The sequence below is a fragment of the Perognathus longimembris genome, chromosome 14 (assembly GCF_023159225.1).
Source record: "Perognathus longimembris pacificus isolate PPM17 chromosome 14, ASM2315922v1, whole genome shotgun sequence".
NCBI lineage: Eukaryota > Metazoa > Chordata > Mammalia > Rodentia > Heteromyidae > Perognathus > Perognathus longimembris.
In genome coordinates, this window is record NC_063174.1 from 17,465,254 (window position 1) to 17,526,722 (window position 61,469).

General features: G+C 39.1%; 1 protein-coding gene and 1 pseudogene across 1 annotated transcript; one reads left to right on the forward strand and one right to left on the reverse strand.

Moving 5' to 3' along the window:
- The first annotated feature begins 1,143 nt into the window (after positions 1 to 1,143).
- On the forward strand, positions 1,144 to 60,129 carry LOC125362879 (Fanconi anemia group M protein-like). Its single transcript, XM_048361792.1, has 25 exons — positions 1,144 to 1,660; positions 2,607 to 2,779; positions 5,611 to 5,688; positions 9,106 to 9,264; positions 12,550 to 12,681; positions 14,577 to 14,709; positions 15,405 to 15,530; positions 16,886 to 16,972; positions 20,080 to 20,264; positions 23,315 to 23,521; positions 28,475 to 28,676; positions 33,985 to 34,142; positions 36,207 to 36,362; positions 37,313 to 39,173; positions 39,694 to 39,702; positions 41,715 to 41,724; positions 42,169 to 42,241; positions 42,346 to 42,408; positions 45,874 to 45,993; positions 46,448 to 46,601; positions 48,947 to 49,053; positions 50,314 to 50,853; positions 55,717 to 56,092; positions 58,051 to 58,339; positions 59,836 to 60,129. Exons 1-25 carry the CDS (start codon positions 1,144 to 1,146, stop codon positions 59,972 to 59,974), a joined length of 6,054 nt encoding a protein of 2,017 aa, XP_048217749.1. The 3' UTR covers positions 59,975 to 60,129.
- LOC125363569 lies at positions 25,181 to 25,929 on the reverse strand (annotated as a pseudogene).
- Positions 60,130 to 61,469: the final 1,340 nt, after the last annotated feature.

Below are 61,469 nucleotides of genomic sequence, written 5' to 3' on the forward strand. Positions count from 1 at the left end.
ATAAATTTTCTCTCCTGCCTGAGTACCAGGTGGCATGCTCCTTACTGGCTACCTACTTTAAAAACCTAACACTTATGTGTAGTTTTCCAGAGGAACCTCCAGACTTCTGTTGAGAGTTTACATTCTTATCAACAGTGCAATTGGGTTTCCCACGCTCCCCCCTCACAGTCCTGCCAATATTTGTTGTTCAAATTCACAGTGTTCACCAATCTAACTATGGTGAGATGGAATTTCAGAGTTATTTGGATTTGCATTCCTTTTGGATTAAACAACTTAAAAAACCATTAAAAGCTGAGCATAGTGGCTCATGCCTGTCATCCTATCTACTCACAAGGCTGGGATCTGCGGATCATGATGCCATGACAGCCTGGGTAGGAAAGTCCCCAACTAACCAGCAAAAAAGCCGGAAGTGGAGGTGAGGCTCAAGCGGTACAGTGCTCTCCTTGAGCAAAAAAGCCCAGCGACAGCACCCAGGCCCAGAGTTCAAGCCCCCATAAGGGCATACACAGAGACGCAGACACAGACACAGACACAGACACACACACACACACACACACAGATCTTATAGGTTACCACTCCTAACAGCAAAAAAGACGTGGTATGTTTTTCCCTTGAGAGAGAAAAATGTAGGAATTTACAAATATTCACACGTATTTGTTTCTCACTTCATCTTCAGGTTTAAATGCTCAGTAACCACGACTTCCTCCACAAATATCGTCCCCCGGGTCTCACGGCTTTTTACCTAGTTATTTATTCAATCATTGTAAGTGATTAACACCGTAGCAGTGTCGTCGAGGCTCTCAAGGCTTGCAAGCGGAACTCAGATCTAGATTGGGACTTTTTTTAGGCCTAAAGGAACAGCGAATGGGGACAGGACTGGGTTTAGAGTAACGCGGGACTCACACTCTCACAGCGCGCATGCGCCTGCGGGAGCTCCCGCAAAGACTTCCGGGAAACGACCCGATCCCCAATCGCAGCCCGAGGCTGGCTGGAGGCAATTTCGGATGGGAGCCGAGCCCGCCCCGCCCTCGCCTTCTGCTTGCACACTTTGGTGCGAATGAAGCCTACCGGGGCCGCAGCTGTGGCGGTTCCGCTGCCCTGGCTGCGGGAGGCTGAGCGGAGTTTCTGGTCGTCCTCTGCGCGATGAGCGGACGGCAGCGAACGCTTTTCCAGACGTGGGGCTCCAGCCTTTCCCGATCCTCCGGGGCCCCGGGTTGCAGCCTCCCGAGGGAGCGGCCTCGGGACCCCGGCGTCCGCAGCTCCCAGGCGCCGTTGTCCGCCGCGGTCGAGGAGGCCCAGCCCGAGTCCGATGACGAGGTGTTGCTGGTGGCGGCGTTCGAGGCCGAGCAGCGGCTGAGGGGAGAGAATGGCGGCTTCTGCACCTCCTCGGGCGCCCTGTGGATTTATCCTACCAATTGTCCGGTCCGAGACTACCAGCTGCGCATCTCCCAGACCGCCCTGTTCTGTAACACGCTCGTCTGCCTGCCTACCGGGCTGGGGAAGACCTTCATTGCCGCAGTGGTCATGTACAATTTCTACCGCTGGTTCCCTTCTGGCAAGGTGGTTTTCATGGCGCCCACCAAGCCTTTGGTGACACAACAGATCGAGGCTTGCTACCAGGTGATGGGTATTCCGCAACCCCACATGGCCGAACTGACAGGTATGTTAGTAGGAATGAAGAGCCGGGTTCCCAAGGGGATGTGGACATATTCTGGTGGAAATAGAACTACTGGAACTCCTGCACCAAGTACAGTAGTTCGCATGCAAACATACACATATCCCATTCTCTCCCATGGCAGGTTTTGTAGCAAGTCTAGTACTGATTACTTTATTTAGCTTTCAGAGATTACCTTTGTATAGCTTGTCAATATTTGGAAGCAATGAAGAGTGTATAATCTCTAGATAATTGTGGTATTCATCTCAAGAAAAACTTCTCTGTTGTATATTTTTGCTTCTCTTCAATTCGTGTGCACTTCTGCAGGAATTATGTAAATATAACCTACTTGTGGCCTTTGGTTAGAGGCAGCTTTGACATTTGGGCAACATCAGCGCTTTAATGTGTGGCCTAATAGGCCTGGCATGAGTAGCCCCTGCCTGTACTCCCAGCTACCTCGAGGCTGCAATGGGGAGGATGAAGGTTCCAGGCCATCCCAGGCCAAAAAACAAACAAACAAAAAAGTTGATAAGTCTCTAACTAGAAGAGGCTGGGCCTGAGGTTATCCAACTGGCATCCGAACTTAATGGGAACATCAATAGGAAGATAGTTATCCAGGCTTTCCCTGAGCAAAGTGAGTACCATGTCTTCAGAATCAGGAGTGCCTCTGCCTTAGCAAGTGCATAAAGCCTTCAGTTCCAACATCAAGTCCACTAATCATTCAGTAACAAAAAATAATGAAAATATCATTCCAGTGCATTGTGAAAATTGTTCTTCACTTAACCAATGTACCAAACCATTCATAAAGTTGTCCAGATTGTATGACTTTGTAGATAAACAATATGAAGTTTATTTATTGGCTGAATTGCAGATTCATATTCATTCTACCACTTGAGCCACATCTCCAGCTTCAGTGTGAAGTTTAGAGGTAGACTGTCACTTTAATTTGCAGGTTCTACTCAAGCTGTCACCAGGAAGGAAATATGGTCCAGCAAGAGAGTTCTGTTTCTTACACCTCAGGTCATGGTAAATGACCTTACTAGAGGAGCTTGTCCTGCTGCTGATGTCAAGTGTGTAGTTGTTGACGAAGCTCATAAGGCTCTTGGAAACTATGCTTATTGCCAGGTAAGAATTTTGTGTGGTGTATTCTGTAGTCTATATTGTTAAGATGTATTTTGCAGAGGATCATTATTAGTGATGGAAGTTTTTGATGGTTGTTTATTATCCCATAATAGGTGGTCATAGGAAATACTTAGTCTTGCTCAGTTTTTAAAAAATTTTGTTTTGTTTTGCCAGTCCTGGGCCTTGAACTCAGGGCCTGAACATCATCCCTGGCTTCTTTTTGCTCAAGGCTTGCGCTCTGCCACTTGAACCACAGTGCTACTTCTGGCTTTTTCTATATATGTGCTGCTGAGGAATTAAACCCAGGGCTTCATGCATACAAGGCAAGCACTCTACCACTAGGCCATATTCCCAGCCCCTGTCTTGGTTATGTTAATCAGTGTCTCTGCTCTCCCTCCCTCTCCCTATCCCTTCCTCCCTATTTTCTTTCCTTTTCCTTTTTTAAAAAAACTTAACAGATGTCAGGTGCGCATCATGGATGGCACAGTGATGTAAAGTAGGATATTGGTAAAGTTTGGAAGCTAAGATAATAATTCAAGGACTGTAAGTAGACATATAGGACTATTCCATGGCAGCCAGGTCAGGTAATTTTAAATGTCAATATCATAAGGACGAAATATGTACCTGCCTGATACTGCCTTTCCTTTCTATGTAGATACCAAGTACAGGTGTGGGAGCAATGGGTTGTACTTATAGAGGTCATTTACTTCTTGCCACTAAATAGAAATGGTTTCTATTTATTTGTTATGATAAGGACACTGGCCCTATCTGTCCTACTTAAGGAACAGAACATGAAGCATGCATTTTATTCTTAGTAGTTTGAATGGATGGTGTAGGCTATAGGGAATATGACCTGCAAAGACTCATTAGAAATATTTAGCTGGAGCCAGCACCAGTGACTAACACCTGTAATCCTAGCTATTCAGGGGTCTGAGATCTCAGGATCACGGTTTGAAGGCAGGCCAGGCAGGAAGGTCCTTGAGGCTCTTATCTCCAGTTAACCACCAGAAAACTGGAAGTGGTACTGTGGCTCAAAGTGGTAGAATGCCAGCCTTAAGTGGAAAAAGCTCTGGCACAGCCCCCAGGCCCTGAGGTCCAGCCCCACAACCAACAACAAAAAAGAAGTATTTAGCTGGAGGCTGGGGTTGTGGCTCAAGAAGTAAGCCTTGCAAATGCAAGGCCTGGAAACAGGCCTTGAGTTGAATGTCCAGTACTGCTAGGAGAGGAAGGGAAGGAAGTAAAAGAAACAATGTGATTAGGATGATACTTAAGGCTTAAGAGATTAGAGTGGAAAAGGGAGCGTGATAGCGAATGCGAGATTGGAAGAGTAGCATGACTCCCAGTTTTCTGTTTTGGAACACTCACTTGTGAAAATGTGTGAGTTCTGGAGGCACAGTAGGTTTTGGGAAGAATGGAAAGGATTTGCCTTTGGTTTTAAATGAATTTCACTACCGGTTTATGGATGCATAATTTGGCTTCCTTGGAGACTTAAGTATGATTGACTTGTGTCTTTGTGTTAGGGAAAATTGGCATCTTTCTTATAGTTGATCTTTTTAACTATATCCTTGTAATGGACCTATTTTTCTATTTGTTCATGGTTCTAAATTGAACACATGTATGTTCAGATTTCCCTGTGAGAATGCTACTTTAAACTTTTTATTCTATTTGGAATCCATTTTGTAGATTTATCTTCTGTTTAATTCATAGTCACATTCAATGACCTTTATTAAACTGCAAGTCTTCTGCACTCTACCACTTGATCCACAGCACCACTTTCATCTTCTTCTGAGTAGTTTATTGGGGATAGGAGCCTCATGGGGACTTTGCTTGGGGTGGCTATGAACCACGATCCTCAGATCTCAGCCTCCTGAGTAGCTAGGCTTACAGGTGTGATCCACTGGCACCCGGCGTGGCTTCCTGTTTATGAGAAACAGTCTTGGTAGGTATAATGATACGTCCACATGAAATAATCTTATTATTATAAACACTGCTATATCATTTAGAGGAGTCAGAACTGCCTTATAATCTGAAACAACACTGAATTCCGTCTACCATAAGAATATGATTTATGGCTGGGAATGTGGCTTAGTGGTAGAGTGCTTGCCTGGCATGCATGAAGCCCTGGGTTAGATCCCTCAGTACCACATAAATGGAAAAAGCTGGAAGTAGCACTGTGCCTCAAGTGACAGAGTGCAAGCCTTGAGGAAAAGAAGCTCAGAGACAGTGCTCAGGCCTTGAGTTTAAGTCCTAGGACTGGCATAAAAAAAGAACAAAATGATTTATGAAAGCACCAATCCAATAAATGGTCACATTCAGTTCCTTTGGTTGCATCTCTGACCCTTATTTAAAGTCCTTTTTTCATGTCCATGGCCATCAGTTGTAGCACTAAGATCAAGTAGAAATGGCAATGAGAAATAAATTTGTCTTGTTTTTAGGTTTTGTTTTTGTGGTCCTGGAGATTACACCTCAGGGTCTTGGCCATGCCCAGCAAGCACTCAATGAGTGAGATTCATCCCTCAGACTTCTGTTAGTTCTCAACTGAAATAATTCTGCTTCAGTCTCTGTTGTGTATAATGTTATGTCTTCATGCACAATCTGTATCATGTTAAAAATATGATAAACAGTATTTTTTGAATGTTAAGATTCAGTATGAGTCTCAGGGAGCCCAGATCATTTCTCTACATAAATTATGCTCTGTGGTAGTTTTGCTTACTAGATCACCAATGTACCAGTTAAGAAATATTAACAGACTAGATAGAGCAGCTTGTTTAATCAAGCCACTGCTATGTTTGCATTGGACAGGTGAAATCAATATTGTTTTCTTTTTCTTTAAGGTGGTAAGAGAACTGCTTAAATATACGCATCACTTTAGAATTTTGGCACTTAGTGCCACACCAGGTAGTGATGTAAAGGTAAGCAAAATGTCTTTCCATTTATTAACATTTCAGGGCTTGGAATGTGGCGTAGTGGTAGAATGCTTGCCTAGCATGCACAAAGCCCTGGCTTTGATTCCTCAGTACATATCAGTAGAAAAAGATGAAGTGGTGCTGTGTTCAAGTGGAAGAGTGCTACTAGCCTTGAGCAAAGAAAACTCAGGGACAGTGTCCAGTCCCTGAGTTCAAGCCCTAGGACTGGAAAAAACAAAAATAAAACACACTTCAGAAAATAAGAATTTTTTATGGGCCAGGTTGATTTTCCATTCTATTATTTACCTAGTTTGACTTTAGGACTACAGCCTTTCCACAACGTGCCTTAACTTTTCTTTTGTGGGTGAAGCAGGTTTTTTTTTTTTTTTGTCAGTTGTGGGGCTTGACCTCTGGATCTGGGTGCTGTCCCTGAACTCTTGCTCTCAAGGTTTGTCCTCTCCGACTTGAGCCACAGCACCACTTCTGGCCATTTTCTATAGATGTGGTGCTGAGGAATCGAACCCAAGGCTTCATGTATACGAGGCAAGCACTCTTGCCACTAGGTCATATTCCCAGTCCCCACTAATGGTTTTCTAGTGGTTAACTGGAGGTAAGAGTCTCATGGGCAAGTTCATGGGCTGGCTTTGAAGTTCACATCCTCAGATCTTAGCCTCCTGAGTAGCTAGGATTACAGGTGTGAGCCACTTGTGTCTGCCTTTTTTTTTTTTTAAACAGTATTGTTTTTCTTCTTTTCTTTTTTGGTACTGGGGATGGAATCCAGGATGTTGGTTGCACTTGCTAAGCAAGCGCTTTGCCACTGAGCTACATCCCAGTCCTGCAGGAGGCTTTTTTTTTTTTTCCTGTTTTTATTTGATTTGCTATTTGTTTGTTGATGTGGGGCTTGGCCATGTTGCCCAGTCTGGTCTTACACTTCTTGAACTTCTGTGCTATTACAGATCTCCCAAACTCAACATCCCACTTACCCGCTGAACTTAAGCTACTCTTTGGATCAGTAGTTTTATGGCTTCAGTGTTATTTTTGTTGCTGCTGTTGCTGTTTTTCCTGATTTTTTAATTGTTAATATAATGGTGATGTATAAAGGGGTTACAGTTCCATAAATCAGGTAAAGAGTAAATTTCTTTTTGGACAAAGTTACTCTTTTCCTTGCTCTCTCCCCTAAAGCTATTTATTAAAAAATACCAATTAATGTTTTGGCTAATTTTTATTTTATTTTATTTTTTGCCAGTATGAGGGCTTGAACTCAGGGCCTGAGCACTGCCCCTGGTTTCTTTTTGCTCAAGGCTAGTGGCACTCTACCTCTGGAGCCACAGCACCACTCCTGGCTTTTTCTCTTTATATGGTGCTGAGGAATCGAACCCAGGGCTTCATGCATGCTAGGCAAGGAAGCACTCTACCACTAATCCACATTCGCAGCCCCTGCTTTTTATTTTTATTATTTTATGTTTTGCTGGTCCTGGGAGTTGAGCTCTGGGCCTGGGTTCTGTCCCTGAGCTTCTTTTTCTCAAGACTAGTGTTCAACCAGTTGAGCCGTCACACCACTTCTGGCTTTTTCTGAGTAGTTTATTGGAGATAAAGGTCTCACGATCTTTCCTGCCAATGCTGGCTTCAATCTATGATCCTCAGATCTCATCTTCCTGAGTAGCTAGGATTACAGGTCTGAGCCAGCAGGGCCGGGCTATGACTACTGTTTAGTAATTGCTATGTATAGTTCTTTTTAGTTTAACTTGGAAATAATTTTAGACTTATGGAAAAATTTGTAAAAATTTAAATCTTTTGTCTTTCACTTCTGCTAATTCTGACATTAAGATAACCGTAGTAAGAATGCTAGTAGCTAATATACACAACTATTATTTGAATTCTGCTTGCCCATCAATGCCTCTTTTTCCCCATTGCGCAATCTAAAATCTTGAACTTAACTTACTGGTCTTATCTCCTTATTCCTTCCAATCTGTGACAATTCCTTAGTCTTGTCTCTCATGAGCTGCATGTTTTGGAACAGCATTTTGTAGAATGTCACTCAGTTTGGTTTGTCTGGTATTTTGCAGACCAGAAGGGACGCTGTACATAGCTATGCTCAGCACATCCTGTCAGGGCTACACGTTGACTTACTTCTGGTGCTCCTAATCTAAGATGATGTCTTTTGGGTTTCTCCCTCTGTAATGAATAAGTACCTAGTGGGGGAGATAGTTTTCACTATATTCGTGCTCTATTTTACAATCTAATTGTGATCTAGCTGCCAACGATTACTTCTGTCTTTTCTTTAAAATCACTATTACTACCCCTCCTCCATCCCTTTTCTCTTACTCACCCTTCCTCTTACCCTCCTTCTTTCCTTTCCTTCCTTTCAACAAATTGCTCAGTGAGTTCTAGACTAGCCTGGAACTCAAGGTCTCCAGTCTCTGCCTTTCAAGAACTGTACTAGGTTTACAGATTATTGGAGTATCCCATGAGTTCAGCTATGCTTAACTGAAATTCTTTTGTAACAAAGAGCTGTTATTTGTGAATTCACTTCTTTATATCTTTATGAACTAGTATATATTGATTGTTTTCTATGGGCTGCAGACCATATTCAGTTTTGTTGCTCAGACTGGTATAGCGTTGGCCATTTCAGAGTTTCTTCAACACAATTTCTATGTCCTTTAGATTCATATTCTTCTCCATTTCCCTTTGAAACATTTCAAATTTTTCTGACATCACAGGATAATTTATGCTTATTTATTATTTCCCTTGTCCTAGATATAGAATCAACCGTTTTTTTAATGAGCTCTCGTTCCCTGTATTGGAGAATATTCAAAATGCAGATATTTTATTTCTTGGTGCTGGAACCATGGTTTTCAGAATGCCAAGTGTGTAGTCAACTACTTGGGAAAAATCCCAGTGGAGTCCCTTCTCCCCCCACCACATAACGGTTTTCAGCTCTACTGTACAATAAGTTTGTCTGTCTCTGTAAGATTACATTTGAAAAGTGCCAGAAATACGTTCAAGAAACTTGTTAGAAATGCTCTAATGTTCTTATTAGAGAAATGTTATGGGTAGAAAAAAATGTTTCAACATGATTTTTCTCCTGTTCTTATAGGGTATGTGGAGTGTGTGTGTAATTTTTTTAATTAAAAATTTTTACATTAAAAATGATGTATGGCAGGGTTACAGTTACATAAGTAAGGTAATCAGTACATTTCTTGTGGAACATTTTTATCCTCTCCGTCATTTTTCTTCCAATTTTCTTCCCCCTGTGATTTTCTTTTTGGCGGGGGGAAGGAGGGTTATTTTGGTTTGTTTTTGAGACAGACTCTTGCTATCTGGCCTATATTGGCCTGAGACTCTTACTATTTTATTTCTGTATGTAGTTAAAAAATCAACATGTTAAATAATTCATTCTCATATTTTATGGATTTTGTGTAGGCTGTGCAGCAGGTTATTACTAACCTACTAATTGGGCAGATAGAACTTCGTTCTGAAGATTCTCCAGATATTTTGCCATATTCTCATGAAAGACGAGTTGAGAAGCTTGTTGTTCCCCTTGGGGATGAACTGGCAGCCATCCAGAAGACATATATCCAGGTAAGCCATTTTTCTCCTAGTTCTAGGTTTGCATAAATTCACTGGCAGAATCTAGAAAAGAGAACATACAGTACTTTATAGAATCCATATATTGAAGAGTTCTTTGAAATTAAGAATTTGGGGATGGATTAAAGATGATGAGAGATTTCTTTGCCACTTCTTCTATTGAGACATGAATATGTTCTTTCTTTTCAAAAGTGGGCTGGCTCTGTGAACGACCTACAGAATTTGATGATTCCCATGTTAGCTAAATGGTTAAGAAAGCTAACCTTGTAGAAGAAAAATGAGTAATGAGTAATTAGATAAATTGAAAGGGACAAATATATATATGAGCCCAGGTAACCTTTTACAAAGCTGCCAGCAATCTAATTCTCTAGACATTAAGGAGGACAGACTAGTTTTCCTACAGTACTTCCATAGATTTTTTTTTTCTTTTTCCTTCTTTTTTTATTGTTCTGTTTTTTTTTTGCCAATTGTGGGCCTTGAACTCAGGCCCTGAGCACTGTCCCTGGCTTCTTTTTGCTCAAGGCTAGCACTCTACCACTTGAGCCACAGTACTACTTCCAGCTTTTTCTATATATGTGGTGCTGAGGACTCGAACCCAGGGCTTCATGTATACGAGGCGAGCAATTTACCACTAGGCCATATTCCAGCTGCATTATTCTACCTACCGTTTGAGCCATACTTTTAATGTAACTTTTTATTTTTGATATTTCATTATCATTTCAGCCTTTCAAGAAGTTTATAAATCTAAGGTGCTGGCTCTCACCTGAAATCCTAGTTACTCAGGAGACTGATATCTGATGATTGTGGTTTAAACTTAAGTGGTAGAGCACCAACTTGAGGGAAAGAGGGAGAACTTGAGGCCTTTATTTCAGGTGCCAGTAACTACAAGGAAGGGAGGAAGGAAAGAAGGAGAGGGGAGGGACCTTTGTAAAACTAGTGTAGATTTCTTTCCAGTGTGCAGCTACTTTGAAACTTTGTGGGGACACTGTTTCTTTTTTTTTTTCTTCTTTTATTAATTTAACATGATTGTCATTTTCCTCAACTGCCTGACTTTCTGGTATCACAAGATACTTTGTTTATCTAATACTTCTCTGTGCCTGCTAAGAGATTTATCATTTTCCCAAGGAGTCTTTGTTTCTTATGGAAGAGTGATGTTTAAAATCCAATATCTGAACTGGATTCCAGTGACTTATGCGATAGTCCTAGCTACTCAAGAGGTTGAGTAGTTGGAAGTTGGTGGTTCAAAGCCAGTGAGACCCCATCTTCAATGAACCAGCAAAAAGCTGGACTAGAGGTGTAGCTCCATAGTAGACCACTCACCATGAACAAGAAAGCCTAAGGAGAACATAGGACTCTTGATTTGAAGCCCCAGCATTGGCCTAAGAAACCAAAAACAAATAACAATAACAAAGTATGACTGGATATTATGGCATCCACTTGGAATTCCAGCAGGAGAATGACAGATTTGAAGCCAGAAGAGTAGATAGCATGAGTTTAGGACTAGCATGCTCTACATAGTCTCAAAACACTAACCAATGCCTGTGTTCAGTGTTACTGTGGTATGATTGCTTCTAGGCTCCTCAGTGATCAGCTTGAATTTTATCTCCAGATTCAGAATTATGAGTAAACAAGGTGGCAGTTGTTTTAATCTCCTATTTAAAAAGAAACTGTAATATAACAATAGATGAAACATCATCTTAGCCATTACTCTTTCTAAGTGTTTGTTAAAGATCTAGTTCACAGAAATGTGGCTTATTTTTGTTTGTTTTTGTTGTCAATTCTGGGGCTTGAACTCAGGGCCTAAGCCCTGTCCTGGGAAAATGTGATATATATACATATGTGTGTGTGTTTGTGTGTGTGTGTGTGTGTGTGTGTGTGTATACATATATATACACAAACATACATCCATACATACAATGGAGTTCCAGATTCTTTTTTCTATATATGTGGTGCTGAGGAATCGAGCCCAGGGCTTCATGTATATGAGGCGAGCACTTTACTACTAGGCCATATTCCTAGACAGAGTTCTAGATTCTTAATTGTATTAATCAATATTGTATTTATCAAAATTATCTGTTTTCAACTGGATATGTGGCTATGCCTGTAATCTTAGAACTCAGGAGGGTGAGGCAGGAGGATTACAAGTTTGAGGCTCATTTGGGTACATTTAAAAAAAAGAACAGTTTCAACAACAAAACCAAGGAAATAAAAATTATCTATTACCTTCTTTTAGTCTTTTTTTCTTGCTTAGAATCAGGGATCAGACATAAGACACTGTACTTGCTTGGAGGTACAATCTCCATCTTTATCCATTTCTTGATCCTTTGGTTTCCTTCCTTAGATTGTAAACTATGAGAGCAGCCAGCGTCATTTGTCTTAGTCATAAGATTCCCAGTATTTAAGAGCTACATTTGATATATGATAGATGTTTAATACTGGTTGGAAGAATTAGTGAATGAAATTAAATATGCTCAAGACATTTCAGTTCATCTGCAAACATTTACTTGAGACCTATGTGCTATTATTTGTTCTAGAGATGGAAGATGCAGCAATGAAAAATACCAGTGCACTCCTTTCATGTTCCTATATTATACTGTTTTAGGTTGAGGGGTGATGAAATGAAATAAATCAACATTTGAAAATAATAATAATAATAATAATAATAATTTTCTTCTTTTTTTTTTCTTGCCAGTCCATGGGCTTGAACTTTGGTCCTGGGCATGGTCCCTAAGCTTCTTTTGATAAAGGCTAGCACTCTAACACTTGAGCCTTAGGCCCACTTCTGGTTTCTTCTGTTCATATAGTGCTGAGGAATGAAACTCAGAGCTAGATGCATGCTAGGCAAGCACTCTACTACTAAGTTACATTCCTAGCGCTTCTTCTTTTTCTTTGTGCCGATCCTGGGGCTTGAACTTAGGGCCTGGCACTGTCTATAAGCTTTTACTTTTTGAGTCACAGCAAGACTTCTGGCTTTTTCTGACTAGTTCATTGGAAATAAGAGTTTAATCTTTGCTGTCCAGGCTGGTTTTCAACTATGATGCTCAGATCCTGAGTTGCTTGGATTACAGGTGTGAGCCCTAGTTTGTGAGGCCTATATGTGGATACTATCTGGGTTTAGATGTCAACTATGCTTGAATTTTATTGTCTATGCTGTGTTAGCCCTAAAATTCATTTCAAAACAAACTTTATTAATTATATTAATTACTTTAACATGTGGCAAAAATTAATATGATTGAAAAAAGGTCTTTAAGCTTAAAATAATTTTTTTTACATTTGCAGATTTTGGAGACATTTGCAAGTTCTTTGATTCAAAGGAATGTTTTGATGAGAAGAGATATCCCCAATCTAACCAAGTACCAGATAATTCTGGCAAGAGATCAATTTAGGAAAAACCCATCTCCGAATATTGTGGTAAGTATAAACGTTTATGCTAGGAAGGTTAAAATATAAAATGAGTTATTTAAGTGTATCATTGACCCATGAAAGAGCAAATTGTAGCTAAACTTGAATCCCAGAATATTTAGGCTTACTTGCAATACCAGAAAGGAAGAAGCATCACAAAAAACTTGTAATACTTAATGTTCATTGGGGAGAAGTAGGTGTATGAAAATATCTGTCAAGCTGGGCCCAAGGTTGGAAGAAAAGCTCACTATATAAAAAGACACCCAAGTCCAGAAGTGTAACTCCATGGAACATTGCTTTTATTTGGCAGTTCCTGGGAACTGAATTAAGGTCTTTGCTTTCTTGGGCTCTGGATTTTGCTGGTTAGGTCTTGAGAAAGCATCTTTTTTTTTTTTTTTTCAAATTTTTATTATCAAACTGATATACAGAGAGGTTACAGTTTCATACGTTAGGCATTGGATACATTTCTTGTACTGTTTGTTACCCTGTCCCTCATACCCCCCTGCCTCCTCCCCCTTTCCCTTTCCCCCCCTGAGGTGTTCAGTTCACTTTCACCAAACAGTTTTGCAAGTATTGCTTTTGTAGTTGTTTGTCTTTTTTTACCCTGTGTCTCTCAATTTTGGTATTCCCTTTCAATTTCCTATTTCTAATACCAGTATACACGGTTTCCAAAATACTCAAATAAGATTACAGAGATAGTGTAGGTACAACCACTGGAAGGTGATACAAGAACACAATCAATAATAGAAGCTACAGATACAGATGGGACGTTGAAAGTAGTTACAACTGTGATATAACAATCGTTTCCATAACATGGAGTTCATTTCACTTAGCATCATCTTATGTGTTCATAAGGGTGTAGCTATTGGGCTCTTGTGATACTCTGCTATGACTTGCCTAAACCTGTACTATTCCCAACCTGTATTATTCCCAATAAGGGAGACCACAGAGTCCATGTTTCTTTGGGTCTGGCTCACTTCACTTAGTATAATTTTTTCCAAGTCCTTCCATTTCCTTACAAATGGGGCAATTTGAGAAAGCATTTTGCTTCCTTCCTAGACACATGCTTGATCAGCCTAGGCTTTTAGTTGCTAGGATGGCTGGTGAGAAGTATTCTTGAGGCAGACTCCCAAGTAGCAAGGAGCAAAAGGGTAAGAGCACCTAGCTAGAGATAAAAGATTTTGAGGAGGCCAGAGAGAATAATTAATGAATATTTGTGACTACATAGGAGTCACTTTTATTTTACACCAGAAAATGCAGTCCTGCCTTGCCTAACAAACCTCTAAAGGAGTCTATTTCACTATGTTATCTAAAACATGAATAAACGTGTTTTAATTTCTTCCTAAAATTAAAAGTTCACTAAAATGTTCAGTAAATCTAAACTTGTTGAATTTGATTTTATTGATGAGTGTATTTGATAAAGAGGGGAGATTACTGTTTCAGATAGTTAGGATGCTTTATAAAACTATTCAACACTGTCAGGGAAGAATTTAGAATGATTCACTGATAAATGCTACTAAAAATGGAAGCTATAGAATTATAGTCTTCATCAAGAAAAATGATTGAAATACATTCTCGGTATTCTTCTTTTAAATCTTTGTTACCAGGGGCTGGGAATATGGCCTAGTGGTGGAGTACTTACCTAGCATACATGAAGCCCTGGGTTCGATTCCTCAGTACCACATATATAGAAAAGGGCAGAGGTGGAGCTGTGAGCTCAAGTGGTAGAGTGCTACCTAGCCTTGAGCAAAAAGAGGCCTGGGATAGTGCGAGTGCCGTGAGGACTGGAAAAAACAAAACTTGGTTATCATATGGGCATATTAGCCTGAGAGCATGGGCATAGTGCTTGTATCTTCATGTTTCTTTGGTTGAATTTAACATGTGCTGATTGTTGATTTTTTCAGGGACTACATCAAGGCATAATTGAGGGCGAGTTTGCCATTTGTATTAGTTTATATCATGGTTATGAATTACTGCAGCAAATGGGAATGAGATCATTGTATTTTTTCCTTTGTGGAATTATGGATGGAACAAAAGGTAAATGGTATGAAATTATGTAAAGAAATGATGAACATATTTTCCTGGAAGATACATAAAACAGTCATCTAAGATACTTTATTATTATTATTATTATTTTGCCGGTCTTGGGGCCTGGACTCAGGGACTGAGCACTGTTCAGGCCTCTTTTTGCTCAAGGCTAGCACTCTACCACTTGAGCCACAGCACCACTTCTGACTTTTTCTGTATATGTGGTGCTCAGGTATCAAACCTAGGGCTTCAATGTATGTGAGACAAGTACTTTAACACTAGGCTACATTCCCAGCCCCAGGTGCATTATTTTAAAAGCAATGAGAAAACAATACATGATTCTTTTTTTTTTTTTTTGGCCAGTCCTGGGCCTTGGACTCAGGGCCTGAGCACTGTCCCTGGCTTCTTCCCGCTCAAGGCTAGCACTCTGCCACTTGAGCCACAGCGCCGCTTCTGGCCGTTTTCTGTATATGTGGTGCTGGGGAATCGAACCTAGGGCCTCGTGTATCCGGGGCAGGCACTCTTGCCACTAGGCTATATCCCCAGCCCGACATGATTCTTGAACTAGGAAAATCAGATGTTTTTCATGTTTAAATTGGAAAAATCTGCATTCATTCTCAGAGTTGAATTTCTTTTTACTAACAAATTTGACTAATTTGCTTTTAAGTTTGTTCATTTGTAAAACCTTCTCTTAATTTTCGAAGGAATGACACTGGCAAAAAACGAACTTAGCCGAAATGAGAACTTCATGAAACTCTATAACCGTCTAGAGTGCATGTTTGCACATACACATGGTACTTCAGCAAGTGATAATGCTTTCCTCCACAAAGGTATGGATTTTCATTGAAAATTCTGTCTTTTATTAGCTGTGTGTAGTGATGCATACCTGTAGTCTCAGTTTCTTAGAAAGTTGAGGCGGGACAATTGATTCTGTTTAGGACTTTGAGGTAGACCTAGGCAATAAAAAAAACTGTGCAATAAAAAAGATTATATATTGTTTTTCTTTTTCTTTTTCTCTCTGTCTTTTTTTTTTTTGGCCCGTCCTAGGCCGTGAACTCAGGGCCTGAGCACTGTCCTTGGCTTCTTTTTTGCTCAAGGCTAGCACTCTGCCACTTGAGCCACAGCGCCACTTCTGGCCATTTTCTGTATATGTGGTGCTGAGGAATCGAACCCAGGGCCTCATGTATACGAGGCAAGCACTCTTGCCACTAGGCCATATTCCCAGCCCTCTCTGTCTTTTTTAATCAGTTATGGGGCTTTGGGCCTGTGTGCTGTGTCTAAGCTCTTTCGCTCAAAATTATCGCTCTACCACTTTGAGCCCCAGGCTCATTTGCAGTGTTCTGGTGCTTAATTGGATATAAGAGTCTCATGGACTTTGCTGCTTGGGCTAGCTTTGAACTGAGATCCTTAGATTTCAGCTTCTTGAGTAGCTAGGATTACAAGAGAGAGCCACCAGCTTTTTTAAATGAGGCAAGGTTTCACTATGAAGCCCAGTCGACTATCAAACTTTGATCCTTCTGCCTTCCCAACCCAAGTTCTTTTTATTCATTTTTTTTTATGCCAGTCTGGGATCTTGAACTCAGGGCCTGAGCACTGTCCCTGGCGTCTTTTTGGTCAAGGTTAGCACTCTGCCACTTGATCCACAGCGCCATCTGTGGCCTTTTCTATATATGTAATGCTGAGGCATGAACCCAGGGTTTCATGTATATGGGTCAAGCACTCTTGTCACTAGCCCATATTCCCAGCCCCCATCCCAAGTTTTGATATGCCACCATAACCAAATTGTTCTTTTTTAAATAATATTAATTTTGACATATTGTTTTATTGATGCACCGTCTTCCCCTGTTTATATTTGGGTAACAATAGCTCTTTTAAATGCTTAAGTTTGTTATTGTTTGTTAGGATTAATACTTATTCAAGTTTATTGTTAATAAATTTAAACTTTAAATACATATGAGATATTAGCATTATTTATTAATAGTGAAAATTCTCAGTCTCATTGAACGTTTAAATAAATATATTTCTTTGTTTTATTACTGACTTTCTTTTGGATGTTCATGTCCTACCTACATGCTTTGTTACTATTTAAATAAAAAGTAAAATTTTAACATGTATTTAAAGAAGAATACATTAATATGATTACTTTAGAAAAATAAAGAAGTATTTTTGATATTTATTTCTACAGGAGAAAAAAGGAAAGATTTTTTCTATAGTCATCCAAAGTTAAAGAAATTAGAAGAAATTGTAATCGAACATTTTAGGTCATGGAATGGTAGGTAATACTTAATAGTGTTGAAGGTATGGTAGTTGCTGAAAGTGCTAAGATTTCCACTTACTAGTTTATGCTAACACACCTTATAAAGGAGGAGGAATTTTGGGGCTGGGGAATGTGGCCAGGTGGCAAGAGTGCTTGCCACATATACATGAAGCCCTAGGTTCGATTCCTCAGCACCACTTATATAGAAAGTGGCCAGAAGTGGTGTGGTGGCTCAAGTGGCACAGTGCTAGCCTTTAGCAAAAGGAAGCTAGCGACAGTGCTCAGGCCCTGAGTTGAAGGCCCAGGACTGATAAAAAAAAAAAAAAAAGAAAGAAAAGCAGGAGGAATTTTAATTGTTCTAAATAATTAATGGTAAAAATTTGAATAAATTTTGGAAAGTATGAGCAGTAGGAATGCTTAGAAGAAGATAATAAGGGAAAAGTTAGTTTGGGGCCAGTAAGAGTGAGAGTAAAACCATCTATAATAAAGTGGTAGCAAGTTATGGCACATCGGGAGAAAGTTTCATGTGTAGAGAGTGGTTAGAGAAGCCTGTGTGTGAAATGTTTTAGCTGATACCTGGTGGAAGTGAGGGAGGCAAATTGGGGATTTCTGGAAGAAGGATTATTGTAGGCAGAAAGAATAGCATGGTCCAAGGACCCTATTTGTTAGTTTGGTTAGTTTTATTAAAGATCAGTGGACTAGATTAGATTGAGTGAAGGTAAGAGGTGTGCAGATGAGCAGTAATGAAGGCCAGATGGTGTAGGGCTTTTATTTTCCCCCTTCAGTTGTGGGGCTTCAACTCTTGGCCTGGGCACGGCTAGTACTCTACTACTTAGAGCCACAGTGTCACTTCCTGTGTAGGGCTCAATTACTTATTTGGTGCTGTTACTAAGACTTGAATTCAGGATCATTCTCTTGCTTGGCTTTTTTGATATTCAGTGTGATGTTCACCAGATTGATAGTTTGGAGACCAAAGAGGGTCTGGAAGGGTGTCCTGAAGATTAACGTCTACAGAGTTTAAAGCAAAGCAGTCACCAAGGAGTTTGAGAAGGAAATGGAGAAGTGTATGGGAGAAGTAGGGAAGAAACAGCAGTAGCAATAGGAAAGAGTAGACTCTGGAACGCTTAAGAGAACTGTCACAAGAACTACCAAGTTTTCCTTTAATATGGCAGTGTGGACGTCATTGATGCCTTTGATAGAGCCTCAGTGAAATGAGAGTAGAGAGGCCGGCGCTAGCAGGTTAGAGACTGGATTTGCAGTGAGAGTAGCAGGTTGTCAGGTATTGATCACACGCAGGAAATTCATGCTACAATGATTCAGAGCAAGTATGTTTAGAATAAGTTTATTTGCTATGGTTGCTTCTCTCAGCTCTTACTTTTTGCTTCTTTTGTATTGTGAACTATCACTGTATGGATTTCCGAGGAATAGTCTGAGCCAGTTCTTAATAAAATGGATTATTGTGAAAATGAAATTAATTAATTAATTAGTATATACAGTGTTTGCTTACTGGCATTTGTATATGATGAATAAGGAAGGTAAAGGCATTGTCAACCTGACTGTACAAATCTGCAATCTCAGCATACAAGAGGTTGAGGCAGAAGGAGTTAAGAGTTTGAGGATAGGCTGAGCTACATAGTGAGACCCTACCTCAAAAAAGAACATATAGGCTGGCAGCTGGTGACTCACACTTGTAATCCTAGCTACTTTGGAGGCTGGGGTCTTAGGATCCTGCTTCAAAACCAATCGATGAGACTCTAGACTTTATCTAATAAACTACTCAGAAAAAGCCAGAAGTGGCACTGTGGTTCAAGTGGTATAGCAATAATAGTCTTGAACAGAAAGAAGCTCAGGGACAGAACCTAGGCCCTGAGTTTAAGCTCCAGGAGCAGTACAAAAACAAAGAAAAAAACCACAGACACAAGGAAGAAAAAAAAATTTCATTTGAAGTTCCATACCAAGCTTGAAAGCCAAGGAAAACAATCACAAAAATATCTGTGTAACTACCTGGCCTTTATTATCCCATTCATACTTCCATTTTCTATTTCATTTAGGTGCCAGTCCATTTTATTTCATGTTTTAGATTATTACCTTATTTTCAATGTTTTTATTAACCTGAAGTAGTAGGGATAGTAGTATATTTTAGATAAGACATATCACTTAGAAAATAAGTTGCTTGATCATACAATTCATGTTCATCTTCGTGCATTCTGCTGGTTACCAAGAATAGGCAGCGGCTTTAGAATTGACTAGATTCTGCAGTTATCTTTTGTGAAGTTGAGCATGTGTGGCCAGGTTAAGAGGGCCTTTAGTGAACAGGAGGGAAAGTTGTAGGAAACTAGTGGTAGCTCTGCAGTGTGTTTTTCTGTCTGTACAGAAAGTTAAAGGGGAGAGTCAGTCATGTCCTGTGTTCGGGGCTACTCAAAATGACTCAGACACTTAATGGCCTTCTTTGGAACTTTATATTTCATTTTATGGGTTATAGGGTTTGAACTCAGAAGCTGGGTGCTGTCCCCTAGTTCTTTTCTTCGAGGCTAGTGCTCCACCACTTTGAGCCACAGCTCCACTTCTGGTTTTCTGGTGGTAAATTGGAGTCTGATCGACTTTTCTGCCCAGATAGGCTTTGAACCATGCTCCTCAGATGTCAGCCTCCGCTGAGAAGCTAGGATTACAGGTGTGAGCCACCTGTGCCTGACTACAACTTTATGATAGCCTATGAGAAATGGAGTCAAGATTGTTAAAATTACTGTTTAATGCAGTAGAAAAATACGTTAAAACTTCTTACGGGGCCTGGGGATATAGCCTAGTGGCAAAGAGTGCCTGCCTCGGATACACGAGGCCCTAGGTTCGATTCCCCAGCACCACATATACAGAAAACGGCCAGAAGCGGTGCTGTGGCTCAAGTGGCGGAGTGCTAGCCTTGAGCGGGAAGAAGCCAGGGACAGTGCTCAGGCCCTGAGTCCAAGGCCCAGGACTGGCCAAAAAAACAAAACAAAACAAAAAAAAACTTCTTACGTATATATTTAAAATGATTACTTAATATATGGCTTCAGGGTAGTGTTTTAAACTAGTTCTTCTGTAAAGACTTTTGAAAAGTTGTAACTAAAGTATTTTCTGTTCCACAGCGAAAAACACCTCTGAAAAGAAATACGATGACACAAGAGTTATGATTTTTTCTTCATTTCGAGACAGTGTTCAGGAAATTGCAGAAATGCTTTTAAAGCATCAGCCAATTATTAGAGTGATGACGTTTGTTGGCCATGCTTCAGGGAAAAGCATGAAAGGTTTTACCCAGAAGGAGCAGTTGGAGGTAATTTTGTAGATGGTGAAACAAAAATAAAACCAATTAACTTTTAATCTTTTTTGTAATCACTAGTTACTTGGCTACTGAAATAAAATTTTATAACAAATGTGAATAAAATAACAAATCACGTTTTGAATCGCCACATACAGTGCTGTATGAGACTACATTTTTACTCAATGATGATACTTTAAAAATTATTATTAGGGTTAATCAGTTTACTCAATCAAAATTTTAAACCTTAGCTTTCAGTTTGCGAACTTTTTTTCCTCTTCTCAGTCCTGGAACTTGAACTCAGAGCCTGGGTGCTTGCTATCCCTGAGCTCTTCAGCTCAAGGCTAGAGCTCTACCACTTGAGCCACCGCACCACTTCCAATTTTCTGGTGATTAATTGGAGGTAAGAGTCTGACAGACTTTCCTGCCTGAGCTGGCTTTGAAGTGTGACCCTCAGATCTCAGCCTTCTGAGTAGCTAGGATTATAGGCATGAGCCCACAATGCCCGGCGTTGAACTTTTCTTTTATCACTCAGTAATAAACAGCTTTTGGACTGACAAAGTAATAGATTCTTAGACCACACTTTGAGTAGCACTGGTAAAAATGAAGTGGAAACATTGAAGAAATAATTGAATATGTAAGTCTTGAATTTGGGGGCAAAATTCATGGAAGTGAATATTCATTCATTGGCAGATCAGTGCCAATAGTAGGCATATAAACAATAGCTTCCTTTCTACATGTTAGTCTCTTTAGGAATATGTTAGCTATAAAAGAGTAATATTTTTTCAGGTGGGATTGGCTTACACTTATAATCCTGGTTGTTTGGCAGACAGCGAGCAGGAACATAAAAGTTTGAGGCTAACTCCAGTAGAAAGGTTCTCAAGTCCCTATCTCAAAAGTTTCCAGGAAAAAAACAGAGCTGGAGGTATGGCCCAAATGGTAGAGCACCAGCCTAGCAAATATGAAGCCCTGAGTTCAGACTCTACTACTGAAGTAAATACATTTTTTTCAACATTGGCCCATATTTTCCCTTTATCTTTGCTTTAAAATATTAGTTTTGTTGCATTAGTCCTGTAATGACAATTACTTTACAGATGGAAAGTGATTGGACTAAACATGAAACATATATAGAAGTTTGTATTTATTATTCCTCCTTTTAGGGTATGTGTGTGTAAATGATAGTGAAGGAATACCATTTTTTTTTTTCCTGTCCTGAGGCTTGAACTCTGAGCCTGGGCACTGTCCCTGAGCTTCTTTTGCTTAAGTTTAGCACTCTACCACTTAAGCAATGATGCCACTTTTGGCTTTTTCTGTGATTTAGTTGGAGATCAAAATCTCACAGACTTTCCTGACCTGGCTTCCTTCAAACTGCAATCCTCAGATCTCAGCCTCCTGAGTAGCTAGGATTACAGATGTGAGCCACCAGCTGCTGGCAAACGGAATACAGTCTCAGTAAGCCAAGTGGGTCATATCTGGTGGGGTGAGAATGGCAACCATTTTTAAGCTGCCCCCTCCCCTCCTGCACAAATTTGTTAAATCCCTCCCTAGGACCAGTCTAGATTCATTGCCTTAGGGTTGGGGAGGCTTATTTAATTCCATTATTAGTTGACTTCTGTCATGTGCTTTTCAAAACAGAATTTGCTTCAGGATTAGTATAGTAGGTTTTTGAAAATCTAATTTACATAGTGGCATTTCTTAATGAGAGGTAAGGCAAGTAGCTTAACCTCTTGGATCTTGAATTCTTTTAATAAAATGCCGTCTACCTCCCAGGGTCCTTGGGTGTTAGTAGCCATGCCATGTATTTAATTTCAGCTTCTGCCACCTGCCCCATAGTATTGCTCTTGTATATAGAAGCTATCATCATCAGTGAGTTCAAGCTTTGATGTTGTATTATCTCCTTTAATTACCACCATGTCTTGCACGTGTCACACTAAAGTCTGTAGCTTATGTTGATGTATGTTGAACAAAATGGAGGCTAATAGCTATTCTGAATGATGTTTGGAAGGCTTAAGGAGGTTTTGATGCCTGGTTGACTTTTTCGTTAACTCATTCTTAGGCTGCTGTGGTTTTACAAACTGTTCAGAGAGAAAGATTGGAGTATTTGCATGATTTGAATTGTTTAATTTAAAAACTTTTATTGTAAATGTGATAGACTGACTGTTACATAAGTTTCTTTCTGAACAGCTTCACTTCATCCCTCATTTTCTCCCAATTTTTTCCCTCCTGACCTCCTACCCTACAAATTGTGTGGTTCATTTGCAACATATTATGTCTAGTGAGTGTCACTGCTGTATTTTTCACCCTTTGTCCCACCATTTCTGTGCTTTGCCTTCCCCTCCCCACAATAGATACACTTACATACAAGACAAAAGGCACAAAAATAATAAAAATAGTAACAGAGGAGAATAAAAAACAATAAAATTATAAAATTCTAGTGATAATGGTGAAAGAGCTGTGTGTTGGGGGCTCATGCATATAATTCTACCTAACGGGTGGATGAGAACTAAGGCTCAAGGTTCAAAACCAGCGGGCGCAGAAAAGTACATGAGACTCTTATTTACAATTAACCAGCAAAGCCAGAAGTGAATCAGTGGCTCAAGTTGTCGAGTGTCAGGTTTGAGTGATAAAGCTAAGGGATAGCACTCAGGCCCTGAGTTCAGGCCCCAGTACCGTCAGTACAAGCACCTACTCACAAAATGAATAATAGAAAAGTATTGTACATGCAAGTAACATTTAAATCTAAGAAATGAGTAATAGGAGTAATTGCTATAGGCCATTCACCTGCCTTTATGTTCCTTGCAGTGATATTAAAAATAAAATCATGGCTTTGTCCCTGAGAAACTTCTATTGTTGACAAAGCCTTCTGACATCACAACCTTGCTCTTTCTATCCTATTTTAGTCTCTTTTCACATAACATGCCACTTTGTGACCCTTTTCCCTATTCTGTGGCATCCATAATGCTGATTTTTAATCTGATTTTTCCATTTTCGTGTGAGTTGAGAAAAACACTTTAATCTGCAGTTCTTTTATTACACCTAGTAGTGTTAAATTGTTTTTATTTCAGGTAGTGAAACGATTTCGTGATGGTGGTTACAACACATTAGTCTCTACCTGTGTTGGTGAAGAAGGTTTGGATATTGGGGAAGTTGATCTTATAATATGTTTTGATGCCCAAAAGAGCCCGATTCGCCTTATACAACGAATGGGGAGAACTGGCCGTAAACGTCAAGGCAGGATTGTGGTGATCCTTGCTGAAGGGCGTGAAGAGCGGGTAAGTAGACAGGAGCTAACATGGCTTAATGTTTAAATTTGAGAAACACAATCTAAAAACAAGTACCAGTGTTTAACATTCAAAACTCAAACAATTTGAAGGCAAATGTAATTTAATTGTGATTATAAGACTTGTTTGCCATGGTTTTTGTTTGGGTGTGTGTATATTAGTATTGGGGGACGGGAATCCAGGGCCTTATGTTCTTGTTTAGCATTTTTGCTCAGGACTGGTGCTCTACCCCTTGAGCTAACCCTGTACTTCTGGCTTTTTGCTGGTCACCTGGAGAGAAGAGTCTCTCATATTTGTTTGCTCTAGATGTCTTCTAACTGTGAGTTCCAGATTTCAGCTTCCTGAGTAACTAGGATTATAGGCATGAGCCACTAGAAAACGGTAACATAATGGATTCCTCCCTCCCCCCCCCCCCCCCCCCAGCCCGAGGCTTGAACTCTGGGCCTGGGCACTGTCCCTGAGGTTTTTGTTTGTTTGTTTTGTTTTTGCTCAAGGTAAGTTCTCTACTACTTGAGCCACATCCACATCACTACTTCCAGCTTTTTTTGTTTTTGTTATTGCTTGTGGGGCTTGAACTCTGGGCCTGGACATTGTCCCGGAGCTCTTCATGTCAAGGCTAGCACTTTTATCACTTGAACCACAGCCCTCACTTCTGGGTTTCTGGTGGTTAATTGGATATAAGATTCTTAGGGACTTTCTTGCCTGGGCTGGCTTTGAACCCAATCCTCAGATCTCAGCCTCCTGAATAGCTAGGATTACAGGCATGAGTCACCAGCACCTGGCCTTCCAGCTTTATTGAATACTTTATTGGAAATAAGACTCACAGACTCTCCTGTCCAAGCTAGCTTTGGGTTTTTGTTTTCTCTGTAATATGCCACCATTTTTATTGCCATGTGGCCATTTTTGTGAGCGTGGGGATCTGATCTCAAAACAGGGTTCCATTTAAGGCTCTTTAATACAGAAATTGCCATCACGACCAATATTCAAAATATCCATAGCGTTGCAACAGTCACTTGGCAAACACAAAAGCCTTACACTTAATTCAGTAGTGTACACTCAATGGAAAACAAAAGGCATTAATAACAGCTCTCTCTTAAGAAGCTATGCAGGTAACGGGAAGGAACACTGAGGTACTGGGATAAATTGATGACACAGTTAATGAACTTAATTGGCATTCCTTTTAGGGGATTCAACTCAATACAAAAAAAAGTGCTTTTAACGCATAGTGTTATAGCTGTGCTGCCATGTCACAAAAATAGGCTGTCCAAGGGAGGCAAGGTGTATGAATGCTCCAGCACTTTATAGACCTGCAATCAAGTGCAACTATAAATGATACTGAAAAAAGTTTACTGTCTGACCAGTGGATAATACTTTCAAGGCATTTACTTTGCTTACCCTTTGCAGTATTCTAAGCTAAGTATTCGCATTGACAATCACATGCACTGTAGTGCTTGCAGCAAGGGAGGCATAGAACCAGTTGTTTTGGCTAAAATAAGTCAAAGGCATTCCTTGGGTTCTGCGTAAAAATGACTGTATTTAACAGTCTAATGGCAATCACTGACAGGCTGCTTAAATGAATGATCTCTCCTTCATTAATTGTGTTGCAAGGGTCCAGTGGAAAAGGGGAAAAACTAAATATAAAACCTAATACTATTCCAGTGCACTTAGCTGGCGCTTGACTATCATTTTATAATGGTTCTTTTTTTCAAGTGAAACTACTACATTCCCTCTCAATTTCTCTCCCAAGTGTTGAATGGTCCTTAATATCATCTAAGCCATTCACTTGCCACTCATGTTTAATACTTGTAAATTTCTTTTTAATGGCATCTTTACAGCTAGCATAAATCAACTTGCTTTTTATTTATTTATTTTTTGCCATCCCTGGAGCTTGCCTCAGGGCCTGAGCACTATCCCTGGCTTCTTTTTGCTCAAGGCTAGCACTCTGCCACTTGAGCCATAGCACCACTTATGGTCATTTTCTATATATGTGGTGCCAGGGAATCGAACCCAGGGCTTCATGTATACAAGGCAAGCACGCTTGCCACTAGGCCATATTCCTAGCCCTCATCTTGCTTTTTAATGCTGCACTTTTAGGAGCCCAGAATATAAATCCTGGGTCTTCTTAGACTCTTTTGTTTCGTATCGTACAAACCATGTCGGCAATCATTCATTGATAGCAACTTCACAAATGATGTGTAGGGGTCCTCTACAGTCTTACCAATGTCTCCCACCAACATCTGCTTCGCTTCCTCTACAGTGATTTGTCTTTTGTCTTTGCTTAAACAGAAGAAAACAGCTTTCTTTCTTTTTTTGATCTTCTCTTCTGTGGAAGATTTCCTTACTTTCATATCATTAAAAACTTGGATGACTTTGTCATTCACTGTAACTCCAGATGCCATGGTGCCCGCGGTTGTGACTGCAGTAGCTGCTTGGGCTGGGGCTCTGGCTGGGTGGCAGTGGGAGGAGTAGGAGGAGAAGGAAGAGGAGCAGGAGGGCGCTCAGGCGGTCGGCCGTGAGTCTTCAGGCTAGCTTTGGACCTTGATCCTCAGATCTCATCCTCCTTAGTAGCTAAGGGTTACAGGTCAAATCCTAATTATTTTAATTAGTTTTAAAAATCTATTATAAATCATATCTTAGTAATTATAGTGCACCAACACCCAACTAATTATGTATGTATGTATGTATGGGTGTATATATATATATTTTCAAATTTTTGTTATCAAACTGATGTACAGAAAGTACAGTTTCATACGTTAGGCATTGTATACATTTCTTGTACTGTTTGTTGCCTTGTCCCTCATACCCCCCTCCCTCTTCCCCCTATCCCTCCCCCCCCCAGGTGTACTGTTTGTTGCCTTGTCCCTCATACCCCTCTCCCTCCTCCCCCTATCCCTCCCCGCCCCCCCGGAGGTGTTCAGTTCACTTACACCAAACAGTTTTGCAAGTATTGCTTTTGTAGTTGTTTGTCTTTTTTTACCCTGTGTCTCTCAAATTTGGTATTCCCTTTCAATTTCCTACTTTGTATGGGTGTATATATTTATGTATGTTTTTGTTTATTTGTTTTGTTTTTTGTTGCCAGTTCTGGGGCATGGACTCAGGGCCTGGGCACTGTCCCTGGCTCCTTTTTGCACAAGGCTAGCACTCAACCACTTGAGTCACAGCACCACTTCTAGCTTTTTCTGTTTATGTGGTACAAGGAATCAAACCCAGGGATTCAGGCATGCTAGGCAAGCACTCTACTGCTAAGCCACATTCCCAGTCCCTGACTAATTTAAGTATAAAATTTTTTTTGCATTTTAAATAATTACCTAAGTAACATTTAGAACATCAGTGACAATTATATGAAATACAAAGCTATTCTAAGTGAAAAGAAACTTGAGGATTATATTCATATATTGCTACAATTTTGTATGAATGAACTTCCAAAATATGATGCTATACATAATACTGTGTTGGGTTTGTTGCACTAAAGTATTAACTTTTTACTCTTTATTTTTTGGTGCTGGTCCTGCAGCTTGAAATCTGGGCCTGGGCATTGTACCTTGTATTGTATTGTTTGTTTGTTTTTTGGTCTCGTTTTTTAAATATAAGTGTTAAGGTGATGTACAAAGGGGTTAAAGTTACATACGTAAGATGGTGAGTACATTTCTTATTACCCCCTCCTTCCTGAGTTTTTTTGTTTGTTTGTTTGTTTGCTCAAGGCTGGCATTCTATCACTTAAGTCACTCCTCTATTTCTGGCTCTCTCCTCCCCGCCCCCCCACTGGTGCTTAATTGGTGATAAGAGTCTTACAAATTTTTCTGCGTTAGCTGGCTTTGAACTGTGATCCTCAGATCTTAGCCTCCCAAGTAGCTAGGATTACAAGCATGAGCAACTTGGCTTTAAAATATTAACTTTTATGACATATTAGGACAAATTTGGTGGAGAAATATCTAGTTTCACATCAAAAGGTTTTTCAGCAGCTATCATACTTTTAAAAAGTTGGCTTAAAATGTTTTCAACACCCTTTAAGTCAATCTGAAAATTAATTTTTTTTCCCTAATACTGGTCATGTAGTTATAAATGTATTTGCATGTAACATCTAGTTTAACTATAAAATGATCCTAATAGATGACATGTTTGAAGGTTAGTACAGGGTCATACATTACCAATGAGTGGAAATGAGTACTAATTGTGCTGCCCAGCCAAGCTAGTAATATTTTGATCACTACAATCGTAATAATGACCCACAGTTAAGGAGTGCTTACTCTATATGTATTCAGATTCAGCATCTTACTTAACTTGTTCAGTACCCTGTAAGGAGAGTATGCTTTTGCTGTATACAGTAAAAGAAGCAGAAGTATAGAGAAACAGACAGGACCAGTGAAATAAGAGAATAGTAACAAAGAAATAACTCAAAACCTTTAACGTTTGGTTATATTAATTATCAAAATATGTAAATATCAACCACATTCAAAAACAGTGATATAATAAAAACTGAATTTTCTTGGTGCACTATAGTTACAAAGATATACTTTATAATAGATTTTGTTTTTTTTGCCAGTCCTGGGGCTTGGACTCAGGGCCTGAACACTGTCCCTGGCTTCTTTTTGCTCAAGGCTAGCAGTGTGCCACTTGAGCCATAGCACCACTTCTGGCCATCTTCTGTATATGTGGTGCTGGGGAATTGAACCCAGGGCTTCATGTATTGGAGGCAAGTACTCTTGCCACTAGGTCATATTCCCAGCCATATAATAATAAATAAATTTAAAAAAATTTATCAAAGGTTATTTCTCAGTTTACTGGAAATAAAATTAGAGATATCAGGAATTCTGTTCTGTAATATTTATATAAATTAGGATCTTTTTATCTTTACAATAAACTCAAATTAGATAATTATTACTTTATTGCTGATTGATTTCTATTGAAATAATGAAATTTTCCATTTTGTATTTGTCTTTGCAGACTTATAACCAGAGTCAGTCCAACAAAAGAAATATTTATAAAGCTATTTCAGGTAGCAGACAGATCCTTCATTTTTACCAAGGAAGTCCACGAATGGTTCCTGATGATATCAACCCAAAATTACACAAAATGTTCATCACTCACGGTGTCTTTGCACCAGAGAAAGCGTCTTGGCGTGTGCAGCGCAAGTCCTCCAGGGATGGTAAGAAAGATTTGACACCAACATGTTCTGTCCCCCACTGCTCTTAGCTCATAGATCCTAGAATACATTTCTTCCTGGAAAATCTCTTAAGATACTTGGGGGCTGGGGATATGGCCTAGTGGCAAGAGTGCCTGCCTCATATACATGAGGCCCTGGGTTCGATTCCCCAGCACCACATATACAGAAAATGGCCAGAAGTGGCGCTGTGGCTCATGTGGCAGAGTGCTAGCCTTGAGCAAAAGGAAGCCAGGGACAGTGCTCAGGCCCTGAGTCCAAGCCCCAGGACTGGCCCCCCAAAAAAAGATACTTGGGTATTCTCTTTGGAAGGATGCAAGGTTACTCATCTGGGAGCAGGGAATAATAGAAAACCCACTGTTGGAGAAAATATTCTCTAATCTAAAGAATCCTCTCTTTCCCCTCTCTCTTTTAGTATCTGTAAAGTCTCTGCAGTTCCTAAGCTAACCACCTTAGCTTACCTGGCTGATGTGAACTTGTGATTTTTCAACTTTAGCCTCTTAAGTAGTAGGATAATAGATATGTGTCCCATGTTGAACTCATAGAGAATCCTCTTTGACTTGTAATAGAAAGAAAGAAGTCCGTTTTGGAAGGATTTTTTCCCCCCTAGGTACTAGGAATTGAACTATGCCCCCAACCTCCAGCCAAAACTTACAGAATAGCCTTCAACTAGATAACTGTACATTGTAGACAATCTACTACGATAATCTGAGAACATACAAAAGTTCTTTGCTGTGTACATACCCAAGCAATTACACTCCTTTAGATTCAGGTTCTTAAATTAGCAGTAACTTGTCCTCATGGGAGAGATCAGCACCATTTGTTGCAGTTTTTCATTATGCATCCCAAATTCACCAGGTAACCAAGGTAACCATTTGTGTTAGTGAGTTACCTTTATAAAATTACTCTTGGGGCTGGGGATATGGCCTCGTGGCAAGAGTGCTTGCCGCCTCATATACATGAAACCCTGGGTTAGATTCCTCAGTACCACATATATAGAAAAAGCCAGAAGTGGCGCTGTGGCTCAAGTGGCACAGTGCTAGCCTTGAGCAAAAAGAAGCCAGGGACAGCACTCAAACCCTGAATCCAAGGCCCAGGACTGGCAAAAAACAAACAAACAAACAAACAAACAAAATACTACTCTTATTTCTGACCAGCAGATATTGACAAGTTCCTGAACAGTTTGAGGCAATCTCCTATGGATTTTGGGAGCTGAGAACACTATCTTCCTTGATGGTTTTAAAAAGGGATAATATCTTCCTTGATGTTTATGTTTCAAAGATATAACTCTTAAACCTTTAAGAAAATAATTGCTGGTGTGAGAAGCTAGGTAGCAGTTTGCCTTTATAAGGGTTTATATAGTCATCAAAGGATTAAAGGACTTATAAATACAAGGTGTCTCTTACAATGCTCCTTTTACAAAGGAGAAACAAAATTATATTTATACTTGTAATAAATATGGAAGTTACTCTCAATACTGAAATAGAAAAAATGATGTGCTGAAACAGAATTTGGTACAAGAGTGTAGTTAGTAATGAGAGTGTTGCTACCTTAGAGACTGCAGAGATTTTACTGATACCATAAACGTAGCTTGAAATATTTGCATTAGGAACATGAGAAACTGAAAGTTTACTATTTGGATTTGACTTTTTTTCTTTTTTTCAGTTGGTCAGTCAGTCGTGGGACTTGAACTCTGGGTCTGGGCACTGTCTCTGACTCTTAAGCTCAAGGCTAACCCTCTACCACTTGGTCCACAGCACCACTTCCAGCTTTCTGGTGGCTAATTGGAGATAAGAGCCTCACCGACTTTCCTGCCCAGGCTGCCTTTGGACGGCTATCCTCAGATCTTCAGCCTCCTGAGTAGCTAGGATTATAGGCGTGAGGCACCGGCACCTGGCTTGACTTAATGCTTAAAGAGGATTTTTAAAGAATCATAAAAAAATCATATAGACTTGGAGTATTGTTTAGGAGAGAATGACTAAAAAACCTTCTGGACTGACAATGCATTATTTTTCTGAGTAATTTCAATCGAAGACAAGTTGAATCCACAGATTCAGTTCACACATACAGAGGCCAACTAATGTTTATTTCAGAATGGCCAGAAGAAAGGACTTCCAGTACATTCACCAAAAGTAATAGATAAGATTTTACAGTGATTTGGTCATGTTACAATGTACATATATGTATGTACATATATATGTAAACATCCCATTGTGCTCTGTAAATATGTTGTTATTATCAACTGAAAAATCACAAACCAGGCACCAGTAGCTCACGCCTGTAATTCCACTACTCAGATCCTTCTGAGGATCAAGGTTCGATGTCATCATGATTATGAAAGTCTGTGAGATTATGAAAATTTGCAGTTAACCATCAGAAAACCGAAAGTGATGCTGTGACTTAAAGTGTAGAGCATCAGCCTTAAGTGAAAAATCTCCGACGAAATCTAGCTCCTCAGTGCAAGCCCCACAACTGACAACAAAAAAAGAAAATAAGAATAATAATAAAAATCAACTAAAACCATGCACTGGTGGCTCAGGACTGTAATCTTAGCCTCTCAGGAGGCAGATACCTGAGGATTGTGGTTGAAAGCCAGCCTAGGCAGGGAAATCCATGAGATTCTTATTTCCATTTAATCACCAAAAAGTAGAATTGGAGCTGTGACTCCAGCAGTAGAGCGCTAGCCTTAGTGAAAAGGCTAAGAATAGCACCTAGGCTCTGAGTTCAAGCCTCAGTACCAGAAAAAAATAAAAAAATAAAAAAATTTACAATTTTCACCCTTGGTTTACTACTTCTTCATATATTTGAAGACCCTTCTTTTTTTTTTTTTTTTTTTTTTTGGTAGTGTTGGGGGGATGAACTCAGGATAAGCCCAAGGCATAGCATACTTAAGCCCATTTTGCTTTCATTATATTTTTCAATAAGGTCTAGTTTTTTTACTTTATTAGCTTGAACCTAGATCCTCCTGTCTTATACTTCCTTCTGTAGCTGCTTTCACACATGTGTGCCACCAGTGCACTGGGCCTTTTCTGTTGAGATGACCTCTCACTTTCTGCCTGAGCTGGTTTTTAACTTGGATCCTTCAGTTGACAGCCTTCTGAGTGGCTATAATTAGTGTGAACTACCGCACTGGGGGTTTTGTTTTGTTTTTGTCCATCTTAGGGCTTGAACTCAGGGCCTGGACACTGCCCCTAATATTTTTTATGCTTAACGCTAGTGCTCTACTGCTGGAGCCTGCTGGCAATGAAAGGGAATCCTGATTGAGGGGGCGAGGATAAAGAAAAATAAAGACACATGACAAAAGACAAAAGATGGGGTCGGGAGGTCTACAGCTCAAGACTGCAGCCCCGTTTATTTTTAACTTCCAGCTTATATGCAGTTTAGGAACCAGGGAATAGCATAGGGTTACTAAAGTTCAAGAAAACAAGAGGGGCTGGGGATATAGCCTAGTGGCAAGAGTGCCTGCCTCGGATACACGAGGCCCTAGGTTCGATTCCCCAGCACCACATATACAGAAAACAGCCAGAAGCGGCGCTGTGGCTCAAGCGGCAGAGTGCTAGCCTTGAGCGGGAAGAAGCCAGGGACAGTGCTCAGGCCCTGAGTCCAAGGCCCAGGACTGGCAAAAAAAAAAAAAAACAAGAAAGCCTTGAAGTCGGCAATAACAGGTGGCAGTAAAGACAAGATAAGGTTGACTAGTTAACATAAACTAGACTCTTGTGCTGTCTTTTAAGTAAGCAATATCCTTGCACATTCCTTGAGATAACGTAGCCAGAGGTCAGGACGAACTTTCTTGTTGGCTCCCCACACTCTACCACTTGAGCCACAACTGTACTTCTGGCTTTTTGTGGTTAATTGGTGATACGTCTCATAGACTTTTTCGGCCCAGCCTCGCTTCACACTACAATTCTCAGATTTCAGCCTTCTGAGGAGTTAGGTTTACAGGCATGAGCCTCCTGCGGCCAGTCACACTTGAGTTTTGAGTTTGTTCTTTTGTTGCACTGTTTTTATCTGTGAAATTGCAAATGCTTAGTCTACTCATCTGTCTTACCTGGTTTTGTTTTGCTTTTTGTTATTGTTAGTTTTTTCTCTTGAGATAGGTTCCTAATCTAGTGAACTTGATTCAAACATGCCTGTCATTATATAATACTGCTAAATCTTTGGTTAAAATCAGGCATAAATGAAATGATATCCAAGTCTGTTTTTTTACAATTTTCTTGCCTTTGTTAAACTTGTAATAGCATAAAAACTTAGGTTGGATACATTGTTTATAGTGATCTTTGTTATTAATGCGAATATTATGTTTAATAATTATTTCCAAACTGTTACTCAGAATGTATGACAGCTTTCGTTAGTAATATTCTAGAGCTTAAACTGGATACCAGTGGCTTGTGCTAATAGTAGCTACTCATGAGGCAAAGCTCTAAGGGTCATGGTTTTAATCCAGCACAGGTAGACAAATTCTCAATAAATTTTTTTTTTTTTTTTTTTTTTTTTTTTTGGTGGAGCTTACACTGAGGGCCTGGGAACTATCTCTAAGCTCTTCTGCTCAAGGCTAGTGCTCTACCACTTTGAGCCACAGCTCCACTTCTGGTTTTCTGGTGGTAAATTGGAGATAAGAGTCTCATGGGGACTTTTTTTTTTTTTTTTGCCAGGGTTGGCTTTGAAGTGCAGTCCTCAGATTGCAGCCTCCTGAGTAGCTAGAATTAAAAGCATGAGCCACCAACTCCCAGCCTACTTTTCTAGTTTTAGTAATTCATTCTGCCAAGATTATGTGTGTATATGTATGTTCTAGACATTCTTTGCACATCATCCTACACCCAATTACTATATAATTCTTCTGGACATTGTGGTCTTGTCTTTATTTTTTTTGCCAGTATGAGTGTTGATACTCAGAATCTTTTGCTTACTTAACTGCTTGCTCAGTCTGCTAGTGTTCTACCACTTGCACTCTATATACAGCTCTGACTTCTGCTGGATGTTTTGTACTTTTTTGTCTAGAGTGACAGATTTTTAGGGTGTTTTGTTTTATTTTGTTTTACTATAATTTTATTCATTTGATTTTTTTTGGGGGGTGCTGAAAATTAACCTCAGTACCTCTGCATGCTAGGCAAGCACTGGACCACTGAGTCATAACCTCAGCCTGACAAATTATAGTTTAAAGAAGTGGAACCAGTGGTTTAGTAGATGTAAATACACATAAATGTAAATATACATAAATGATTTGAGTTTATAGTGTATGTCTTTTGTTTGTCTTGCAGTTATTTTAACCTCTATCAATTATTTGAATTTGTAGGAATGAGTCATAAAAATTCAAGGAAAGATTATTTCTTAACAGAAGAAGAATTTAAAACATGGAATAGACTCTTCAGATTAAAGGACAGTGATGAAATTAAGGAAATAACCCTGCCCCAAGTTCACTTTCCATCTTTACAAGATGAAGAAAACAGATCAGTAAGTTGAACATGTTTTTAGAAGGTTTTTTTTTTTTTTTTGTCGGTCATAGGGCTTGAACTCTGGGCCTGGGTGTTGTACCTAAGCTCTTCAGCATTCTGCCACTTGAGCCACGGCACCACTTCGGTTTTCTGGTGGTTAATTGGAGATAAGAGTCTCATGAAATTTCCTGCTCAGGCTGGCTTTGAACCGAGATCCTCAGATCTCAGCCTCCTGAATAAACCAGGAGACTCTTATTTCCAGTTAACTATCAAAAGAAAAAAGAAAAAAAAAGCTGGATGTGGAGTTATGGCTCAATTGTTAGAGCACTATCCTTGAGTAGATTTGCTCAGGGATAGCACCTAAAGCCCTAAATTCAAGCCCCGGGACTGATAGCATAAAAATCCCACAAACCACTATTTCTTCTTCATTTTGTAAAGGAGTTTTTATTAGGATATGCTAGGTGAAGAGGGGAAGTTTTATTGTGATATTTCTATATATACATATAATATGTTCCATCAATCTCATCCTCTCTATCAGTTTCCTTTACACTTCTTCCTTGCTTCTTAAAATAATTTCAACTTGTTCCTTTTTCTGTCATCATGTGTATATAAAGTACTTTGACCATAGTCACCTTCATTCACTCTCTATCGACCCTTTCCCCTTGGGCGTAGATACCCAACTTAGAGCCTTTTACTTTCCTATCATTCATTCTTCTCTCTCTCTCTCTCTGTATATGTATGTATATACATATACGTATATATAGAAAATGTAGAGCGTATACAATAATCTTTTTATAAAAATTATACCTTTTTCCCTAATTTTCTACCATGTAAATATTTCCAAAGAGGCATACTCAGATGGTTATAGCTTCACTTTGCAACATAGCAGTGTTTTTTGTTTTTTTTTGTTTTGTTATTTCTCCAGTCCTGGGCCTTGGACTCAGGGCCTGAGCACTGTCCCTGGCTTCTTTTTGCTCAAGGCTAGCACTCTACCACTTGAGCCACAGCGCCACTTCTGGCCATTTTCTGTATATGTGGTGCTGGGGAATTGAACCCAGGGCCTCATGTATACGAGGCAAGCACTGTTGCCACTAGGCCATATTCCCAGCCCCATAGCAGTGTTTTCTTGACTGTTTCCTTTCTTTGAGATTCTTTTCAGTATTTTACTAACATAAATTATGTTGTCTTGTGCATCTTTGTACAAGCTTATTTTATTTCTTGAGAATATTATTGTGTTTTTATATTATAGAAGCAATATAAATGATTGGCAAGCTTAATGAAAGTCAAGTGAACTGATCAAAGGTTGCATATTGTTGAGGGAGCTGGATAAACCTCAGGAAGATTTATTTTGGAAGATTTACAGGGCTTGAAACAGATAACTAGGATAATTTTGTCTTTTATTATCAGGAAGGTTGATATGGCTGAGGTATGAAGAGTTTCAGTATCATCTAGAGAATTTGAATGCCTACTTGTTACCTTGTGAGGTCTATATCTAGCAAAATAGTACTTTTGAAGCCTTTTCTCAGACATTTTCTCTTAACATAGAAGTGTGTAAACAGAAATATGGTCAAGTTGTAACATATGACATTTTTTTTTAAATAAAAATTTTATCCAGGTGCCAGGGACTCATCATACCTCTAATTTTAGCTATTCAGGAAGCTGAAATCTAAAGATCATGATTTAAGGCAAGTCTAGGCAGGAAAGTCCATGAGACTTGTAACTACCCAACAAAAAGCCAAAAGTAACGGCTATGGCTCAAGTGGTAGAGTGCTAGCCTTGATCAAAATGGCTTGGAGGCAGTGCCCAGGCCGAGTTTAAGCCCTAGGACTGGCACAAAATCAGTCAATCAATCAGTAAGTTAAGAAATAAACAAAATTTTCATTTTAAAAAGACATCTTTATATTTTATAAAATTCCCTTTTTCTCCTTAGATACCACTTGTGAATACTTTAATGAATTCTAAGTATGAGTGTTAGGATTCATTATCTACATATTATTTAAAAATATTAGTTTGTCAAAGTTCAGTGTTTATATTTTCATTGTTCATATGTATATACTTGGTGATTTTTAAAAAATCAATCCAGACAGAAACACCAACTGCTGGAGTTCATCAGCTGTCTCTCTCTGAGTGGAGAGTGTGGCAGGATCATCCTTTGCCTACGCATCAGGTGGACCATTCAGATCGATGTCAACATTATGTAAGCATTATGCAGATGATAGAAGGAATGAGACATGAAGAGGTAAGAATTTACCATTTGCTTTCAGTTATTGGAATGGCAGAATGAAGCTAGAATAATTGCCCTTCAGTTCTTAATGTGAAGTTGTTTTTTGTTAAATTAATGTACTTTATTTCTAATATAAAGTGATGTACAGAGGGATTACAATTACATGTATCAGGTAATGAGTACATTTCCATTCATAGTGTCTTTTCTGTTCCCTCACTCTCTCCCAGTAATTTGAAATTTTAAGGTATAAAATTAGTATAAGTAATTATAGCTAGAAATATTTTGTTTTTCAGTAGAGATTTATGTCATCTCAATAAGGAATCTTGTCTTAGAATCTTGTCTTAGAAGAAATAGACTTAATTAGAAGAATGTCATCTTATCAAAATTTTAATATACCTAATTATTTGTAAAAAAGGGAAATATTGATTTCTTTCTTTTGCTTCTTTTCCTTTTTTTTTTTTTTTGCCAGTCCTGGGGCTTGGACTCAGGGCCTGAGCACTGTCACTGGCTTCTTTTTGCTCAAGGCTAGTACTCTGACACTTGAGCCAGAGAGTCACTTCTGGCCTTTTTGTATATATGTGGTGCTGAGGAATCAAACCAAGGGCTTCATGTATACGAGGCGAGCACTCTTGCCACTAGGCCATATTCCCAGCCCCTCTTCTTTTTCTTTTTTCCGTTTCATCAGTGGTGGAGCTTGAACTCAGGGCCTGGGCCCTGTCCCCTGGCTTTTTGCTCAAGGCTAGTAGTGCTGGACCACTTTGAGCCACAGCTCTACTTCTCATTATCTGGTGGTTGGAGATAAGAGTCTCAGGGACTTTTCCTGCCCAGGCTGGCTTTGAACCACAATCCTCAGATCTTAGCTTCCTGAGTAGCTAGGATTACAGGTGTGAACCACCGGCGCCTGGCTTAGAAGATATTTTAATATAAAGTAAAACTCATGAAGATTTCATGTTCCTTCTTTACAGGGTGAATGCAGCTATGAATTGGAAATCAAATCTTATTTACAAATGGAAGATGTTAGCTCAACATTCAGCATTCCTAGGAGTGAATATTTTAATCTTGCTAATAACACAACTACTGCTCACAAAAAATCTTCACTAGCCCAGAATATAAATGAAGACAGTTTGTTCTCAGTGATGGAATCTGATGAAGAATGTGGTGAAATAGTTAAACAAACTCACACCCAAACTACTGATAGCAGCTCTCTAAAGAAAATATCCTGTAAAGAAATGAAAAAAGATGAGCATAAAAGAGAAAAGAATGATGATATGCATGTTTTAGATACTGACACAAATTTTAGTGGTGAAACTGTTTCTCAAGCAGACTTACCAAATGGTAAAAGGATGTTAGGTTCACATAGTATTGCCAAAACATGCACTCTTAATCAGCCAGGTGTGTCATCACTGGACTGTCAGTTAATAAATAAAGCCACCACTTCATTTGTGGCAAGTTTTTTAGATTCTGGTTATAGTAGTTTCAATGACGAGAAATCTGTTCCCCCTAACTTATGTCTTCTATCTGAAGAAGAGCTTTTTGCCATGAGAACAGAGGAACAATTTGATATTCATTACACATTTACAGAAGAGGTTCTAGCTAATATAGACAGATTTTTATCTCATTCTCCCCCGCCCCTCAGTGAACTCTCAGACTTGGAATATGATGTTGCTAAAAGTATTACACTTGAAGATTTGCATTCTCTATCATATGAAGAACATTCACAAAATCTTAAGTCTGCCTCTGTGATGGCACATGTACTGGAAGATTCTCAACAAAATTTAGAATTAGATTCAGATAAACTTAGTCATCCTTCTGTAAAAAGTTCTTTCTTTGGTATGACTAATCATTGTAACTCCAACAAGTCTTGTTCCCATGACTGTGATAATATAATCCGCAAAAATATTAAAAATGGTGGAATGCACGTAGATGCTGCAAAGAATTTTGTTGACAAAAAAACCTGTGATGCTGACAGCAATGACTGCCCAGAATCCCTCTCTGACCACAGTCTGCTACTATTTGAAGATGATAATGAAGAGTTTAATGGTGCTCATCTTTCTCCCCGGAGTGGCAAGGGCAAATCTTCATGTGTATCAGAAGAAATACCTGTTGGTGAGATGGCTCAAATCTCACATTTCTTAATTTCTGATGAGCTTCTGCTTAGTGATGATTCTGATCCCCAAGATCAAATCATCTATGATACTAACAGTTGGAAATCTCGGGAAAATCTGAAAGATATACATGTGGAAACACCAAAGGATGAACATGTTTTTGATTGTTCTAGAGATTTATTTTCTGTTACCTTTGATTTAGGGTTTCATAGTCCAGAATCTGATGGTGAAATAGTAGAACATTCATCAGATAGGATTAGCAATGGACTTTCTGATGATGTATATAGAAAAACTTTAGATATTCAGGAGATAAGGAACGCAAATTATGTTCCAAATCAACATGGAGATTGTGTTGAAAATTTTCCAAGTGGAACCGTACCTACTGTAGCAAGAGAAGATATTCCTAGTCCAAATTTTGTACGTTTTCCAGTGAAGGCAGCAAAGTGTCCAGAATTTATGTCTCCTCATTCTGGTAAGTTTTCCTTGCCAGCTGGAGAAAAGGTTATGAGTACACCACTTTCTGAATCAAAAGCATTGAACTCATTTTCTAAAATAAAGAAAAATATTCTTGAGACACTAGATTTCAGTAATGAAAAAAGTGTTCCACAAAGTTTCAAAAATAAATTGAGTTTAACTTTTGGTGATTCAGAATTTTCTCTAGAAAAGACTAAAAGCAGTGAACAAAATCATCTGCATTCATCATATCATTACCCTGCTGAAGGTAAGATACCATCTTTATAAAATCCCTCTTTCCAGAATAATTGCTCTAGAAATATGTCTATGGTTTTTCAAATGTACCAGTGTATGGTACATATGTATATCAGGCAGTAGTTGGTATATAATATTTTTCTTAAGTTGATGCTCACTGATATAAGATTTTTATCTTCACATGATGGCAAAGGTATGGATATACAGTGAAAAATACAAAGAAATATAAAATTTGGTCTTATTCCTTGGTTGTAAAACCTAAGTAGATATGTGACAGGCATCTAAAACATAACAGTAAAATGTGGAAGTATCTACCACATAAGTCAATAAAATAGTGGTTGTTTAGAAAGTTTAGAGCATAGCAAAATGTCTAATTAGATTAGATTGGAACAGTTTCATATGTAATATTGATTTTTCATTTTAGCCCCTTAGAAACATTTACAGTTTAGATATATTGAATATAATAAAGCCAAATGCTGGTGGTTCACACCTAGTTACTTGGGTGACTAAGGTTGGGAAGATCAATGTTTGAGGCCAACTGAGTAGAAAAGTTTGTGAGACCCCCCTCCTTAATGGAGAATTGGGTAAGTTGGTGTGCCCTTGTTATCCTAGCTGCAGTTGGAAGCCTAACATAGGTGGACTGTGCCCACACGTTTAAGTAGGAAGCAAGACACTATCTCAGAAAAAAGAAAACAGGGCTGGAGGCATGGCTCAGAGGTCAGAGTGCCTGCCTAGCAAGTGTAAGGGCCTTATTTCAATCTCATTACTGCCAAAAGACAAAACAAATGAAAAAGTGCCACTAAAAGATGAGTTGGTTTTACAGCTGAGCCCTGTATTTAACAATGGCATTGGGGCTGGGAATATGGCCTAGTGGCAAGAGTGCTTGCCTCATATACATGAGGCCCTGGGTTCGATTCCTCAGCACCACATATACAGAAAATGGACAGAAGTGGCGCTGTGGCTCAAGTGGCAGAGTGCTAGCCTTGAGCGAAAAAGAAGCCAGGGACAGTGCTCAGGCCCTGAGTCCAAGCCCCAGGACTGGCAAAAAAACAAAAAACAAACAACAACAACAACAAAAAAAAAACAACACACAATGGCATTATTAGGTATTTGGAATATAGAAGTTCTCATATAATAGAAGGAATTTCTGAGTTTATCTGGATAGATATTTACTGGCATAGTATTTGAGAGAACAAATCATTATATGGATTTTAGTTATATAATAGTGTCTAATAACTTACTCCCCACCCCGAAAGCTTTGGCATTAAATACCATTGTCTTAGGTGGAGTGGGTCAGGAATTCAGGAGTTGCTTAGCATAATGATTCTGGCTCCTGATTTCTCAGGAGGCTTTAGGAAGGATTTAATATGGAGATGCAGTCACCTGAAGATATGACTGGATGGCAAGGTTCTACCCAACATGGCTTTTCCCAAAGATGTGGGAAAAAGGTGAAATGCCTTCAGGAATTCCTGGTCCACAGCAGTCCTGAATTTTAGCCAGTTCAATTAGAAGGTCTCTGAGTAGGACTTAGAGCCTAGGGATATTCTTCATGACTCCACTTCCATCCTTTGGATACTCAGTGCTTTCTCATTATAGCTAGTTATCGTTATTCATAAGGTTTCTTACCCTGATTCCTTTGGAAACTATTGGATTTCTTTTTCAGTTGCATCTGGCTGCATTTTCTTTCATTATAATTCTGATAAATATTTAAGGATCTCTTGGTAATCTTCTTGGATTTCAGTCAATTAAGAACTTTCTGGCTGGGAATATGGCCTGTGGCCAGCACCACATATATAGAAAATGGCCAGTAGTGGCGCTGTGGCTCAAGTGGCAGAGTGCTAGCCTTGAGCAAAAAAAGCCAAGGACAGAGCTCTGGGCCCTCAGTCCAAGGCCCAGGACTGGTTTAAAAAAAAAAAAAAAGAACTTTCTGGCTGGTCACTGGTGACTCACGCCTATAATCCTAGCTATTCAGGCAGTTGAGATCTGAGGATCATGGTTAGAAGCCAGCTTGGGCCGAAAAGTCCATGTCCATGAGACTCTTCTCCAATAGAATCTACTAAAAAAAAAGCTGGAAGTGGTGTTGTAGCTCATGTGGTAGAGTGCCCCTTGAACCAAAGAGGCTCAGGGACAATACCTAGGCCCTGAGTTCAAGCCTTAGGACCAGCACAAACAAACAAACAACTTTCTCTTTCATCTTGGGTGTATACTGAGGACAAAGCATTTACAGTTAATACCGGTAACGACATGATCTGGATTTTTGCCAGTGAGTATTAGAAAAGAAACATTTGTTTGTTTTTTCATTTCCTCATTGGCACTGTTTTATTTTTAATGTCTTTTCACATGCTGATTTTTGGCCTAACTAATGAGAAACTTACTTAAAAGTGAATAATGATTTTTAAAAAGTGCTATGGCCTATTTTAAAATGTCATAGAACATCTTATAGTTTTTCCTTTTTCTTTTTCTTTTTCTGCTGGAACTGGAGCTTGCTAGCCTGGGTGCTACCCCTTAGCTTTTTCTCTCAAAGCTAATGTTCTGGGATGGGAATGTGGCTTAGTTACCACTAAGTATACTTGCCTAGCATCCATGAAGCCCTGGGTTCAATTCCTCAGTACCACATAAACAGAAAAGGCTGGAAGTAGAGCTGTGGTTCAAGTGGTAGAGTGCTCGCTTTGAGCAAAAGAAGCTCAAGGACAGTGCCTAGGCCCTGAGTTCAAGCCCCAGGTCTGGCAAAAAAAAAAAAAAAAAAAAAAGCGCTGATGTTCCATCACTTGAGCCATAGCTCCACTTTTGGGTTTTTGGTGGTTAATTGGAGATAAGAGTCTCATGGACTTTCCTCTCCTTGCTGACATTGAACCTTGATCCTCAGATACCATCTTCTTGAGTAGCTAGGATTGCAGGTATGAGCCACTGGCCCTCAAAACTTCTTTTCAAAAGTGAGATTTCTAGAAACATTAAACTTACGTCTATTGACCAGATTCTTTTTTCATAATGACAGATGAACTCGTAAGTAGTGAAAGTGACGATGAGATTTCCCTACGAAAAAGTAAAAAACCAAAAAGAAATGTTTTAAAGTCCCCTGAGGTGAGTCATTCATTAATTACAATAATATAATTATATGAAAGGCTCTTTTTTCTCTTAAGGACTTTGTGTTACATTTACTTTATCTGTTTATTTATTTAATGTAGGATCAGAAGAGTAGTGAAGGCGATTCTCCTGTTCATGCTGTCAAAAAGCGCAGGGTTCTTGTTGTAAGTAAATCAGAGACAATATATAACAATCCATATTCTTGTAGGATAAAAAAATGTACATGGAAAAATATGGAGATATTTGGTCTTTTTTTTCAAATTTTTCTTATCAAACTGATGTACAGAGAGGTTACAGTTTCATAGTTAGGCATTGGATACATTTCTTGTACTGTTGTTACCTTGTCCCTCATGCCCCCCTCCCTCCTCCCCCTTTCCCTCCCCCCCCCCCCCGGAGGTGTGAGATATTTGGTCTTAAAGGTATATAAATAACAGAAAAATTGATACTATATCCTAAGTGGCTAAAAATTTTACCTCTGGTACTTTTCAGAGATATGTGTACTTTAAACTTTTCTAAGCAGAATAATAATAAGCATAAATACTAATTTTATACTCTCTTTAGATCCTTAGCTTAGGTCTTAAGCTTCTGGTTTGCTTGCTGAAGGAAATCCCTTAGTTAAATCCAAAAGCTCATGTCACAGTTAAGCAGGGGATGACAGAATGGAAAGTACTGTCCGCAGAATGAACTGCTTCAAGAAAGCCTAAAGGTGGGAAACAGCATCTTCATATTGTTGAAAAGACTGCAGTTCCAGGAAGTAAAATCAGAAGAAAGTCTGGGTCTGCCTTTGGAAGTCTTTGGTCTTCTATTTGATTATTGAAAGGATAATCAATTATTGAAGGAAAGGAAGGAGTCCATAAGGAGGCTTAGAGCTTGGGCTTTTTATTAAGTGTACCACAAATTTTAAGAAGACCAAAAGGGTATAAGTAAGTTTGTTGTTGGACATGTTTGGGTTTGTGGATCTGTGGGAGTCTTAAGCGTCAATGGTGACTCCATGAATCTGAGCAGTTCTTGAGACTAATGATACTCACTTGTCATCTGCTCAGAGGTTATAGCTAAATTTTGAGACTTTTACTTCTGGTTAGCAGAGGAGATGATGGCAAGTTCTTGTATCTCACTAAAGAAAGAATGCAGGGATAGATACAGGGAAGCCTTTAAGAAGCAGATTTATTGATTTAAAAGCTAGATTTTTTTTTCTTTTTGTACTAGTCTTGGGGCTTGAACTCAGATTGAGCACTGTCCCTGAGTTTTTCTTTTTTTCCCCTCAAGGCTAATGCTCTACCATTGGAGCCACAGTTCTACTCAGCATTTTGGTGGTTAATTGGAGATAAGAGTGTCTCTGTCTGAGCTGGCTTTGAACTGTGATCCACAGGTCTTATCTTCCTGAATAGGAAGGATTACAGCACACAGTTGGAAAAGTGAGATTTTATGAAGACAGAATTGATTATAAAGTAATAGTATATCGCCAGAGATAATGTAGGGTAGGCAATCTGACCAGATAGTCATATGCATTGAGCTTCGCGTCTTTCGCATTTTTGTACGTAGGATTTAATGGTCATGCTATATGAGAAATTGTAGAGTTTTGTAGGAAATTGAGGGCAGGGAACAGAGACTTTTACCTGATAATATGTTCTTAGAGCCAAGGTGTGCTAACTTGAAGATTTGAACATGAAACTCCAACTATAGTGAGATATAAATGAGGCCTCTGGCTAACTATTAGAATTGGAAAGTGTTGGAGTCATTGCTGGGGACTGCTGACCACTGTATCAAGTAGTCTCACCCTTAGTCAACCATTATTATGGACAATGGCAGAGCAGACTGAAAAAAATGTCCCTCAATATGAATCTACTCTCATTCTTTGGCTCCTTTGTGTTACTCTCACTTTCCTTTCCTACCTGCCTTTCCCATTTCATTGTGTATTTTAATTCTGTAATTTTCAATCTAGAATAATTTGGCAAAATGAATTCATATCTCAAGTAGTCCATCTTTTTCCCTTTCTTTCTCTTTTTGGCAGTGTCAGAGTGTGAGGGGATTGTACAGGGGTTTCAACTCAGGACCTTGAGCTTCCTAGGCGTCGAGCATTCTGTCATGGAGCCACACTACCACTTGTGTTTTTCATTGGCTCCTTTTAGACTAGGGACTGACTGACTTACTTCCCACCCAAGAACATACCTGGGCTCTGATCTGCCTTTTGGCTTTCTATAGTAGCTGGGATGATAGATACTCTCCATCTTCCCTTTGTAATGACATTTTCTTCTTGCCCTTGTCTCAGTCCACATTCTGCGCCTCCTGCATAGCTTGAGATAAAAGACACATACCACTGCACCCAGCTGTGGCTTGGGAAGCATCTCAGAAAGGTTTCTGTCTGCTGGCTTAAACCTCAATCCTCCCAATGTTAGCCTGCCGAATAGCTAAGATTCCAGGCATGCACCAGCTCCTGGCACAACCAGTCCATCTTAACCTCATTTATTCATATAAAACTTTGCTAGCATGAAGTTTATTTCACTTAGCATCATCTTATGTATTCATAATGGTATAACTATTGGGCTCTTGTGATCCTCTCCTGTGACTAACCTAAACCTGTGCTAATTATTCCCTATGAGGGAGACCATAGAGTCCATGTTTCGGTCTGGCTCACTTCACTTAATATAATTTTTTCCAAGTCCTTCCATTTCCTTATGAATGGGGCAATGTCATTCTCTCACAGCACAATTTGTTATTGCTAAAATATGGAACCAACCCAGATGTCCCTAAGCAGATGAGTAGATCAGGAAAATGTGGTACATCTATATACACAATGGAATTCTATGCCTCTACACCCTGCCCTATTTGTAAGGAAATGGAAGGACTTGGAAAAAATCATACTAAGTGAAGTGTGCCAGACCCAAAGAAACATGGACTCTATGGTTTCCCTTATAGGGAACAATTAATACATGTTTACGTTAGTCATAGCAGAAGACCACACTAGCCCAATGTATATGCCCGTATGAACACATGATGCTAAGTTCAATGAACTCCATGTTGTGTAAGGGTTTTTATAATAAAATAACTGTATTTGAATTTTATAAAAAAACAAAAACAAAAAAACTTTTCTAGCACAATTGCTTTAACTTGCCATCTTAACTAAAATCTCTCTCACTGACTTTTCAGAAGTGAATGAAAATATTGTTTATACTGATGTCAATCTGTTTTAAAATAAGATTATTTCTGTTAATTGCAGTTATTTTGATAAAAGTTTCATTCTCTTGAGTTACTCTATGAGAGCTAGTGGTAGAAATCATAACTAAAATTGTGATTGCTATACTGAGTTCTTGGTTTCAAAAGTTTTCTGTATGTTTGGGTAGTCTTAATTTTATGTAATACTCTTGAGCATCTTCTAGAGGAAAGACTGTTAAACTAAAGATACAAGTTTTCATCAAATACATTTGAGGCAATGGTAGAGTCAATGAATACATACTACTATTGTTTACATTACCTAATTGGGTCTCAACATTTAATATTATCTAAATTATTGGTTTTAAAATTCTTAAGTATTGAATATTTGTAAAATGATGAGTTCTACCAACAATACCTTTTGAGAAATTAACAGAACCATTTTTTTCTTATGCAATAATTTTGTTGAATTTGTATAGCCAGAATTATCATCTAGTGACGAGAGTGAGAATTTCCACAGATCACAATTAGAAGACTTCAAATGTAACAGCAATGCCAGAAAAGGCATCAAAGGCCAAAAGAGACAGAGTCATGTGAAGGTAATTATTCTGTAGTCTTTAGACACACACATACATGCACACACACATGCGCGTGCACATACGCACGTGCATGCACACACATGCATGCATCTTCTTTCTCCTTTTTGTTAGATTTGGTGGAGGGCAGTGCTGAAGGGTTTTTTGTTTTTGTTTTTTTTTTGCTTTTATTTATTTATTCATTTATTTATTGGTGTCAGTCCTGGGGCTTGAACTCAGGGCTTGGGCACTGTCCCTGAGCTTCATTTTGTTCAAGGCTAGCACTCTACCACTTAAGCCACAGCTCCACTTCCTGTATTTTGGTGATTAATTGGAGATAAGAGTCCTATGGACTTTACTGCCCAGGCTGGCATGGAACTATGATCTTCAGATCTTAGCCTCCTGAGTAACTAGGATTACAGGCATCAGCCACTGGCACCTGGTGAAAACTAATTCTTATGTTTCCTGTGTGTCTCAGGGTCTGGCTAGGATGTTTTTAGATGATGAAGCAGAACTTTCTGAAGAAGATTCCAAGTGTGTTTCATCAGATGAAAATGAGTCGGAGAATGAGCAGGATTCCTCAATACTTGACTTCTTAGATGATGACACTCACTTTTCACAGGCTGTAAATGGTAAAAAGTGATCATACCAATACATATTTTTCATTGTTTCTAATGTGATCATTAAAAAAGTTTTATGTTTTTTTTTAAACTAGACATTCAAGGACATTAAATTTTGTGTGTACAAAACATTTGGTCATTTTCATCTAAATTCTGAATTGCTTGCTTTATTGTGGACTTGTTTACAGGTTTCTGCTTTGAATAAGTCTCTCTAGATTGACCTAGGTGGCTCAATGTCCAGTGCTCATTGAAGAAGTATTTAGCTCCTACTGTGTGCTTACTGGTATACAAGCACTTGAGAAAAATATGCCAAAGAACAAAAGGAATGGAAAGCTCATGTTCATATGGAGGAAGACAATAGATAATATGCTGCATTATGTAGTATATTGCCAGATGAGAAAAGTGAAAATGTTCAACAGGGATTTGTATTAGCTGAGATCAGGGCTATTGATAATAGACACAATGCCATTTTATCGCATTGTATTACTTTTACTAAATCTTTAAGTAGTTGTACCAGGGAGGTGTCATTTAACAAAGCAGTGTATTAATATAGTCTGTCACCCTCTTCAACAATCTCATCCCCCTTTGACCCACTCCTTTCCGTACATTTCTTAATTCTGTGGTATATACAATGAATTCTTGACTAGATTATTCTCCCTTCCCCTGTTCCTTGTTTCCTCTCTTCTCTTGACCTCAGCTTGCCCCACCCCTTTTAAATACCTATTTTCTGGTTCTTATTTTATTTACTTAATGTTTCTAAAAAATTGACTATTTGTCTATTGTAATTCAGTCAATTCATTTGTAACCACTTGCTTATCATCCAGTGTGTTTATATATGGATTTATAGGCACATTCTATCCACTACTAGTGAGAGAAACTATGCAACCTTTGATTCTCTGGTTCTAGCTTACTTCACTTGGTAGAGTTTTTTCCAAGTCTTCCATTTCCGTACTAATGGTACATTATCATTCATTTTAATGGATGAATAAAATTCTACTGTGTGTATATGCCACATTTTCTTAATGCATTTGTCCATTGAGGAGCATCTGAGCTGATTCTATATTTTGGCTGTGGTGAATGGTGCTTCGATGCACATAGTGGTACTGGTGGCTTTACTGTAGCCTTGTTTGTGTTCTATTGGATAGATGTCCAGGTGTGTCGTTTTTCTACTAGTCTCCAGCTGTATAACCCAGATTAGTCTCAAACTGGCAATCCACTAGCCTTAGCTTCTTTTTTTTTTTGCCAGTCCTGGGCCTTGGACTCAGGGCCTGAGCACTGTCCCTGGCTTCTTCTTGCTCAAGGCTAGCACTCTGCCACTTGAGTCACAGCGCCACTTCTGGCCATTTTCTGTATATGTGGTGCTGGGGAATCGAACCCAGGGCTTCAAGTATACGAGGCAAGCGCTCTTGCCACTAGGCCACATCCCCAGCCCCTAGCCTTAGCTTCTTAAGTGGTGGGATTGCAGGCATGTACTACCAGTTGCCTTTTCAAATGAGATGATAAGGGAGCAAGCCTCATTTAGAAGGTAATGTTTGATCAGTAGCTAAAAGAAGGACTTCACATGTGATTATTAAAACCAACTGAAGAAAAAGAGAAACTTGCTAATGTACCAAAGAAGGGAGACCTGCTTTCCAAAATTAATATGCATCAGTAATTCCTGAACACACTCAGTACTTGTAGAGCCAGTAACTGTGTGGCTATAACAAGGGAGAAGTATTGGAATTGGCTCTTCAGTATCCTGGTTTTTCACAGACGTTGCCTTTTATTCTGCTTTCCCATGATCCCTGTGACTTTAAGGAAGGAAAAGGATTTAAAGACAAGTTCCCAGCAATGCATCCTGGATACTCATGATGTGCAGAATAAGGTTTATGCCCTGAAGCTCGCTGACTGAACTGACTTCTGCAGGTTTTCAGTATAATCCCTGGAAGTACCACAATTCCAAGATAACAGCCATTTCACAGGCCTTGAAGCAGTCTTAGTCTAGTAATAGCACTAACTGGAATAGAGAGAATGAAACTGGGAAGCGACATGAGGAACACAAGTAGCCAGGTTGTGTTCTAGCCTATTTTACTACAGTCTGTAGGTTCCAATGTGTAAGTCTTTAGTCAGCCAACTGGAGATCTGGGTTTCAATAGCAAAACACTTGACTTTGCGTTTTAGAATAAATCATTTATTATAGCCTTTACTATATTTTAGCATCTTTAGTATAAAATATTTTCAATGTTTGAATGATATAACTGGAATAGGTCAAAGTGAAATGCCTGATGAGTCATTTACATGTTATTATTAATGTATTGCTTATTATTGATGATGTTACTTGAATGGCTTTGCTACTTTATTTTAAATTCTTTACACAGATTCTGAAATGAGGGCAGTTTACATGAAATCTTTGCATAGTCCGCTGATGAGCAATAAGTACAAGATGGTTCATAGGAAACACAACGACATGAACATTTTCTCACAGGTATGAACTGTGCAGACCACAGCACAGATCATTTCCTGATAGCTCTGTTGGAATATGTTCCTGTTAATGCAGCCTCCATTTTGGCAACTAAAGCTGCCTTGAATAATTTCTGCTTAGTCGGGAGATGGACTGAATGAGTTCTCAGATTCTCAAGATTTTACTCCTAATTTGATTATTCTTTTTTAATATGAGCTAATTAGATTACATGATAAAAATTTCTAGTTGTGTAAATGAATAGAATTTTATCATTATTAAAATTTTAATTCTCAAACATCATATTTCTCTTAGTAGTTTTTACAAAAATGCATTGTAGGGGCTGGAGATATAGCCTAGTGGCAAGAGTGCTTGCCTCGTATACATGAGGCCCTGGGTTCATTTCCCCAGCACCACTTATACAGAAAATGGCCAGAAGTGGCGCTGTGGCTCAAGTGGCAGAGTGCTAGCCTTGAGCAAAAAGAAGCCAGGGACAGTGCTCAGGCCCTGAGTCCAAGCCCCAGACGGTCAAAAAAAAAAAAAAATGCATTGTAAAAATTACAGGTGACCTTTTTGTTTTTTGTGTCCCTCCCTCCCTCCCTCCCTCCCTCCCTCCCTCCCTCCCTCCCTCCCTTCTTTCTTTCCTTCTTTCCTTCTTTCCTTCATTTTAAGATAAGACAAACTCATGATCCTCCTGTCATGACCTCTTAAGTGCTGAGATGTTTTTGTTTCTTGGACAAACTTTCACTGTATTTTCCAGTCTTGCTTCAAACTTGTGAACTCAAGATATCCCTCAGCTTCATTCTTTCAAGTAGCTGAGATTATAAACACATATCACCATTCTCAGCTAAATTATCTTTTACTTGCTAATAAGATTTTCCATATTCATAACTTTCCATGTTTGACTTCATAATATGGTTATTCTTACTATAAATAAGTTAACAATAAATAAGCAGCATAGTATGACATGATATGGTTATTCATACCGTGTAAGTAAGTAATATAGTATAATATGGTTGTTCTTAACCTTGTGCATGCTATACAGCAGTCATCATATTTTTGATTACTGCTTTTCTGGCTGCCTGCAATAGATTGGAAATTTCTAGAGTAAACCATTCTTTTTTTAATCTCTAAGTCCCCATTTTTTCTCCATAATATAGAATGTACTCAAGATAGGTGACTGAATTAATAAAATAAATGAAGTAAAAATTAGTGTTCCAAAGAATATGAAAATATATACGGACTCATTAGAAGTTTAAAATATTTTTATGTATGTTTTTACCATAGATTCCTGAACAAGATGAATCTTATTTAGAAGACAGTTTCTGTGTTGCTAAAGTGGAGTCCTGTGGAAGCCAGTCAAGTGGAGAAGAAGTTTGTGTTGATTTTAGCTTAATAAAGGAAGATAGCTTTGCAGAAGGGAATAAAAAATACAACACCCAACGTGTCCGCACAAGAGGAAGCCGGCTGCGTTCCAAAAAGAAGTTAACCAGAATTGTTTTGCCAGATGATTCCAGCGAAGAGGAGAAAAATGAACAGGGGGGAAACAACGGAGAAGGCCCCTGCACTGTCTTCCAGGTTCACTTGGGCAGCGATGATCTGGATGTGGTGCCTGCGAGGCCTCCATCACTGCCCAGGGGCCTTCCTAATGCTGCTGGAAGTCTATCACCCAAGCAAACACAAAAGATGCTTCTTCATTTGAAGGATACAAGTTCTGAAGAATTAGGATTCAAACCACAGAGACATAGTAAAGTCAAACCTAGCACATCACCTGGCCTTGCTGCTGAGTCACAGAAAGAAGGTAGACAAGGCCCAATTTGGTTAAAGGTATGCCTCAGACTAAAGAAAAAAGCCATTGTGTGTTTGCCAAAAAGGTTTTTGTGGGAGTTTTTTCCTTGGCCTTGTGTTTTGGAGAGAGAGAGAGAGAGAGAGAGAGAGAGAGAGAGAGAGAGAGAGAGAGAGAGAGAGAGAGTATGTATGTATATATGTGTGTGTGTGTGTGTGTGTGTGTGTGTGTGTGTTCAGTCCTAGAGCCTGGGCACTGTCCCTGAGCTGCTTTTTGCTCAAGGCTATTGCTTTAGTACTCTAGCAACAGTGCCACTTGCATCTCTTTCTGAGTAGACAAGAGTCTCATGAGCGTGGGTGCTGGTGGCTCACGCCTGTAATCCTAGCTACTCAGGTGGCTGAGATCTGAGGATTGCAGTTCAAAGCCAGCCTGGGAAAGGAAAGAGTGAGACTCTTATCTCTCGTTAACCACTAGAAAACCAGAAGTGAAGCTGTGGCTCAAAGTGGCAGAGCACTAGCCTTGAGCAAAAAAGCTCAGGATAATGTCCAGGCCCTGAGTTCAAATCTCACAGTAGAAAAAAAGAAAAGAAAAAGAATCTCATGAACGGGCTGGGGATATGGCCTAGTGGCAAGAGTGCCTGCCTCATATACATGAAGCCCTGGGTTCAATTCCCCAGCACCACATATATAGAAAATGGTCGGAAGTGGCGCTGTGGCTCAAGTGGCAGAGTGCTAGCCTTGAGCAAAAGAAAGCCAGGGACAGTGCTCAGGCCCTGAGTCCAAGGCCCTGGACTGACCAAAAAAAAAAAAAAAAAAAAAAGAATCTCATGAACTTTCCTGCCTGGGCTGGCTTTGAACTGCAGTCCTCAGATCTAAGCCTTCTGAGTAGTGAGGATTATAGGTGTGAGCCACTGATGGCTGGTAGCACAATGTATTCTTTTACAGTGTTCTCTATTAAGTACTTAGATCAAAGAAAAATTATCAGAAAAGCTTAGAAAAATTTCAGCAAATAAAACTGCATATGTAGATATTCATAGGTTACTTAAGGTTTCACTTTTATGTATTAGTATTACTTGCAACAACATTCTGTAAAGCAACTTGATAATTTCACAAAAGTACAGGAAAATAGGGCTTTCTATAAGGTGAAATGGATAGAAATTACATGGTGATACCCAGTTGTCAGATCTTTTTTCTCAAAATGCTTTAGGTATGTAATTTGTCTTCTATTGGGGAAGAGAGTTTGGGGGTTGTATCTGGGTTGCTTGTCATTTTGAATGGTCCAGTTTTAGCTTTTCACTGTTACCATTATAAAATAAGCACTAAAAACGTGCTCGTTTTTAAAAGTTTATTATAGCCTTGGAATTTCACTGAAACAGCACTTGCCTTGCATGCCTGAGGTTTGAATTATTCCTAGTACCTAAAAAAAAGTGTGCTAGGAATACAAGTATGAAGCACTGTGCCTAGCTTAAATATATGTAAAATATTATTTCTCAATAGCTAGGATATCAATTTTTATTTAGGATATACAAAGCTTGAAGGAGTATCTTTACATTAGTAATAAAAAGCCAAATAAGTAATATTAACCTCCCTTACTCCATGTCCTTCTGTTTCTTTCCGTCTCTCCTTTTCTCTTCTTCCTATTTTTCTTTCCTTCTTTGTTACTTATAACTTTGCAAGTTAAGTAAAAGAACAAGAAAAAACAATATCTCCATTCCTGAAAGGAATAACAGGAAAATATGTTGGGCCTAGCAGATCTCCTAACATTGGGTGGAAGGGGAAGATATTGGGAAGTTCTTACCTTGAGACCTAGGGAGACTGGGCCTACGACTCAGGCTAAGACAATAGCAGACACTACTTGCTTTGCACTCCTGTGCTCCCTTCCACCAGACCTGCAAGTACCAAGTAACAAAAGCCATTTTCTGCCGAGGAAGGGATACAAAGCCTGGGGAAATAACCCACTGCCAGTCAAATCCAGAATCCTGAAGATTTGCCTCTGTACCTTGTTGAGAGTTTTATAGTTTGAGCTCCTTAAATTTAGGTCTCTGATCATTTTGCATTAATCATTATTTATGTTTTGGCACTACTAGGAATTAACCTAAGGGCTTCATGCAAGTGTCCTATCAGTTGAGCTGCACCTCAGTGCTTTTGCTTTTTTTGTTTACTTTCCAGATAGGATCTCACACTTTTGACTGGACCTGTGACATAGTCTTCCTACTTCCACCTCCCCAGCACCTGGGATTACAGGTGTATACCACTTTGTTGGCCCATTTTTCCTCTCTCTTTCTCCCCTTCTTTTTGGCAGTACTGGAGCTTTAACTTGGGGCCTTGTGTTTACAAGGAAAGAACTTGAACCCTACTTCCAGTTTTTTTTCATTTTAGTTAGTTTTCAGAGAGGACCTTTTTTTTTTTGGTCAGCTATGGGGCTTGAACTCTGGGCCTAGGAGCTGTCTCTCAGCTCTTCAGCTCAAGACTACCAGTCTACCACTTGAGCCACAGCAGCACTTCTCAGAGAGGGCCTTTTGATTTTGCCTGGGGCCACCCTTGGACAGCAGTTCTCCTCTCCTCACCTTCGTAGTAGCCGGGAATATTGTCCTACCTGACTAGCACTTGAGCCACGCTCTACTTCCAGCCTTTTGCTGGAATTGGATGTAAGAATCTTGTGGGCTTGTCTATCCAGGCTGGCTTTGAACTGCGATTCTCAGATGAAGATTTGAGAAGTAAGTAAGCAAGCTCCTATGTAGCTAGGATTTCAGGTGGGAGCCACTAGGACCCAGCTCTTGTCTAGGTTTTGAAGGAGAGGCATGGTGACATTTTTTTCCCCAGATGCTGTCCTCAAGTTGCAATTTCCTCATCTCCATCTCATGTCAAGCTGGGATTATAAGTGTATACCTCCCTACCCTTCCTCACCATTTAAAAACAAAGAAACACTTGGCTACCTAGTTTTCCCAGCTCCATTTTTTCCAGAGACTTGTTTTCCTGTTGAATGGTATTGAGTAAAAAAAATCAACTGAACATGAAAAACTGTCAATTGTATTATATTAGCTCAAATGTCTGTTCTTGTACTATTGTGTTTTCATTGCCTTATTATTACTATAGTGATTTGTTTTTTAATGTTTTGAAGTGGACTTCCAAAAGAATTTTTTTGAGATTGGTTTGGATATTTGAGGTCCCTTGAAATGCTGAATGAAATTTAGTGTGGGTTTTTTATTTCTACAAAAAAAGATTTTGGAAGCTTGAAAGCAATTGCACTGACTCTGTAGGTTGTTTGGTTAATATAGTCTCTTAACATTATTAAGACTTCCAGTCCATGAAAATGGGCCATTTCTTTCAGACTTTAATTTCTTTCACCAATACTTTGTAGTTTGCTGTAAACAAGTATTGCTGCTCCTTTGTTAAATTTATTCATATTGTATCCTTTTCCATGCTATTATACATAGGATTGTTTTATTTTCTTGCTAGTATATTGTTTTATATTCATTGCTAGTATAAAGAAATACATGTGATTCTCACCTGGTGGTTTTAGCTTTGCTTTTTATTTTTTTAATGGTAGTACTAGATTTGAACTTAGTAAAAGTTTACAGTTATAGCCTATTCTTTATGGATAACATTAGAACTTGAGACCTTTTTCTCTTTTCATCTACCACTTAGTTAATCCAATAGTGTGTTTTTATATAGGAAAGACAGGTTCAATTAGGTCATTTTTTCCTTATCAGTTTTAGAATGGTAAGTTTGTTTACTAGCATTCTCCAGCATTTAAAAATTATTATTAATATAGGGATCCAAACATATCTGATGTATTTGAACTCATTACATTACAAAAAAATTTGGATTTAAACTCAAGAATTCCATGCTTGTTAGGCCAGTGCTGAACCATTTGAGCTACAACCTGCTCCTTTTTTTCTGTATTTTTCATGTGTAGTCTTGCTTAAACAAAAAATATTGTTAGTAAGGAGGTGATTTACAGAGGAATTTGTTACATAAGTCAGGTAGAGTCCATTTCTTTTTGGACAGTGTCCTGCCTTCCCCTTGCTCTCTCCGGGTTTTTCCCTCCTGTCCCCACCCTGGACTCCTTTGTCCAGGGCCAGCTGCCTGGACTACAATCCTCCAATTACACTTCTGTCATAATGATTACAGGCAAGTACCACCAGGCCTACTTTTCTGTTGAGATTGGGATGGGGAATTAACTTGGTAGTAGAGGGCTTGCCTAGCATGCAGGAAGCCCTGCAGTCAATCCAAGCACTGCAACATAACACAACATCTTATTTAGAAGGCTGCTGTTTTCAGTGGAAACACTTTTTGGTTAGCTCATCTCTCAGTTGCTTTTTAATAATGCCTTGGCTTCATTGCCTTATTCTTCCAGGTGAAATCAAATCAGGTTGAAGATTGTTTTTTAACCATTCTTTTTTTTTTTTTTTTTTGCCAGTACTGGGGCTTGGACTCAGTGCCTGAGTACTGTCTCGGGCTTCTTCTGCTTAAGGCTACTACTCTACCACCTGAGCCACAGCATATTTCCAGCTTTTTCTGTTAATGTGGTACTGAGGAACCGAACCCAGGGCTTTATGCATACTAGGCAAGCACTCTACCACTAGGATACGTTCCCAACCCTCATTTTTTCTTTCTAGGTTAAAAGTTTTAATAACTATTTTTCCTTTTGAAAATTTGTTTTCTGATCATTTTAAGACTGTCTCTTATATTATCACAGCTTTCAATTCTTGGCTTCTGTGTCTAAACATAGCTTTACATTATTTTTGGAGTTTTAAGAGTGTGGCATGGTCCTGTGCCTGCAGTCGCTTGTTGAAGAGGAAAAACTGATTTATTAGGGAGGAAGGTAATATCAGCTGGGAGGAGCTTATGGCCCTAATACATACTTTTCCAGATTGTGACCAGTGTTTTCCATTCTTTCAGGTTGGGAGTACTCTGGAGGACCCTTGCACTACCCAGGAATTCTCTGTTAACTCAAAACCACATGTGGGTGACACACTTCCTTCACTTAGACTTCCACAGGAAGGAAAAAGAACCTGTATTCTTGTAAATAGTCGTGAAATCACTTCTGGTTTAGAAGTCATTTCTTCCTTAAGAGCAATTCATGGGTTGCAAGTAGAGGTATGTCCTCTGAATGGCTGTGATTACATTGTGAGTAGCCGCATGGTGGTGGAGAGGATGTCGCAATCTGAGATGTTAAATACTGCCAATAAGAACAAACTCGTCAAGCAGATCCAGCACCTGCACAGCATGTTTGAAAGAATATGTGTAATTGTAGAGAAAGACAAAGGAAAAACAGGTGTGTATTTTCTAGTGGCTTTTTTTGTGCCAGTCCTAGGGCTTGAACTCAGGGCCTGGGCACTGTACCTGAACTTCTTTTGCTCAAGGCTGGCACTCTTCTACTTGAGCCACAGCGCCACTTCTGGCCTTTTCTTTTTATGTGGTACTGTGGAATTGAACCCAGGACTTCATACATGCTAGGTAAGCACTCTACCAGTAAGCCACATTCCCAGCCTTCCAAAGTCTTTTTTTAAGACTTAAGAGGAGATGGAAAGCTCTGAAAATATAAAATAAACACTGCACTTATGATTATCATTTCACATGTTAAAATCATTATGCATTTCATCAGTCATTGTATTTAAGTGAGGCTTCTAAAAATTGGAACATAGGAACTGAAGGCATATGACCAACAACAAGGCTTTTCTTGGAAACCTAGAGAGAAGGAGGCCTTAAATAAAGTAGCAATGAGGAAGACATGTAGGACTGAGAAGATGTTTAGTAGAAGTCAGGCTTTGGTTGGAAGAGTTGAGACTTACTCTTGATTGACCAAATTTTATATTAGATCATAGTGTTGCTTATTGCAATCATGAGTTCATGAGAAGCAGCAGATTTGAGTTTGGAAACTCTATTTTGAACATGTTAAGGTTGAGTTAACAGAACACATAAGTAGAACACACATATAAATGCCTAGGATGTATACCAATGCAGAATTGATATTGCAGTCCTGAACTTCCTCAGGTAACTAATTGTATGAAGAGTGAATTGTAAGAACAGTGAAAAAAATCATGAAATATGGAACAGGGTAACTGGATTTCTGATGTCTTTATAGCTATTGCTCTCTCTCTCTTTTTTTTTTTTTTGGCCAGTCCTGGGCCTTGGACTCAGGGCCTGAGCACTGTCCCTGGCTTCTTTTTGCTCAAGGCTAGCACTCTGCCACTTGAGTCACAGTGCCACTTCTGGCCATTTTCTGTATATGTGGTGCTGGGGAATTGAACCCAGGGCTTCATGTATATGAAGCAGGCACTCTTGCCACTAGGCCATATCCCCAGCCCCTAGCTATTGCTCTTGATTTGTGACTTTGACTCTTAAGTGAGTCTTCAGTGACCAGAGTATAAAGTATTCATGTACTTGCCACATAAGCAAAAGGCACTATGGAAAAATTAAGGAATATAAGAGAAATAGTACAGTTTATATAAAATATTGCTTTGAAAATTCTGCAACTTTATATGCTATCACTGGTGATGCAAAGAACTGGTAAGCCAGTTTCAGGAACCTGCATCAGTAACCTAGTGGTTTTTTTGTGTTTTTGTATCTCAAATTTGGCACTCCCTTTCCTTCTGTCTCAGCATCCCCAAGGGCTAGGTATGGGCATACCTGGTTTCTTTTTGTTCTGATTTGGTTTGAGAAGTGGGAGCAATAGGAAATAGTTTAGAACAGAGAGGTAGTAATAGGGCAGAAGTTGTGGCAAAGTATCTTTGTGGGGTAGTTGTATTAAGGAATGCCAGAAAAGAGATATAAGTGGAATATGGAAAAGAAAATGCACAGAGAAGTGAGTTAGGTAAGTAAACGAACAAGGAGATGACACTAAAATGGGCATGCAGGCCATTTGTTCACTTAGTCTTTGGATTAAATTAGAGATTGGTAAACCAGTACTTAATGGTCTTTTCATCACTACTAGCATGAAAAATTAGATAAATAACATATTCTTTCTCTTCATAAATGAATCATCAAGGTTTAAATATAAACTGTCCCTGTTTACTCTTTGTGTTCATTTCATTTCAAGATGCCTACAAAGGTAGTTCACATGCTTGAGTTGCTTTAAAACTTGAGCTGTAAGATTTCTTATACATACAGTGTGGCATTTGTTAACCAAGGTGCTATAGAAAGTAAACATTTCATAACCTAGAGTATATGAATTATTTCTTCATATTAGTTCTAAACTTAAAACTTTCACTTTCCTAACTATAAAATGCTTAGGAGACACATCGAGGATGTTTCGAAGAACAAAGAGCTATGACAGTCTGCTAACTGCCTTAGTTGGTGCAGGAATCCGAATTCTTTTCAGTTGTGGCCAAGAAGAAACTGCATATTTGCTAAAGGAACTTTCTTCAGTGGAACAGAGAAAGAAAGTCGGTATTCATGTTCCAGCAGTCAATACTACAAAAAGTGATGCACTTCAGTTTTATTTAAGTATTCCCAATATAAGTTACATAACTGCATTAAATATGTGCCACCAGTTTTCATCTGTGAAAAAGATGGCCAACAGGTATGTCTTATATTATCTTACAATGATTATTATATCCTAAAATGATTCTTAAATGCCTTTCATAAAATTTCAGTATTTAAGAAAATATTGAAGTATAATGGCGTTACTAACTACAGATTTGTTGCATGGGGCTGGAGGTATGGCTCAAATGGTAGAATACGTGCTTAGCAAGGGACAGGCCTTGAGTTCAAACTCCAGTACTGCAGTAATAACAATAACAATAATAATTATAATTTTAAAAAAGATTTGCTATGCACTATCATGTATCAGTTCCACCATGAATCTGAGGACATAATGGGAGAAAGGAGTAGGTATTATCTTCAAGTTGCATAGAGCTCTCTGAGGAAGACAGACAATAAGCAGCACTTACATCTGACTTTGCATATGAGCATTTCTTTCTGGGCCATTCAGTTCTGTAACGAGAAAAAAATTCCACTTGGGGATTTTGCTGGCTTCTTAAAGGCTCACACCAGCTGTCATTTTTGACTGCTATAACAAATTATCATAAGCTTGTTAGCAGACAAAAAAAAAAGACTGAAATTTCTCAGGTATGCAGACTGGAGTTGGAGGTCAGGGTGCCAGTATAGTTGGGTTTGACAAAGGCTCTCTTCAGAGCCCGCTCTTCTGGGTGCTCCTGTGGCTTGTGATTGAAACAGCTACCAGGAACCTCATAAGGACACTGAGAACTTCATCCTTAGGATCTAGTTACTTCCCTCCTTCAAATACTATGTTGAGTCCTCCCCACCCGCCAACACTGACATGTTCTTCTTATGTAGTCCAGACTGTCCTGCCAACTCCATTTTAGACTCGGTTGGCTTCAAACCATGATTCTCCTGCCTCAGCCCCCAGAACATGGGATTACATACACCACCAATGCTCAGCTTAAGTCTTTGCATCACAATAATGAGATGCTGGCATAGCCTCCTTTTAAAGAGGCTTACCCAACAGCTGAAAACTGTTAGGTCCAGATGGCATAGCTAAGGGTCTGTATGAAGGAGTGCGCCCTCTCATGCTGTGGGAGCTCTTGCAGGAACAAGTGATCGATTTTGAGCTAGGTATAAAGGTGGGTGGTTCTGGGTGTCCTGTAATCCCTTCAGCCCTTAGTGGGCTCAGGACTTCCTATTAGGCTTCACCTCTGAAAGGTCCAAATCATTTTCCAACCTGGTCACCTTGGGATCATTTGAAGGTTCTTTGAGGGGAGGGAAGAACAAACCACATTCAGCCCATAACTATCACATTTATTGGAGTTCTAAGACTTGGAGGGGGTAGAGATTTAGTCCACTGCAGACATTGAAATCATTGCTATTGCATAAGATCTTAAATAAAGGAAAGCATTCTGACCTTGTTGAAATTAATGCTAAAGACAAACCAACTGCATTTACAATGCTTGGGAAGATAGGATTTTCTTAAAGGCTATTATGATGGTATTCCTTAGGTAGGATAATATTCAGTTTCACAAAAACTAAATGTATATTTTTCTTTGATGTACTTTTCAGCTCACCCCAAGAAATCTCCATGTATGCACAAGTACCTCATCAAAAAGCTGAGGAAATCTATAGATATATTCACTATATATTTGACATGCAAATGTTACCAAAAGATATTAACCAAGATAGACTGAAATCTGATGAGTGATCACTGTTCAAGATGTGATTATCAGGGAACTTTCATAATACTAAATGAACTTCAGTCATCACCTGTGGTTTGTGAGTATCGGACTAAAATATGTAAATAAGAGTTTACCACTTAAAATTTTTATTTTGTGTACATTTTTATTTATATAAATTACTCTAAAAGGAAACATTTGTTGAATCATTTTGGCTAGCTTAATCTTTTAAATTGAGGTTAAGAGTACTATTGAAGGTAGTTCAAGGAAAAAATGATAGACAAGAGGTATTTTGGAATTTTTTTTCCCAAGATTAAAGTATTGCCTTTGTTATTTTTTAGCATAAGTGTCCATGACTGCTTCCATTTCTCCTGCTGCTTTTCCTCCTTTCCTGCCACTCTGTCCTTTCTCCTGATAGACGGTGGGGCAGTTGAATCAATCACAGCTGAAAGCTTTCCTTACCTTAGACTTGGGAGTAACTCATCTAATTTAAACTTCTCCATTCCTTCTTATGACAAAAGTCATTTATTCAAATTTAGATCTAGAACTCTGGAACTATATACAGTTGTCTTTTTCCACTGTAGTGATAAAGGGGAACACAAAAAAAGTTATACTGTATTCCTGAGTATTGCTCCTCTGAGATTGTACACTCAATTCTTCTAAAAGCAGCTGATCTCTTAGCTGTTGTCCAAAATTCTGTCAAAACAAGAAATTCACTCAGTCTCAGTATCTGTCTGGCTCTAGCAAGTGGGTATTTTTATTTTAACAGCATTTCTCCTTTACAATAAGCATGATGCTAATTTCATTGAGAAAGAGGCAGTTCTTAGTGGCTCCAGTGCGTTGCCACCTGCTTAATGCTCTTCACTTAGTCTTCATCTTGACTGGCAAGAGGGAGGGGAGAGGAAAGAAAAGAGGGGAGTGCTCTAAGAATGGTGCTGTTTAAATACATTGCCTCTACAACTTCACCATGCTCTTTACTGGTTGGTGGGAACATGAAGGTACAGGTGACCTTGCCATATCCTGGTTCCTGTTGCTCAGGTCAGATACCTAGGAGTGGTTATCACTGGATTGTAGGGCAAGTCTATGTTTAGTTTTTTGAGGACCCTCTAGACTACTTTCTAGAGTGGATGTACTAGTTTACATTCTCACCAGCACTGCAGTAGGGTTCCTCTTTCTCCACATCCCCACCAGCATTTGTTATCTGAATTCAGAATATAGGCCATTTTGACTGGGGGAAGGTAGTATCTCAGTGTTGTTTTTATTTGTATTTCCTTTACTGCCAGGGTTGATAAGCATTTCCTCATGTGTTTCTTTGACATTTTTATTTCTTCTGAGAAGTGTCTAGTTAGGTCCTTTGCCCATTTAGTGATTGGTTTATTATGTTTGGAAGGGGAATATGATGGATATTAGGCCTTCGTTGCATTGCTGGTAAATATATTTTTCCAATTGGTTCACTGTCTTTCTAGTTCAGTAGCAATGTCTTTAGCTGCACAGAAATCTTTTTAATATAGTCCCATTTGTTGA

Bases quoted from the DNA above. Each gene is read 5' to 3' on its own strand.
- LOC125362879 (XM_048361792.1), top strand. From the start codon at position 1,144: ATGAGCGGACGGCAGCGAACGCTTTTCCAGACGTGGGGCTCCAGCCTT. The intron at 49,054-50,313 runs GTATGAACTGTG...TTTTTACCATAG, and splicing joins ACATGAACATTTTCTCACAG to ATTCCTGAACAAGATGAATC. The intron at 56,093-58,050 runs GTGTGTATTTTC...TAAAATGCTTAG, and splicing joins GAAAGACAAAGGAAAAACAG to GAGACACATCGAGGATGTTT.